Raw genomic sequence first — 60,948 nt, 5'->3', positions numbered from 1 at the left:
TAATCCATCCTGCCGTGGACACACCTTCAAGGGAGTCAAACAACATTATCAAGCCTTTAGTTACACCTGTGTCAAGAGGCATGTTTCTTCCTGTAGGGTTGCAGATTCTATATTGAAAACTTGGAACAAGAACAAGAAAGTTCATTCATAATTGTTGATGTAAAAAGGTTCATTAAACTCAACCCTGTACTCATTTACCAAATTAACCATTTCAAATCCAGTTATATTTTAAACGCACACAAACGCAAAAGACCGGAGTGAAATTATACCGTTTTATTACGTTACAACAATTACATTTTATTTGACTCAAATACAATACAGTATGTCAACATACAACAAATAAGTACCGAGGCACACCGAGTTAACATTGAAACTGTTAAAAACAAAAACACCCTGCTACAACACTGCTGAGGTTCCCTCGTTGTCCACAGAATATTGTTCTACAATTTTGTAACATTCACGTTAATGACGACACCGGCGATGGCTGCCACATGCTTTATTTAAGACTTCATAAATTGTGGGGAAATGTATTATATCCTTTTTTTAATTTGCAGAAGAGAGATTTGTCTAATGATTATGAGCAGATTGTCTGAAAAATTGAGAGGCCAGTCAAATTCTCTGAGGTGAGACTTGCACTGTTAAAACAAAAGTCAGGTTAATAGGTTGGGGAATGTTTAACACTGGGCAGGGAATGGCTTTTAAAATCCTACTCTACCACAAAAATGAAACTGTAGGATGGATTTATTTAATTAATTAAAAATACATGAAGATCTAACTGTGAAAATATAAAATACATATTGGCATTTTACTAGAATTAACTGTTGACACAACAATAATAACTATTTACCTTATTGTAATTGGCTTAGTGCATTTGTTAACATACAGAGACAGAGTAAACAAAAACAACCCAGAATAGAATTATTAATTTCTAATTGAAGAGGAAAAATTCAAAATTTAATAATTCTTTTAAATAGCTTTGGATATTTAAAATAAAAATGACATTATACATATTTATTTTCCGCTCTCATAATCAACAACTCTCGCACGTCCGTTTAAAACCTTGTATAAAATATATTTTTGCACCAGCTGCAGGGGAACGTTTCCTGGGGACAACAAATGGCAGCAACTGCTAGCAATGACTCATAAACTGGTCGCGTTTGGTCAAAGCAAGCAGACTTAAAAAAACCAAAACAATCATAAACCATAACCTTCCTGTACCGTTTAATTTTCACTATGACGACATCTATACATAAATAAAGCTCTGATCTACAGTGTGTTCTCATATTAAAAGGCATTATTGCACTACACAGTTATCCCTTGCGGCGAGCTCGTGGATTTTTCAATGGCACAACGGAGAGAGAGCTGCACAGAGACACAACAGTCTGTGATACAGACTTACATGCTAGGTTAATACGACAGTGTTATATTTGGGGGGTTAATAACAGTACTTCGGTGTTGTAGCAATGAGAGTAAGTGGCGGATGACAGTTATATAATCCATGACAACTCTCCTCACCTGATTCATCATCTACTCACAAACTCAGACCCCCAACTCTGTTTGACTGGAGCTCCACAGTTTACAGGGCTTTAACATTATTCACAGAACTGCAGCACTATCCAGTTTCCAAAACTAAAAACGTACCATTCTTATTTTGCCATTTACAACTACATTAATAGGAACATCTTCCCTACATTATGCCAATGCTTCTAGGTGATGGATCACAGTGTGGGCAGAATGATTGACAGCTGCGATGAGGGGGACGCTGGGGGTCCTGGAGTCAGGCACTGTCTGGTTTACATTGACATGTGTTCAGGGAGCACGTAGGAGATGTCGTCCCAGGGGTGGCGATACAGACCCTGCTTCAGCCTCTTCTGGTCCAGGTAGTGTCCTGGGGAGACAGGAGAAGGAAGCATTGATTGATACACGCAGGTAAAAAAGAAAAGAAAAAAAAAAGGACCAGAGCAGTGCATCTGTATCGAGAAATGACTCACCGATGAATCCCATGCTGCGTCCCAGGACAAAGATGCCATTCAGAGCGCCAATTTCCACAAACTCATCAGCTTCATCCCTGTGGCGACGTAGTTGGACAACAAGGAAAAGAGTTACTACTTATTTGGTACAAAAACTCACATAGAAGCCGTTTTCAGACACTCATTTGAGTCTAGACATTTTCCAGAGTTTGCATTTCACTTATGAAGATAGCAGCAGCAGATTGTCCCAAGTCAAACAAGTTCAGAACAGCAGGAAAATATCTGAAACATTCTGTGGCGTCTGGGTAGAGCATGCAGGAGGCAGCACATGACGATAATTCTGCGGCGTTTTTTGATCACGGTCATCAACACGCCCACTCGCTTGTTGTGAATCTTCTAGAGATTTTCCTGCTGTGTTCTCACATTGGCTCACTCGGACCTTCTCCTGACATTTACAACGGGGCTGGCAGGAAATGTTCATTTGCGTTTCTCACATTTGCGGACATTTGCGTTTCTCACATACAGCTCCTCTGGAGAAGTTCAGGAAAATGTCTGCAAGCAGCTACAGGCGAAGTGATTTGAGGCCAGTTTAAAACCAAGTTGTCATTTTTATGACTGATCAATAATTTCTGCACAATGACTCCCACCCATTAATTGGGCCGATGTACAAAACAGACTTGTACTTTTAAGTCATCCAGTATATACGATGGCCAGTATATATATATATATATATATTGGCTGCTTACCTTGTAAAACCACCACACGTCCTGAGCAAGTCCACAAATGCAACACCAATGAAGCCGTCCACATTCAAGATCAGGTTGGGTTTCTAATACCACAGACAAAGAAAAAATTAAATAGTGTAATTTAAAAAGGGTGTATAAATAATTATTCAAAGGAGATGAGGAAATAACGAATCTTACTTTGGATGTGGTGATCTTCTCCACGTCTAGAGCGTAGTCCAGAAGCTGGGTGGAGGGGAAGTTCGCCTTCACAAAGTCCTTCAAGATCTGGACTCTCATGTCTGGATTGTTAATCTGAGGAGACGAAATGTCAAGAAAAAACAAACAACTGAACATATTTTTTTATTAAAATAGGAGTTAATTTGATTCATCTCTCCAGTGCTAGTTAAAAACATCACTCTGCTGCTGTGACACTCACCGACTTGACTCTGTGTCCAATGCCCATGATCAGCTTCCCGTCCTTCTTCATCTTGTTGACAAACTCCATCGGCAGCATGCCGCTGTCGAACGCCTTGCTGAACTGCTTCGCTGCGGCATCCAGAGCACCTCCAAATCGGTCACCCTGAAGGGACATGGTGAAATAAAAACCCATTTATTTTTGCAGGTTAGTAAATAGAGGACCATATCATCACAGGGAGCAGGGTCTTACAATGGTGAGGAGACCGGAGGTGAGGCTGGAGATGAGATCTTTGCCAGCTCGCGCACACACAATAGTGTTGTGGGCACCGGAAACCGCAGGGCCGTGATCGGCAGTCACCATCAGGCACATCTCGATGAACTGGCAGGCGTACCTCGGCAACCTGCAAACAAGTGTGTGGGGGGGGGGGGGGACACATCACGTAAGGATTTTGTGGTTCAATGATTTCTAAAGAGTTTGTTTTATCACAACAGCCGGGTTAAGAGGCTGACGGACCTCCTCTGGAACCACAGCAGACCCAGAGTTCCTCCCAGACCGATTTCGGACTTGAAGACCTCAGTGATGGGCATGCCGGCGTAGATGAGCTCCTGACCTCTCTCGTCGCAGATGCTGGTCATGAAAGAGGCCGGCTTACGGATCAGACCGAGCTCCTGCAGGGGAAATGGACACAATGGAGGAAACAGAAAAACTTCCCTTCACGTAAATCATTCATTCATGCTCTGTGGCAATTAAGAACAATATGATTTGGTGATGTGTAAACTCATCAAGTGTGTTGCTTGAGGGACTCACTCGTGCCCAGGAGTAATCCATCGGCACAGTGGGTGGAGGCATCTCCTCCGCCGGCTGGATGACGCCTTTGGCAACAAGGTCGTCATAAACAGATCTGCATCATGGATGAAAAAGAAAACAAATAAAATCCTCTGAAAGTGGAAGTCTTGGGGAATATTTATTTTAAACATGATGAACGGAAGTAGAGAACTGACTTGATTATCTCGCCCAGCTCATCAAAGCTCTTGGGGACGAAGGCACCGGCTTCTTTCAGTGCCCTGTTCTTAGTTGTCGCCGTCTCAGAGTCCTGGTTTGCGCAGGCTCCGGCGTGGCCGAACTGAACCTGAGGGGGACCAAAAAAAGTGCGACATGGGTCAGAAATGACATTAAAAACATCATTCATTCCTCGAAACCTCTCATTGTGCCTCTAATGCACCAGACTCTACATCTGCCCTCTCACCTCTGAGGAGAACATGGTGGCGCAGGTGCCAATACACCAGCAGACCACTGGCTTTGTGATCCTGCCCTGTTTAATAGCCTGGCAGATCTTGTACTCCTCCGTGCCTCCGATCTGTGGAAGGGCAGCGGCAGATATGTGACGGAGAAAAATCAATAACAGTCATAAGCTGTGGGGCAGCGGTGCGAGTAGATTTGTTCCTCACCTCTCCCAGGACAACAATCATTTTCACTCCAGGAGTGTCTTGGTATCGCAGCACATGGTCAGTGAACACAGAGCCTGGGTATCTGCGGAAGAGTCACACACCAATTCAAACTCCCAGCCTCACACACTGGAGGTTAAAAACACACACACACACACACACACACACACACACACACACACACACACACACACACACACACACACACACACACACACACACACACACACACACACACACACACACACACACACACACACACACACACACACACACACACACACACACACACACACACACACACACACACACACACACACACACACACACACACACACACACACACACACACACACACCCCCCTACCTGTCTCCACCAATGGCCACACCCTCAAAAACACCATCAGTGGTACGGGAGATGATGTTGTTGAGTTCGTTGGACATGCCGCCCGAGCGGGACACGTAGGCCACGCTGCCTGGACGATAGAGTTTGGAGGCAAGGATGTTGTCCAGCATGCCCCCGGTGTTCCCGATTTTGAAACAGCCTGGCTTGATTCCCCCAACCTGACAAAAAAAAGAAAAGAAAAAAAAAAAAGGACAGGGATTTGATGAGCAGATAGAAAACAGAGGGAAATCCAGAGCAATCTTGTGAAAACTGAAGCTGAAGACTCACAGTGGCTGGTCCAATGATTGTGACGCCCTTCTTATCTGCTATCTTGATGATCTTCCTGGTGTGGGCTTCGGGGATGCCCTCGGCGATGATGGCAATGGTATGAATCTGAAAGCAATTGAACAGAAAGGATTTGAAGCGTTCAAAGCCTATTACAATTTTTTAAGTAGTCTCCCAGATGGTACAGAAGGGCTTTTACCTGTGGGTACTGCATGGTCTCCAGGGTGCTGTCAAAGGCAGAACGCAGAGAGGCGAAGTTGATGAGCACGTCCACATCTGGGTGCTTCTTCATGGCGTCCTGCATGTTCTTATACACGGGGATGAGGATCTCTTTATGGCCCCAATAGAACTTCTGTTTATGGTCTCCACTGGGAAGCAAACGCGTAGACAGTGATGTGTCACGCAGTGAAGTAACACGAGAGATTATCTCATCATGTTACAATCGAGAGCCTCTAACATACGGAGGACAGAGTGGCGCTTACGTGAACGGGTAGACCATAGCTGCAAGAGACGGCTCATCTCTGGAGCAGACGTAGTCAAAGTCCAGCATGCCCTGCACGGCCCGAGTCTGCATACCCCACACGATGGACTTGGTGTGTTTGCTGAAGAGGGTCGTTGCCTTGGCTACAGGGAGAGGACAGTTGTTACAGATAGAAACTGAAGACCAGGTGAAGACAGGAAGTCTCATCACCACAAAGCTCAGGAAGCTTCAGGGGTCTTGTATTATAAACCCTAATTATGCCTAGCTTCCATTAATTATTTACGGCAACATATGAAAACGTGGAGATTAGATGTGTGTGTGTGTGTGTGTATATAAAAACAGTCCACTTTGGTTTGACTTGCAGGGTCCACCTGCTGTCCAGAGAGGGAGCCATAACACCTGAATTAAACCAAGATAATGCAGCACAGCAGAGGAAGCACATCCAAGTCTCAGACAGTACAGTGGAAAGATTTTGCAGTGCAGTAGTGTGTGTGTGTGTGTGTGTGTGTGTGTGTGTGTGTGTGTGTGAGTTTTCTAACCAATAGGAGCTTTGCTTTTGGCCTTCTTGGCTGGCGAACCCTCTATGCCGATTCTGTTTTCAGAGAAAGACGCAGTTCTGCTGGATGCCGGAGTCTGAAATTAACAAAAAAGAAAAGAAGAAAAAAAACAGTGACTGTGCCTTCTTATTACTTTCAACAATAAAGACTTTTATTTTGTAATACTGTGTAATTATGAGTACTACTATCCATGTATGATATTCAATTTCTCAATGTCTTTTTCAATCATATTTCTGCCTCTGCTTTTGAAGTAAACGGTGTGCACACATGTGAGGGCACACACACACACACACACACACACGCACACACACTTTGCAGAAAGCCTACGCATTGCACATTCTTAATGGATGCCTCGAGGCAGACACAGTGTTACTGTGTGTCATGACTGTTTGAGCGAGAGCAGTTCACAATGCCCCTGCGATGCTCTCATACAAAAGGAGCCATTGGGCTCCTGGTCATCTGGTTCACTAAAAGGACAAGACAGTAATGACTGAAAGAGAGAGACTGTGGCATCTAAGTCTTCTGCTCACTCTGCACCACACTGTTGGTGGTTTTGATCATGCAAATGTGCACCGACGTGACGTGACACGATGGTGGCCTATTTGTCTCCGTGGAGCCAGTATGTGTCATACCGATGTGCTGCCGCTGGAGTTGAGCAGGAAGTTGGCGGTGTGGACAGCAACGGGAGGCTGGTTGGGGATTGGCCGGTGGCCCAGAGCCATGCCGACGATGGCGGTCATGTGAGTTTCTGTGCCAAAGACATGGATGGGGATCCCAGTGGTCTTGCCTGAGAGAGAGCGGAGAAGACAAATCAGCAGTTGCTTGCAGATACAAACACTAGATTTAAGAGTGGGGAGACGATGTATGTATGTATGAACTGTGTAACATACCAACTTCTCCCATCACTCGGAGACCCTCCTGGTAGTTGGGGCCTCCACGGCGGACAAAAATGGTGACCTCATGCTCCTTCAGTGGCCCCTGATAGTCTCTGATGGCTCTAACAATCCCCTGAGCAAAGACAAGGATGTACTCGGTAAAATAACAAATTGATAAAGAGTGAGTAATGAAAGGTTGCAAAAATAAAAGAAAAAGCATGTTATGCTGTACCTTAAATGTTGCAGCAACATTTGTGAAGTTTGCGATGCTTCCCCCGATGATCAAAACCTTTCCTAGAAAAAAAAATATTGAAACGTTCTTTTAGAGAGGAAAAATGTCTACGAAATTCAATGTCTGCTTTAATTTGCACAGCAGTTTTCCTACCATCAGGGTGCTGCTCTCTGGTCATCAGTGACAGGATGGTTTTGGCGTAGTCGTACGTCTGCTGTTCGCTGGGTGCTCCCGAATACTCCCCGTAGTTTGCCAGCTCGTTGACGCCCCCCAGGTCACAGATTGTGTCACTAGGAGAAGTTTACACTGGTTTAGCTATGAGCCGCCTTCAGACATGAACTACGGAAACTTGGGTCCGGATTGCACTTAAAATTAATGCACTCCTCCTCATATATTTTGAATTATCACTGCAGACTGTAAACTGTCACAACAACTTAACGGTGCACAGAGGGAATAATTAGTCACGGCCGATGTGTCTGCATGTCACGCTTTACATCCCCACGACAGACGGCGGAGCCCATTCCTCCCGACTCTCACTAAAAACGGCAACATCCAAGGATCCATTTTTAGTTTTCAGCCGACTGAGCACAGTCTGAGCTGCTGCACCATCAGTCTCACTAGAGCTTCACTGGTATAATCCCCTAATGCAAAACCCAAGTATGCGTAGTGTGATCAATATAATGAGGATGAAGTCGGGGGACAACTTAAGCAACAGAAGAAAAACAAAAGAAACATGGCCGCTGGTGTCTTATCAATTCAGGAATTCATTGATGTAGTTTGTTGGTCTTAAGTACCTGTACACCACCGAGGCACCTCCTCCTGCCACCATGGTCCAGATCCTGCCTTTGGGGTTGAGCAGGGTGAGTTTAAGGCTCGCGCCACTCTTGGCATCCAGGTCTGCGATGTAGGCCTCCTGCGAAAGTCAGAGAAAAGGTCAATGAAGAGGTGATTGAATTAGTTACATGAATCCTGAAGAGGTCGAGATACATTAATCAGAGCAGGACCTTAGTAAGCACCACTTCTTTAGGCTGATATTCACTGCCTGTGCTTGCACGGATGTTAAAAGAGTGAGTTGTTGGAAATACTGAATAAATATTAAGAGAGTGGAAGTGTTGTTCATCAGTGGTTGTTTGTGACAGCCAGGGCCACAGCTGGTGGCAGAGAGCGAGGAAAAAAAAAGAAAGAAGCTCCCAATCAAAAGACACCCGCTGTCCGACATCTCCACAGCGAACCAATTAGAACAGCCTGTCTGGTACACAGACAAGTCAAACAAGCTCCTACACACATCAGACAGAAAGAGAACCAGGATGTCCTGTACACATGAACATTTTACTAACTTCTTTCTTTATTTATTTGAATCCACATTATGTTCTTTTATTTGCATCCACATTATATTTGTTTTCTTGAGTTGCTATTGCGATGCAGGCGATTTTGTAACAGGTTGTTCAACAGTTAACAGTGGTGGTTTAAGTTGGTCAATTTGAATTTACTCAAAGATTAATTTGTGGTTCAATATATGAGGAGGCATCACGAACAGGTCTCTAACCACATGACCGTCCACAATGACTCATTGTGGCAGACGAACAGCTGCGTGTCAATACTGCACTTCCTTGTTAAGTCAACACTTAATTTCAAATGATAAAAGCTATGTTAATTTACTTTACACTCCACAGCAAGCATTTTTTCCTCACTGGACCAGCTCTGTGATGCTGACAGACTGAAATCTGACTCATCGCTAGTCGATTCTCTGCGCTCCTCCCTCACCTCGGGATAGGCCTCCCTGCCGAAAGGTGGAGGGAACTGCACGTCACCCCACTTGGCCTTGCAGAGGTAGTCAGCCGTGGCATCAATCTTGGCGGCCATGTCCAGCACGTAGACTCCATCTTTTGTGACCACTGAGGACGTGGGGGGGAAAAAAATCAAACATGTTAGGATCTATACAAGAGCAAGGTGTTCAAAACACCCACCTGCTGAGATTTACTATGTGAGCTTTAAATAGGACAAGGAAAAACTGGAGAAGACTGTGATCGGACACAGGTGACCCACGACCTTCCTGCCGTCTGTGCAGGAGATGGAAAGGAAGTGAATATGGGGAGGAGGTGGTGTACGACATCAAAGCAGGGAGCTGGTCTCAGCATCCCCGACCACATCCTCAGCAGCAGCTGCCAGGGGGCATGTACTGGTGCCCAATTACTCCTTTATAAACACACGCTGCCTTCATCAAACAGCAAGTGTATGAATTATTCACCCATTTCCTCCCTCTGTGTTAAAAATGTGGCAGAATCAACAGTCTGATGATGTTTTATAGAGCACCGATTACGATCCCTTTCCAATTTTATAATCCGATAACATATTTATGAATCTGTGTGTTATATAAATGCCATCATCATTTCTTGTTAAGACGCACCATGTCCGGTTATTGGGGATGTTAATGTGAAAAAAGAAGAACGTACCCAGTGGGTTGATCTCCAGGTACGTGAAGAACAGTTCTTCATACAGGTTAAAGAGTCCAACGATGAATCTGGCCAGGACTCTGCAGAGAGACGACATTCAACACATGAAACTTACATTATAGGGGACGTTCTGCTGCAGCATTAATATCTTCTAAGGACGTATGGTTACTTGTATCGCATCATCAAACATTGTAATCACATTAGAGCTGAAAAAATTAATCAAATGGTCAATCAACAAAAAAATGATCTCCAACTCTTTGGATTAGTTTGAGTAACCTTTCAAGGAAAAATGCCAAACACGTTCTGGTGCTTCCTTAAATTCTATGGGTTTCGAACTGTTCAGACAAAACAAGCAAATATAATGACATCACTCAGAGAATCTATACTAGGGATTTTTCCGGACAAAACAATTGATTAATTTGTAAAATAACAGCTTATTGAATTAACTCAAAGACAGCATTTCAATACAAAACTATTTTTTTGTTAGATTTGGAGTTAATTAACTCTATTGGTATAAATTCCAATATCTCCAATTCATATAAGTATATTTTGATGTTGCTTTCATGTTTTTGATTTGGACTGGTCTGCAAAATAAAAAAGTTTTTTTAATTCTTCTATCAACAAACACGACAGAAAATGTCAGATATGCCGTTTTATAAATGGGCTATGCAGTAGAATTTCCCCATACAGCCTAGTGGGCAGCTGTACAGCGAGGCCTTTATATTTTCCACATAATTCAAAACCATGACAAAATAACAGGCAATATCTTTGAAGGATTGTTAAGGCTGAGCTGGACAGGAAACAGTACACCTGTAAATTAGCTGCGGAGACGTTGATGTAAGAGGAGGGAAAATCTAATTTGCTTCCTCCTTCACATGTCAAAACAGAGCAGTGAGGGGGGGGGGGGGGGGGGGCTGATGGTGGAGGGAGGCAGTATTTTTTTCTCCTCTGTCAATTTTTCAGGCAGCTGGGAGCCTTTTGTTACCACGTCAGCCTGTTGTCAGGACACCGACTGGCCCCTGGGAGAAGAAAACAGTGACCCAGAGTGACTCAGCTTCCCCATGTCTGATTGTGATGGGGGGGGGGGGAAACACTTGTTTTCTGTCTGAGGGGAGGGTGAGGAGGAGAGTGTAAGTTGTGAGCCGGGGGTTGGCAGAGCGATTCCTGTGGCGGCTTCTTCAATGTCAGCCAAGACAGTGAGTCCAGCCAGAATCTGCCGTCAGAGGAGCGTCGCTCGGAGAGATGGATAGGAGGGGTCGGGAGGGGGCGAGCCACTGTATCGTAGCTATCAAAATAAAAGGGACGTGCTCTGAATGCAGCGGTAGTGTAAAAATGGCTATGGGTGGAGGCTGATCGAAGGAAGGCGAAGCCAAGGAGGGAATTTGTCATTTGTCTAATGGAAACCCTCCACCCACCCATCCTCCTCCTCCTCCTGCTGCTGCTGCTCCCTCCACATTTACTGCCAATATCAAAGAGCTCTCTCCTACGTCAGTTGAGTCACACTTTTGTTTTTCATCGTCGGTCAGGAGATTAACTAAATAATGGAAAATGTTGATTTTCTTTTTCTGCCTTGAGTAGTTCAGTGTTGAGCAATAGGTTGTGAGTAAGAAAAGCATTTCATTTTACATTTCCCAATACGCACATCTGTGCTGTAGAAAGGGTGTAGTATATGGGGAATTTCTGAGTACACATATATATATATACACATACAATATACAACGTGGACATCGTTGAAACAAAAAGAGAGGAAAAAGCCTAAAAAGCAAATGATATGCATCTTAAAATAGTCTCAGTCTAAATTAATCTGTAATAAACTAAGTTAGGAAATGGTGCATTTTTCCCAAACAGTTATGCAATAAAAAAAAAGAAAACCCGTTTAATTCTTAGGGGAGAGAAACTGAAATGAAAATAAAGCTTAAAGAATGAAATCTTAGTTGGGATCATTATCTCAGAGACTTGGTTTAACTCTACACGGTGTAGATGGATGTATTAGACTACTTTTATTTCTTATATGTAGTCAATCCCCTTCAACGCACCATATCATGCAAGCAACAAACTACAGTACCAAAAATTGTGTAGAATACACACATCTCTGACACAGTCTTTGCTTATATTCAATCCCTGTATTTCACCACTGTCCATCATTGACAGAAAGCTGAAGTTCTGCACATGCCCTCCAATTATTGTTTTTCTATCCAACTTACTCTTTATTGTCATTCGGTGCGTGCGTCAGCAGCTCTTTCTTCACCAAGTCTTCGCTGATCTTTTCATCCACCGCAATTAGCAGCTTCTTCGCCTTGGCGTCCACGTCTCCCACGTCCACGCCTCCCTCGTGGTGAAACAGCACGTGGTCTCCCTCTCGGGTGGCGTAGATGCACACGTAGAACTCTTCCTCCTGTAAAAAAAAAAAAAAGAAGGAAAAAAAGGAGGGGCATCGACAATGAAGTCAATTTCTAAATGTCACTTCATTCTATCACGACCACTCGTATCCATTAGTAGCAGTGATGAAGTATACACAAGGTATCTAAAAACTGGGGAATGACTCAGACATTAAATGTTTACCTGCTTGTGGGGGACAAATGGCTCGATGAGGAAGTTCTTGAGAATTCCGTTGGCTTTTCCCACCTGAGGATCATGAACAAAATATCTTTGTTTAAGGAAATGGGAATGAGAAATACTGTTAAGAGAAGAAAAAAGCCCATTAGATTAGAGACTACCATCGAGAAAAGGGATAATACAGCTGCTCTGTGGTCTGCATATAACAGATGTTTCCATATGAACACATGAAGCCCTTACTTTGAGACAAGCGAATAGATTTTTCAGAAGAAAAAGAAGATGTATTTCTGTATTACTGTCTAGACAAAGCCCCAGTAACAGAGCCACAGCTCATTTGGTGAAGCTGTCATGGTTCCTCTGTTGAAGGCCAACGGGCAAAAAGTAAACCTGAGAGCAGTCAGTCGGAAAGAAAAGCTGAAAAAATAATAATAATAAAAGCGAGAGAGGGCGCTGCCATTTTGCAGAGCGAAAATAAAAAGGTTGTTCATGATGGGTGGAAAAAAAACAGAAAGCCTATCAGATTAAAAAGGGCACAGGGGATTGACTACTGCTACTGATCGCTGCTGCTTCTCAGGATAAACAAGAGAAAAAGGCATTCGTACTGAAAATGCTAATTGTATGCAAATGATTCAGTTTGACCGCCCGTGGAAGCATGATCACACAAAACATGGAGCACTGATTTAATAAAGTGACGCAACATTCGAAAGAAAAATAAGTGACAGACGTTGACGTTCAGCAAGTTTAATATCCTAGTTTAGCATGTTAGCACGCCAACGTTTGCCAATTAGCAATAACTAATAACTAGTGGAAGATGAGTGGAAATGTTGTTATTAATACAAAGAATTGGAAAAGGTTTGATTTGGATAATGTCAGTTGATAAATGTTTTTTAGAAAGGGATACGGGCACGTCAATGTGTGAACAAACTGTACATTTCACACACTTTTTAATCACAATTTATCTGTGTAGTTTCTCAAGGACGATGAAGATAACAGAACAAGCCGAGACAACGTCTACACTGCAGCTCTGGCTTCATTTATCCTTATTCACTGGCACCAGCAGCTGCTGACAGTTTCATGTCATCTGTGAACACACACACACACACACACACACACACACACACACACACACACACACACACACACACACACACACACACACACACACACACACACACACACACACACACACACACACACACACACACACACACACACACACACACACACACACACACACACACACACACACACACACACACACACACACACACACACACACACACACAAAATCTTCGGTACTTTATGAACCGTCGTCTCTCCAGAACTTCGGTGCTGGTTTATGAGGCGAGGCGGCGTCTCGCCCGGCACAGTGATGGATCTTTAGTGCCGGGGCTACACTGACTGGATAGATGGACCGACTGTTTGTTCACTAGCAGCATCCGCCTCAGCTGACTGGGCTGATTTACAACCAGCAGACCAACACTGAACTGCTCAGCAATCTAGGTATGGGGCAAAGAAAGAAATGCACACAGAAACCAAATGTAGCGATGCAGAATAGGAGAAGGGGGGTTAAGGAAAGGGCAACAAGGGGAGGATCTGAATAAAAGCACTGGGATAATATTGATCGGAGGAGTGCTCAGCATAAGTGCACACCCTCAGATAGAGGGGCCGGTGGGGGTAATAGACGGAGAAACAGCAGAGGGGGAGAGGGTTGATGACGTACGGTTGTTTCTTTCATCATGCGGGTCTTCAGCCACTCCCTGACGCCGTTCAGGTCCAGGTTGACGCCGACCAGGCCCAGCTTCCCTCGCCTCTTGATCAGCTGGTCCGGCTTCACCACGAGCCTCTGGGGGGAAAACAAACACCACACAAACCATGGACCAATATGCAGCAAGATGGCTACAGTGATTTTTATACTTACAATAACCTGCAACCTCATTGAAATAAATAAATCAGAGGAGTGAATGTGGGAAAAAAAAGTTTTTGAAGTTGTTACATTAACATTATGACCGAATATTTATTTGTTGAAAGCACTGAATTCAAACTGTTATTAAAATGTTACGTTCTGTTTATTTCAGTTAGATTTTTGGTTAAATATGTTAAAATTCTGCCAAATGTTAGTCACTGATCATGAATCCATCATCGAAATATGTTCCATAAACTGCATTTGAAAAATTGCAATGTTACAAAGCTTGTGCAACAATGCTTGTTCATTCTTCTTATCTTGATGCACTGCATGTGATGACAGATATTTTTGTTCAACTAGTGATATTGTCGCTTACATATCTGGGCTCATCAACAAAATTCCAGGTTGCCAAACAATATTCATCACCCGACAGCTGAGCTGCACATTATTTAAGTAGGAATCTCTCATACACGTCATTCCCTGTCTGACACAAATGCAAAATGACATCCAACCCACCGCCAAGTAAGCCCGTATCCTCTCGCTTGCAAGACAGATAAAGAGAATGACTTATGACAGCGGAGCCATTAGTATCTGGGTGCTCGCCAGCGAGAGATGGAACAGAGGGCCGAGGGTGAAAGTTAATGCAATTTCCCAATCAGTTCTATGGGTGCACGAATCTTCCGTGCATCTACCTTCCGCATCCTCCTCCTCGTACATTCCGGATAAAAACCTTCAGCTCGGAGGGAAAATAACATTTTATCCTGCAAGATGAGTCAGAGTGATGCAATTAACCTTTATTACGGTCGGTCTATCTGCTGCGACTTCCCCATGAAGACCAGTGAGAGCGGAGAGTGAGGCCACCGCCCTTCACCTGGAGAACTGTTAAAAATGAAAAATTCCTACATCTTCCGGACTCTGACCTCCCTAAGGATAGGGCAAGTGCGAATTTCTCTACATTTCCCGCTTTTGTTCTCTTGCAAATTATTGCTGCTTGATCCCTTTGCTGTCTGTGACCTCACCAAACAAGCGCAGAGAAACCCTTCTGCTGCCAGCCTGAGTAAATCAGTTTCCACAGGAACCACAGGCGAACCATGGCCTTTGTGGTTCGTGCAGGTAAAACACAATTTGCTTCGTCATAAACATACTTTGTTTGTCCCATCAACGTTAGTATATGGTCTTTACCTCTGTGAGCAGCCATGGGTTGTCTTGAGCCAGTCGGTCAAAGTCGGTCTCAGCCGTCACGTTGGCGTAGCGGAATTTGTTCTGGACAGCCTCCGATGTGGAGATGAACTTGTACAGGAACTCCTTTCCCGTCTGCTCGGAGATGGCTTTGGCTGACATGATTGCTTAGTCTAGACTGGCCTAAGAGGATGGGAAGACGGAGAGAGAGAGCAGTGAGATGTGGACGGATACGGAAAATCAGACATGACTAATAAAACAAGGAATGAGCACTGCAGTTTAAAGAGGATGTGGTTTTACTGCTCTCTGCACTCATGCAAAGAAAAATGAAAACAAACAACATGTCTGATGTCAAAACTGTCAAGAAAAGGTCGAGTAACTATGTGTTTGACAGACAGCTCTGTAATTTGTATTCTCAATTAATAAAAAAAAAATGCGACATAACAAAATGCACAGAATTCAGAGAGACTACGAGCAACCAGATCACACACCGACTGCACATTCAGGCTTCTGCCACATCTGCACAGTCACGTTTACAGTTTCTCTCTCTCTCTAATGCTGAGCCAGACACAAACTATGAAGCTGGTGAAGCTAAAATCAGACACACAATCAGCCTCGGTCGGACTGACCTGCACAGTAATGAGGTAATGGGCACTTGTTCTGCCTCTCAAACAATCAAGATCCGTGTGTGTGTGTGTGTGTGTGGAACTGGACTTTGGTCCCAGTTTTATCTGATGTGACTCTTTATTCGCAGTGCAGGGAATCAGACCAGACACATTAAATGATAAGAAATGTATTATTTTTTGTTGTTGTTGGGTGCATGTAATTCTTTTAATTAAGTGGCAGAAGAGGTGTCACAGAAAATAAAGCAAGAAACCCAATAACCTGTGACGGCATATATAGATAGGTTTTACTGATACCGGTCGGAGCTGTGACCTTTATCCTTTGGAGATACTCAGCAATTAGATGTACAAAACACACAGATCACACACACAGATCACACACACAGATCACGCACACGCACGCACGCGCACGCACGCACGCACACGCACACACACACACACACACACACACACACACACGGGGCTTTTCATAGCATCATCAGTGATAATCACTCACATCTCTGAGCAATGACTCATGACCAATATGATAAAAAATTATCTTTAAAGCTCTTTTACTTTACATGACAAATTGCAACATGGAATCATTTCTGTTCCATGGCTACGAGTATTAGAAGGAAAAAAAAGCAATTAACAGGATAAACATGATTTATAAAAACACCCTTTTCAAGAGCCACATTAGACTCCACACTGAAATCTAGCAGCTTGTTGCTGCCATGTTTGATCAGCAGGAATGTAATGTACTTCATGCACAGACATGGCATTTAAACTTATTTCGTATTTTTTACCAAATACAATGCGAGTGTCACCGCTTAAAATGCATAAGATAATTTCCCTGGAGCTAAAACTATGAACAGATTGACAAAAATAACCTTCAACTATTTTATTTGGTTGTTTCGATGATTCTTTAAGCGAAAACACCAAACATGACCCGATTCCCTGTTTTCATTTGTGAGGATTTTGGTCCCATGTGTAAATTTAATAAATATCTGTGGGTCTGAAAAGAAAAAAAGGCAATCGAAGAACATGTCTTGGGTTTTCAGAAACTGGAACTCACTCTTCTGCTATTTAGTAGATACTTTTACACACACACAAGACCAACTGCCAAGTTTGAATAAAAGGACTGGAGGACAGGATGCACTACCTAAACATCAGGAATCTGGCCCATTAAGGCGCTAACACACCAAGGCCTTCCCTTATTACCACCTCTCAGATGTAACCTTGCAGGGATGGAGCAGCAGCAGCTCTGGCTGTTCCTTCTGTCTCATTAAGCTGAAAGCACCGATGTCACCGATGTCGCCTCAGACTGGGCTCCCGTCTCCACACTGCAGCCCAGGGAGCCATTACTTAAATGGATTAATGGCACTGTCATGGCTCTTTCTCACTATTGATCATCGTTGTCCCCCTTAGTCTCCACAGAGCTGGTTCCAAGACCAGGAGGAGAGTGGTTCATCCAGTGGGCCCATCCTACCTTGGTTACGTGAATCATCCACTTTCTCTGAGCAACTGACCTGTCAGAGGTGTCAAATATAACCGCGGCACAACAGCAATAACACACCGGTCCACGTGATGCACAGAAGTAGGGCTGCAACTAACGATTATTTTCATATTTCATCCCAAAACCCCAAAACGATGCTTTGATTTGTCCACACACCAAAGATATTTAGTTCACTGTCACAGAGGAGCAAAGAAACCACAAAATATTCACATTTAAGAAGCTGAAATCAGAGAATTTGACTTTTAATAAAAACTACTTGAACCGATTAATCGATTATCAAAATAGGAGAGGATACAGAGAGCAGAATAAATCAAACCACACAATGAGGTTAGAAAAAAATGCAATAAAGGATGAAAGATGCAGATTCAACTTCACTTTCAACTTCACCAATTTTGATCTGAAAACTTGAGCAACATCAGATTGACTCAAATGCAAGCGGATTGAGTCTGTACTGTCCTGAGAAGGAGGATTGAGGTCAACTTTTTCATTCTTTCACAAACCGGTCAGGCAGCAACGCTCCTTTTTTCTTTTTCTGACTCTCAGTGATTATTCACACTTCTCAATAACCATGGTGCAATAGGACAGGTTGACGTGGGCTGAGGTGGACTGAGCAGTTCAACTTGTTCTCTATCTCCTGATCTTTTGTCATCAGAGAGAGAGAGAGACAGAGTTGTCACGAGGAAATAGAACAAAAGTAAACACAACGTGTAAGAAGCAGAGATTGATTTTCTTTACCTTGCGTTCGATTGTTGGTATTCGTCCTTTTCAAGCTGCGGTGCAAGCGTCGCTGTGGCGGGATGTGGGAGCTCTCTGTGCCGGAGGCCGGAGCTTATGTGAGTTCAGTCTCCGTGGCCCATCTGCCGATAGGCTTGGCTGATGTTTCCCGGCCTCTGATTGGTTCCTGCCACACCATGCTCTATTGCTGCCTTCGCGGACACTCGGAATATTGTAAAACTTTATGAGCCCCTGCTCTGTTCACTGCTGGTTTGTTATTTTAGACATCAGATTTGAAATGTCGCCACTGTTTTTATTCACATTTTATTAAAGATATTGTATATAATTTATTTTATTTTGCTTTTTGCCACTGACTTATTCTCACAGCAGCTTGAACATAAAAAATAAATACACGTATCATGCTTGAGGTTTTCTTTCAGTGTAGCACTGAAGCATTCAGAGCTCCAAGATTTCTGAAACACAAACTGAATTAAATTTACATTTTGTAAACACAAAACATATCAGAATAATGGAATATGAATGAATTGTTCAACATGATTAACATGTACTAAACTAGCAAACAGTTACAATTGACCCCTAATGTATGGAGCCCTAATGCATTTTTACTTACATTTGACAATGTTCATTTTTGTTTATTACTTGAAATGTTCTATTGTTTGTTTTTTTGCAGTGTGGCTTTTACTTGATTATAGGTTGCATTTACTTCAATGGAATTCTTGCTATTAATTTCGTTCCATGTCGGATTACAGGGCCAAAATAAGTGATTCCGGAGGAGCACTTGAACGTGTCATTGGTGTCTTCAGCGCAGCTCCCACACTCACACACCAGTGACACCACTGGTGGAGACAACAGGGCAATTGTCCGCCACTGACGTTGATTGGCTGACGTTTTTTCTTTATCTTCCCAGCAGCCAATGATAAAAGTCACTTGATCCGGAACACAACCGGAACACAGGTGGACTGTGACATGATGGGTTCTTGCTCTTTAACCTGGTTTTGGCCTATTTTCAGTTGAAAGAGTACAGGGTAGAACAACTGCACTTGACTTAAGTAGTACTGTGTGTTTATTTGATTGTTAGAAATAGAAATCTATTTATCTTTTTTTCCAGACACTTTGAAGAAATATGTCTGTGCTCTGTCCCAAAGCATGGCAGCAGCACAATTTGCACTTGCAGACAGACTCCAAAGGACAGCACATTACTCCCATTTAGCTTCTCTTCTTTGGCTTCCAGAATGTTTTAGAATTGATTTTACTGTTGACTTATTGTTGGCCCGTTCTGGACTAGTAGCACCCAAGTACATTTCAGCCCTTTCGATACCATATGTGTCCGGTCTTAACCCGAGATCCTCAACAAAGAAATCGCTCGCCATTCCACAGTTCCGGGCCGGCTGAGGACCAAGGGTGACCGGGCCTTTTCTGTCAAGGCGCCCCACCTCTTTGGAAGAATCTCCCTGAGGAGATCTGTCTGACGAGCTCTTTATCCACTTCAGTCTCTCTGAAAGACACATTTTTAATAAATGTGCTTTCTCTGGACTTTTTAATCGTATTTGTTTTGACTTATATTTCTGCCTTAATGTCTGATCTTCAAACTGACTCCAATTCTTTATTAAGAGCTCTTTTTAACTGATTTGAAATTTGCTACAAAAAGTTTATTTTTTTAACTTGTAGATTGTGGCAGGCGTAGCTTTCAACCCAATAAGATGCCAAGCATATGAACATTATGCAAATGGGATTAGAACACATGCACGAGCTGTAGAGTAGATATTACAGCTGAGCATTTGTTCTACCACAGGTGACCTAGTTTGTTATACTGTGCCAGACTCACATGCAAAGGCGAGCTGAAGCAGATCAGACACATGGTGCAATCCAGTCTGTGGATTGAGTATTAGTGTCATAGTGTGTGTCATTAGGTGGATTCTGATTCTATTTGAAGTAGAAAACAACTTTACCACAAAGATCTGACAGTCATCTTTTTAAAGAAGTGTGTGATGAGTGCCCTCTGCTGGTTAATACAAGTACAATACATGAGAAAATCACCATGTGCAGATCATAAACAACATAATAAAAGGGCAAATAACGAGACTGAACACAGTTTCGTGAAATACTGGAGCAAAGCATGTTCTTTTTTCTTTTAATTAAGTTTACAAAACAAGTGCAAAAATAGTGATTCGTAAGAGCTACACAAAGTAGGCGTCGCCCCTTCAAAAATTACAGTCACAGAGGACACGAGTTTGAAATGCAAGACATGAAGTGCTGTTCCGAGAGGATAAAAGGGATCAATGGTGCAGCCTTGCGGAGTAGAAAATATTGCAAAACATGAACTTGAGTTTTTCACAGCATTTGATAAGTACTAAGCTGCTGAAACAAGATGCCATCAGCATACTCCCTTTTAAACTATGCACAGTGCAAAGATTTTACAAGGAAGAATCCTCTATAAATGACATCACTCTAATACACCTACTCAAATGGATAACTATTGTAACAATTACACACACACTCATGGAAATGACGGCTTATTTCATATCTTCCAACGAAGCCAAAGGAATCACCAGACAATTGTGTCAGAGAGGCAGAGCTACTCAGACTCTTGTGTTAATATGTTGCTACTGTTAATGTGGAATGCATGCAATGAAAGTACCTAGTTCAATCATTCTCATCTGAATATTGTGGAACACTGACGAAGTATAGAAGAGGAAAGCTAGAGATTTTAGAAAAACTGGAGCTGTGTGAGGAGGGTATATATATATATATATACTAGCAAAAAAACTGAAGCTAACAACACCTCAGCCGAAAGCCAGGAACTGCAACTCTGGCACCGATATGTGAAACTAGACACTGAACGCTGGCGACGACAACAAGCCAAACTAAACGGAAGGCATCTTGGGTTGTGGTGCAAATCAATAGTAAAGGCACACAGCTTGTAGTTTTAGGGTGGCTATTACTGAATCCCTAAATGCTGCACATACACACAAAGCTCGCACAGAGTAAGCCTACGTTTTTAAATTCACCAGTCACCCCCCCCCTCTGCCACACATCCCCCCAGTGATTGCCGTTTACAGTATGGTGCACTTTTGCTTCTTCTTCTTCTCGGGTTCCTTTTTGGGCTGCTCCGACTCCTTGCGCGAGTAGTGGCTGGAGAAGCAGACCGGGGCGCAGATGGGCTCCCTGAGGGCGAGCAGCCACCTCCCCTCGCCGTAGTAGGTGAGTGAGCCGAGCTCCATCTCCTCGACCAGCTCGCCCTTCTGGCCCTCCTTCTGCAGGGCCAGGATCTCGAGCAGATCCAGGCCCGTCTGAACTGGCTCGATGCCCTCTGCGCACCCCAGGGTGACGTGGGCGCGGCTTCCCAGAGGCAGGGAGGCGGCCGCGGGGACGGTAGGCTCCGCCTCCTTTTCGGCATCATCTGGCCACAGCAGGAGCTGCTCCTCGGTGAGGGACACTCTGGCACCGACCGTGCGTGGAGTGACAAAGAGAGCACTCAGTGACAGCTCAAATGTGGAACCATAGAATTCTTTAACAGCCTAGAGAACAGGGGGGAAAAAAATCACGAGATTAACTTTAATATAAATCAAACATTACACTGCTACGTTCTTATTGAGAAATGCTTACTTAACAAAGCATGCCAAGTAATAAATTAAACAAGAGTACAAATATATGTTGCTATCAGATTTTATAAGCAAAGTGTTAAATGACAAGCTTCTTACTGGCTTCTGTGCGTACTCTTTGGAGCCCTCTGCTTTTCCATAGTCGCAGAATTTGGTCGTGCAGTGGAGTTTTGGTTGGGCTTTGAAGTACTGCTCCAGATCCACCTCCTTCTCAACTTTACCAGCGACTGTAAACACAACACACGATCAGCTGCATCTTTAACATGCCAATTATATGAGAGATTAATATTCTAAATTTATGCAGTTGCCCATGTATTAAAACCACACTCACAGTCCACCATGTGTTTCTTGAAGGCCTCCAAGGTGTCCAGTGTTTTAAGGAAGTCCATCGATGTGCACTTGACCTTGTGCTGGACGGAAGAGTGGAGGAACCAGCCGAAGAAAAGGGGAATGTGCATTTCCTCAAGTGGACCTTTCATGGCTTCCAGTTGGGCCTCCTCTAGTCCTCGCTTGGTCTTCTTGCTCAGCTGTGCTGAATCTCTGCTCCACGCCGTTTGCGGCTCCAGGAAGAGGGCAACAAGATGGTGTTCCTCGGCGATCTCCCCCAGGCGGGCCAGTCGATCCTGGCTGTGGTTGGTGTCATCCACCACTATCAGCACGGGGGAAGTTGTTCCCGCGCTGCAGCAGCTCACCACAGCCTCGTCCAGAGCCTTGTGTCCAGCCGCATGCGTTTCTGGATTCTCTGGCTTCACGCCGTGGTCGTCGGCGCAGATGACAGAGCAGTGGTCTTTGTAGGCATCGGCTATGGCGCGCGCCAAGAAACTCTTACCGCTGCCCGGCAGGCCTCGGAGGACGACGAGGGTCCGAGAGCTGCGCAGGGTGTCTTTGGTCTGCTCTCGCTCGAGGAGGGCGAAAGACAGGGAGCCCGACGCAGGCACGACATCTTCTTCCTTTTCAAGCTCAGCGTTATTCTGCTCAGAGTCAACAACTTCTGCTGCTGTTACGACTACTGCTGCTGCCTCCACTCCCTTCAGAGTGTCAGACTCGCCTGCTTTTTCAGGTTCGGCTTCTTCCTTCTTGACCTCCGCAGATTTCACATTTTCAACCTCGGCTGAAATTTCCTCCTTCAATGCCACAGCTTCTGTGGGCTTTGCTGAAGAGACTTCAGTTACTGAAACCATCTCTACTGCCTTCTCAATATCTGCTGGTTTTTCCTCTTGCTCCTCGTTCGGAGGCTCAGCTGTGACTTTGTTTTCTGCCTCCGCCTCTTTGACCGTTTCTTCAGCCACAGTGTCCATAGCAGTCTGCAGCTCTGCTTTAGTCTCCACTTGTTCTGTAACCTTCTCTTCTTGGCCGGGTGGTTGTGTATCTAGTGGCTGGTGCAGCGTGACTGGTTCAGGTAATGTTTGCTCTTCAGCTTCTGGAACCGATTCTGGAACCGTTTCTGCCAATTTCTCTGGCTCTGGTTCAGGGGCGCTCTCTGCCAGAGGCGTTTGCACAGGCAAAGGTTCTGGGTCATTCTCTGCCACAGGCTGCTGTTCTGGCTCGACGGTTTCTGGCTCGGCGGTTTCTGGTTCTGCGTCTAAAGCTGACACTGGGTCAGAAATCTTTTCAGATGACTCATCTGGTTCTGGTGTGGCCTCCGCATTGGGCAGCCGCTCCGGGTCAGATTTGCCACCGTCTGTCTTCTTCTCCTCCTCCTCCACCTCAGATATTGTCACAGTCGCCGTCACAATCAACTCCTCTGTTTCCATCAAGTTTACGACTTCTGTATCGTGACCGTTCACCGCCAGCTGCTCGGACTCTTCGGCGGCAGCTGGTGGCTTCTCAGGCTCCGTGGACTCGTCTGGTGTGTCCAGTTTGGACACAACCTCTTTTTCCATGACAGTCTCCTCTTGCTGTGGAGTCGGTGACACGTCCAAAACCTCACCGCTCTTTTCAGTATCCATGTCTGGCTTACAGTCTCCCTCTATACACCACCATGTACCTTGAATTCATAAATATAAGAAAAGGAAGAAACGGTTTAATCAACTAAGTGACTGCATTCATATCCCCCCCCCCCCCCCCAACAAATACAAGCTTCCACATTTTTCCCAACAACTACACTTTAAGTAGCACGTTGTTTTACTAAAGTTCCTACAACACATTAAATTAAAGGGGCAGTAAGCAATTTTGGAGAACGCTCTTCTCCCTCTTTGTTGTTGATTTTACTGTACTGACTGGGCCGCGATCCCGCAGCCTTTAGTATGTGAGGCCTACGCGCTAATCACTAGGCCCAAACCCCTGGCTCATAGCGTCTGTCAATTGCACATCTCTTCATGTGTCAGGGAGTCATGTTTACAAACTGCACAGTGTTGTAAGGTGCCATCCGCACCCTTTTTCAAATTTTTTTTTCAATTTACATTACAGACAGCTCGCAGGCCGTGAGGAAATATTTTTTACAAAATGTGTATTGGTTTAAAAATCGCTTACTGCCCCTTTAAGGCATGAAAAGTTTGAGCAAAAGACCAAGGCTGGAGCGGAGATTTATTTATCTAATCTCTCTCCGAAATGGCTTCACATGGACCCAGTTGCATTTGGGACCTGGCAGATTGTCCCATTATTGGTGATAAATGAATCAGAAATTTGATAATAGCTTATCATCTTGCACAATAATTACGTGCGCCAGCAAAGGTGTGCCAAGTCAACAGATGACAGTGTCATTTTTCATGAGGGAGAGAAAAAAGAAGCTATGACTGCATTTGGGTTTTTTGGACCACATGCACTTCCAAAGGAGGCAGGGCTGAACATGATTGGGGTCATGACGTCTCATCATGGAAGTTACTCAACATCCATGATTGAGCAAAGCAGGTATTATGGGATGTGCAGGAGGCAGACACCAACCTCCAGCTTTTAATGGCAGTTCTCGATCAGCAGGAGGTGTTGTGCCCTTGTGCATGTAGGGTGGGTGGGGACAAAAATGCTGGTGCAAATTAAATCAAATTCAAAATGTCCATTTTTCTGGTCATAAAGAAAATAAAGAGAGATGACGAATGGGAGAAAGACACAAAAAAAATGTAACATTCAAACCCGGCATGGAAACATGAGCAGCGCTAATAGACGCTGCCAGCAGACACAGACAAAGGATGGTTAAGAAGATGGGGCGACCTCCTCCGCCGTGTGGCAGGACTTCCTCTTTGTGCCAAATTATCTTGGTAAACATTTGTCAGGCAGACGCTTGATATACCGGAGATGTGAAACCGACTGCTGTCATGAGACAGAAGGGGAAGCTCGTGCAACGCAGACCAATGTAGAGAAGCAAAAAAAAGAAAAAGAAAAGCGTGACCCACACTCTACTCGATGGGTTTTGGGGAACGACACACCAGAAACCAAAAGTGCAAAATCAGTCGATATGGACACTTTCACATTTATCTTACCCTCATCCACGTTTTTTTTTTTAAATTATTATTTATTTATTTATTAGCACACGGTGCAGACAGCAGCGGTTAAATGCGCAGTTAGTTCGTCCCATTGTTTATGGGCAAGTTCGAACTCAAATATATATGAACACGTTCAATTAACCAACAATGATAATTAATAAAGAAATGAGGGTCGAAGGACGCCCAGGAGGAGCTCAAACGCAGTTTTTTAACCGATGGCGTTTGAACACAACATGTCACTGGCGCTGCACAATGTGGCGGCGCGGCGGGGAGTGGCGCGTGCACCTCCACGCTAGCGCCACACAAAAACATTTTTTCGCCTGGCAGCTCGAACACGGGGGTGAAACCACCACCGCACCACCACCAGCAGCACCACCACCGCACCACCAGCAGCACCAGCAGCACCAGCAGCAGCTGCAGCAGCGGCGGCGCCACGTCGGTTGTTTATGTGGCGCACAAACGAGTCGCTGCGTGTTAAACAAGTTCCTCAGGTAGTTTGAGTTATAAAAAAAAAAAAATAGTATATTGATTATAAAAAAAATGAATAATGCACGGACATGAGGGGCTTTTTGTGTGCCAGCTTACCAGTTGCTGCAGTGAGGCTCTCGGTGGTGTGCCGCCGCTGACCACGCGTTCCTCCCTGATACAATGACAAGGCAAGTCCTGCTCCCCGGCGGACACACGCACCCGCTCCACTCTTCAAGGAGAGGGGGGCGGGGGGAGGAAGCGGAAATTCCCGGGAACGCGCAAAGAGGGCGGGGCGACGGACACGCCCCTGAGGAGCGGAAGGACGCTACCGGAGGCCTCTTCTTTTTTTCTTTTTTCTTTCAATTTTAATGTTTTGAATCTTCCTTTCCAACTAAAACGAGAAAGAAAACTGCGGAATATTTTCTTGGTTTATTTTTTTTAAATAAAAACAATAGAACATTAAAAAAAAATCCTCACAACCTTCTCAGAAAAACCTTAAAATTATAAATTAACATTCATATTAACATTCAATGCCATTGATTTGTTACAGTACATAATATGCTTGATTATTAAATACCAAGTGTTATTGTCCGTATTTGTCTTGTTTGTGTTTTCATACATTTTGTTTATATATCGCATATTATATATATAATTATTATTATTTATTTTTTTGGTATGTGTTCACCTGTGAGGAACTTCAATACAGACGAAATAAGGCTATATATTTATTTATTTATTCAGATCATGTTGCATGCCTATTTTTTCATTTATATTGAAGTCAACAAGCAGCTGGTGTACATGACAGAGCAGGTGTGGACCTTGGTCATGTTTTCCCCTAAATAGGCCTCACACACACACACACACACATACACACACACACACACACATAGTTATGACTTCTTTGCATACACACAACGCAATGTAATAGTGACATTACTTTGTTTGTAAGGAGGACCATGACCAAATTATTTAAAATTAAAGTTACACTGTTAGATTTGTAGTTGGGTCCATCAAAAGTTGTAACCCAACCTTATCTAACCCACACAATAGCAAAGCATTCCCTTTTCTCGTGAACCTCACAGGAAGTAGTGATCGAATGACACGTCTGCCTTGTGATAGATGTAATAGAGAGGTGACACATTGGGAATTTCCTGCAGCGAGTAGAGCTCTGTGTTTGGGAGTTTTCCTTTAGCAAAGGACAAAGGGACAGTGTGAGAACATCCCACTGTTTTTGTGTATCACGCTACATATTTCTTGATTATAGCTACTGCAGTCTTTCTAAGACAGAATTTCAGATATTCACAGAAGTGAAAATAACATGTTATTAGGAAGTGATTCTTTAAAAACCAAATAGCTTTGATACACGGAACTGTTTATAGAGATACTCTTGCTGGTTTCGGTTTCCTGGGTAAATTCTAGAGCAGGATGAAGGCCAGATCTGGAGCTTTACTTCCCGTCTGAATTCCATTCATACTATATATTATTTCTCATAGAATATTACACTTTTGCACATTTCACTGCTGCCTATTATAACACAAGGCCATTGCTCCTGATATAAGAACCTTTGAGTAGTTACCACTTGTCACATGTCTATGTGCGTCAAGACCTGTGGGCAGACACTGGATGTCTTTATTCATTCTTTAATGAAAACACACAAACATCTGCCAATTAAATTGTATTTGTATATAACGGCAAATCACAACGTACATTATCTCAAGGCACTTTACACAGTGAGGTCGAGACCTCACAATATTACAGAGAAAACCCGACACTTCCCACAATGAGCAAGCACTTGGCAACTGTGGTGAAGAAAAACCTCCCTTTTAAAATGCAGACATTTCTAGCAGAACCGGAAAGAGCTTTGGACCGCGGTTGGGGTGAGAGGAGAGAAATGGTGGAGAGAGGAGAGGTGGGCAGAAAGAAAGGGGGACGAGAGAGGGGACAGTGGTAAAGTCAGGGGAGTAGTACCAAATTCTGGCCCCACATAAGTATCCTGTGGCCCCCCTGAAGCTATGATGCTGATAATTCTATGATCCTGTGTGTGTTCTTATAATAACTAGCTAACTCCTGCTGTATTCAGGTAGTAAAAGTTAGTTAGCTCGCTAGCTAGCAATAGCAGCTGTGTCAATCTCAGCTAGGTAGCTGCTAGCTAGCTGTCGTAGTAGGAGTTTGCCAATAGCTAGCCACCTTTCTAATGAAAGCTCCTAGCTCACTGTTAATTCATTTCTTTTGAAATAATCAATTTTTCCCTTGGTTTGTTTTTAATCTTTTTCTCTTTTCTCCTCTGCAACCCAGACTTTACTTTCTTGAGGGAACACAATGTCACCAGTCAGTAGATTAGCTGAAAGATTTTCATGCCGAGTCATGATGGGATTAAACCATTTTCCCAATTGTAAACTGCAATTTTTTATTCATGTTATGACACTAATTACTTAGAAAACACTAATAACAAATTCCTTTTTTTTATTCCAGGCTTTCGAGCCTCCCACCCTTGGGCCCTGGGTAGTCTGTCCCCTTTCCCACCCGCTACGACGTGGGTACAGTATAACCATTACTTTAAGCTCTGTCAGACTGATTCTTATAATGACAATAACAATACTGACACTTATAGATGCATTGACATGTTTAATAATAATAATTGTTTGATACATGTTTATGCATACTCTCTTGATTCTTGCACTTTTTGGGTAATATTTTCATGGTTGAATGCACTTCTTGTAAGTCGCTTTGGACAAAAGCGCCTGCTAAATGAATGTAATGTAATGTAATGATAGTGTCTTGAGTGGTGTCATCCTCATTGTGGTTTTGCTTCATCGAGAGCCTGAAATGCAGAATGACAAACGTCAGTGATCGAAAATATCTTAAAATGCAACTCAGAAGATGGGGAAACGGGAACACATGACAACAGAGTGGGAACCTTTTGAATAGAATTCATGGCAGAGTCGTCTTCTTGTAGTTTGGCTTGGGTCAAGGCTCTCTCGAAGCGGGCAACAGAAGATTCCACGTTTCCAAGTTTCACTGAATTTAAAAAACGTGTAGACATAACAATTAAAGATGCGGTCAGTAGGTTGTTCGGTGACATCGTAATTTCTATGATGAGTTAATAAATCCAGATTAAGAATTACTTTCAGATTGTGCCACCAACACATTTGCATTCATCTGCCATTTGTCATCAGCTGTTTCATCAGCCGCAGCAAGTGAACGGACGCCATAGTCTCTGGCTTCTTCGTAGCGATCAAGCTTCAGGTAACACCAGCCAATCTCGTGAAATAAGCAGGTCTTCTCCAAAGGATCACGTACCAGGGGAATCTTCTTCTCCCAGCTGAATTGTCAACACACAGAGACGAAAATGAAGTAAATATAAATGTCACCTATAAACAAATCGTCCAAAGTCATTTGTCGATGTTAAACGATGCTTGTGTAGGAGATATTTCATTATTTACTTACAACCCAATGGCCAGTGTCAAGTGTCCAGTTTGGGCATAGACTTTGCCAATGTTGTCCATTGCCCTGGACATTGCTTCTGAGTGGTTGCTGTTAAGAAAAAAATATCTGAACATTTGATCCGGTGTTACACCAAACTTCTACTCTTGAGTAATTTCCTCTGATTCTCACCACTGTTTAGCCAACTCCAAGTCTTTTTGATGATGGACTAAGGCTTTGTCCATGTCTCCCAGGTTGATCAAAGCATTTCCAATGCAACTGTGCAGGCTGCCCAACACCTCTTGTTTATTAGGTACCTCTTTCTCAGACCATCTCTGTACCATCTCCATGACTTCTTCTGCCTTCTTGAGACTACCCTCTGCATTTCCGGAGGTCAACTCTAAGACAACAAACATACATTTAACGTTTTTCAGCTAAAAAGAAAAGCACAGAGCTACAAGTTGAACCAGAAACCAGACTTACCTGCATCAATTTCTTCCAGGCTTTTCAGCAGAAAATTAGTTTGTTCAGAGGAAGCACTGGGACCTGGCTTGCCGCATTTTTGTTGCGTCTTGTGGTCCTTTCCCTGTGCATTGATAGGTTTCTCCTGGTTTGAGAACTCGGTGCAAGCGTCCAGATGTGTCAGGCTGCCCTGAATGACGTCCTGCAGGCTTTCCCCACCCTTCGTCTTGCCTTTCACCAAGTCTGATTTGAATCCACAGAGACAGCAAGTTTATTTTAATTAGATATAATTTCAAATAAAACATGTAGAGACAAAAGCACTTTGAGATATAAGGTTATATAACTAGCACAGAACCTTCGTCTTTCAGCAGACTTTCCAGATATTTCCCGTCATTATAAAACTCTCCGAGCAGTTTTTTGGTCCTCTTCTCAATTTTAGGGGTCTTCTGGGTCTGTTGTTTATTTTCCTTCGTCAGATCCTCAATAGCAGTTATTGGCTGTGTCATCTGTATGAGTCAGTTATTCAGAAACATTATACTTTGTTTCGGAAGGAAGCTCATGTTGAACATTACAGAATCCCATTTATTAGGTAAGAGACCCTGGGAGAGAAACAAATACTGCCCAACATTTTTTTAAATAAAATGTTCCTTTTGCTGCAGTAAAAATTCTTGATTACATGCCTCTGAGTGAAATACTGGGTTTCTGAGGGGGAAAGCGACCAATTCTCACCTCCTCATCTTTTTGTAGAAATGACAGGTCTCCCTTGATTTCCAGTTTTACTGAAGGGCCTGTAAGACAACAGAGAAGAATAAATGACGTAGATGTGAAGAGGGTGATCCATATGCAGCCATTTCAATTTAGGTAACAACATATTGTTGAATGACTTACTGCCAACGCAGTTCTCTATGGCCTCCTGTGCTTTTTGGATACCCAGTCTGAACTCCTGTATCTGTGGACGCAGTTTTTGCCCTCTGTGGTAAAACACCAGTGCAAATTCAAACTCTCCCATGTAGTATAAAGCCTCTGCCTTCTGGTACAAACCCTACAAACATAATAAAATAAATACTCAGACTTCACTTTTCATGAATTCTCATATTTTAATATTGTAATATTGACCTCACTATGTAAAGTGCCTTGAGACAATGTATGTTGTGATATGGCGCTATACAAATAAAATTGAATTGAATTGAATTGAATATTTACTATAGTGTTGAAAAGAGGGCTGTCATCAACAAGTATAAACTCCATATTTTTTAGTCTACATCTGGTGTTTACCTCGAAAAATGTCGTGTCCTCTTTGAGTGAAGCTTCTGCATCTTTTAATGCGTTCTCATACAGCCCCATGTTCAGGTAACATTTGGATCGGCCCACAAAGCAGTTCCTCTCATCAGGCTTTAAAGTCAGCGCCTAAGACAAAAGACCAATAACAAGACATCCGTACCACACTACACATTTAAAAGTTGCATTTCAAGCCTTAAAAAATATCCCTACAGTTATGACCATAAGATGATGAGCTTGATAGTTTAGTAGTTACTCACAGTTGAGAAGCTCTCTATTGCCTTTTTATACTCTCCTTTAATGTACAGCCAATTCCCATCTGCCACTATTGTGGAGAACTGATCTTCGCGGTCTCCAGCTGTATCTGACATTTTTTGTCACTTTAAACAAAACAAAAAGATTCAGAGCAACGCTCACGCGCTAACTTCAGGACGTATGTAAAATCATTAACATCTCCAGAATCCTAGCAACCACAACAAACAAAGTAGAAGCAGGGAAAACAGTGACATCTGCTGCACCTTTAACGCAGCACAAAAATACCAAGTATGAACAGACCGTATGTGTTGATAATAGGTAGTTAAATGTTATTATTATAATAATACTATTGTAATTATACTATTCTGCTAAAACAAAAAAGAACAGTTAAGGGAGATCCAGAAAGGGCCAACTTTATTGACATGGCTGTTACTTTTCAAGGGCACTAATGGTTCTATAAGACAGCAGATTTACAATAAGTATTCAGGTAAAAAAACAAACTACTTTAATAGCAATTCATCATGTCTTATTTCCCTTTCATCTTCTTCACTTCATTTTCTCACCTGTTTGGCCACTCTTTTGTCTTACTCTTCGTCGATTTATTCAGTGCATGTATAAGCATTCAAAAGCTGCTTCTTAAATGCATTTACCTGTGGTCCATTTCCCTTTAAATAAGGGGATCCTTTGTTAAGTTGAACTACAGTAATCTTTTGATCATTATCAATACAATAATCTTTTGATCACTGTAATACAGTAATCCTTTGATCATTTTAAACTACAGTAATCCTTTGATCATTTAATCATTCGATCAGATGCATTTGACTATCCCCCACCTTCCTGATGCCTTTAAGAAGCAGCCCTGGAAGCCCCCTTGGAGTCTGACTCTGGAACAATATTTGTACTGCCCCATGCATCACCATTGTCACCTTCGACTTGGATTTGTATAGCTTAGGGTCTTTGTTGTTCTTCTCACTGTGTGCTTGAATTTCAAGGCATCTGAACGCATCACCCAAGGTGGAGCTGGATTGGTGAAGATGGGTGGTTGGGTTACTTTGCTAATTCTTGATCTTAGGTGAAACCGTGTTGGTGTCTTGAGTGGTGACATCCTTATTGTGACAGCTGGTGCTTTGCTTCATCAAGAGCCTGAAATGCAGAATGACGAATGTCAGCCATCAAAAATATTTTAAAATGCAACTCAGAAGATGGGGAAAGGGGAACACATGACAACAGAGTGGGAACCTTTTGAATAGAATTCATGACATAGTCGTCTTCTTGTAGTTCGGCTTGGGTCAAGGCTCTCTCGAAGCTGGCGACAGAAGATTCCAAGTTTCCAAGTTTCACTGAAATAAAAAAAGTGGAGAAATTACAATTAAAAATCTGGTCAGTAGGTTGTTCAGTGACGAGAGCATTACAGCATTAGATAGTTCAAAAAGTTAAATATTAAGCAAATAATATGAAATGTCATTTTTAATCGTAATTTCTATGATGAGGTAATAAATCCAGATTAAGAATTACTTTCGGATTGTGCCACCAACACATTGGCATTTATCTGCCATTTGTAATCAGTAATTTCATCAGCCGCAGCAAGTGAACGCACGCCATAGTCTCTGGCTTCTTCGTAGCGATCAAGCTTCAGGTAACACCAGCCAATTTCGTGAAATAACCAGGTCTTCTCCAAAGCACCGCGTACCAGGGGAATCTTCTTCTCCCAGCTGAATTGTCAACACACAGAGACGAAAATGAAGTAAATATGAATGTCACCAATAAACAAATCATCCAAAGTCATTTGTCGATGTTAAACGATGCTTGTGTAGGAGATATTTCATTATTTACTTACATCTCAATGGCCAGTGTGAAGTGTCCAGTTTGGGCATAGACTTTGCCAATGTTGTCCATTGCCCTGGACATTGCTCCTGAGTGGTTGCTGTTGATAAGAAAAGAAAAAAATCTGAACATTTGATCCGGTGTTGCACTGCACTTCTACTCTAATTTCCTCTGATTCTCACCACTGTTTAGCCAACTCCAAGTCTTTTTGATGATGGACTAAGGCTTTGTCCATGTCTCCCAGGTTGACCAAAGCATTCCCAATGCAACTGTGCAGGCTGCCCAACACCTCTTGTTTATTAGGTACCTCTTTCTCAGACCATCTCTGTACCAGCTTCATGACATGTTTTGCCTTCTTGAGACTACCTTCTGCATTTCCACAGGTCAACTCTAAGACAACAAACATGCATTAAACTTTTTCTGCTAAAAAGAAAAGCTACGAGTTGAACCAGAAACCCGACTTACCTGCATCAATTTTATCCAGGCTCTTCAGCAGATAATTAGCACGTTCAGAGGGAGCACGGGGACGTGACTTGCTGCATTTTTGTTGTGTCTTATTCTCCCTTCCCTGTTCATTGATAAGTTTCTCATGGTTTGAGAACTCTGTGCAAGCATCCAGATATGTCAGGCTGCTCCGAATGACGTCCTTCAGGCTTTCCCCACCCTTCGTCTTGCCTCTTACCAAGCCTGAGACAACAAGTTTGTTTTAATAAGATGTAGAGACAAAAGCATTGTGAGATTATTAGTCTATATAACTAAGACAGAACCTTCATCTTGCAGCAGACTTTCCAGATATATCTTGTCATCATAAAACTCTCCGAAGATTTTTTTGGTCGTCTTCTCATTCCTAGGGGTCTTCTGGGTCTGTTGTTTTTTCCCCTTCGTCAGATCCTCAACAGTAGTAATTGGCTGTGTCCTCTGTACAAGTAAGTTATTCAGAAACATTATACTGTGTTTCGGAAGGGAGCTCATGTTGAACATTACAGAAACACATTGATTAGGGGAGAGACCCTGGGAAAGAAACAAATACTTTGATACGTTGAATTACATTCTTTTGCTGCATTAGAATTTATTGGTGGCGGTATAATTACATGCCTCTGGGTTAAATACTGGGTTTATGAGGGGGAAAGTGACCAAGACTCACCTCCTCATCTTTTTGTAGAAATGACAGATCTCCCTTGACTTCCAGTTTTACAGAAGAAGGGCCTGTAAGACGACAGAGAAGAACAAATTAAGTATAACCATGAGATGTGAAGAGGATATCCATATGCAGCGATTACAACTTATGTTACAACTCGACATGACATAAATGACTTACTGCCAACACAGTTCTCTATGGCCTCCTGTGTTTTTTGGATACCTAGTCGGAACTCCTGTATCTGTGGACGCAGTTTTTGTCCTCTGTGGTAAAACACCAGCCCAAATTCAAACTCTCCCATGTAGTATAAAGCCTCTGCCTTCTGGTACAATCCCTAAAATCATGATGAAATAAATACTCAGGCTTCACTTATCAGGAATTTTCTCCGATTTACTTTACAGTGTTGGAAAGATGGCTGTCATCAACAAGTATAAACTCCTTATTTTTTAAGTCTACATCTGGTGTTCACCTCGAAAAATGTTGTGTCCTCTTTGAGTGAAGCTTCTGCATCGCTTAATGCGTTCTCATACATCCCCATGTTCAGGTAACATTTGGATCGGCCCACATAGCAGTCCCTCTCATCCGGTTTTAATGTCAGCGCCTAAGACAAAAGACCAAAAACAAAACATCCGTACCACACTACACATTTAAAAGTTGTATTCAGAGCCTTGCAAAAAAAAAAATATATATATCCCTGTAGTTATCACCAAAAGATGATGAGCTTCTGTGAGGACAACGCGCCACAACTGATGTTAGTTTAGTAGTTACTCACCATTGAGAAGCTCTCTATTGCCTTTTTATACTCTCCTTTAATGTACATCCAATTCCCGTCGGCCACTATCGTGGTGAACTGATCTTCGCGGTCTCCAGCGGCATCTGACATTTTTAGTCACTTTAAAAAAAACAAAAAACTTCAGAGCAACGCTCACACGCTCACTTCAGGGCGGATGTAAAATCATTAACATCTCCAGTATCCTAGCAACCACAACAAAGTAGAAGCAGGGAAAACAGTGACAACAATCCCAAGTATGAACAAACAGTGTATATGTGTTGATAGTCAGTATTATTCTGCTGAAACAAAAAGGAACACAGTGCAGGTCCAGAGGAGGCCAACTTTATTGTCATGGCTGTTACTTTTCAAGGGTAAAGAGAAGATGGTTTCACTGTAAGGGCAAAGATGCGAATGCTTTTCTTTTCTTCATTAAGTACAGCAATAGAACAACACACTCATCAGGAAGCAACTGAACTGAACAAGGTTTCGTCATCACAGTCATCATTGTTCTGTACGTATGGTCAGGAATGTAGCGCCAAATTCTGGGCCCTATACATAAGTAGTCTCTGTGGGCCCCCCGCGGCTAGGATGCTGATCAATTTATGATTCTGTGTGTGTTCCAATAGTAGCTAGCTAGCTCACTCCTACTGTATTAAGGTAGTGAACATTAAAATTAGCTAGCAGGCGAGCATTAGCAGCTGTGTCGATCTCAGCAAGTTAGCTGCTAGCTAGCTGTCGTAGTCGGAGGAACGCACTGGCTGCTTATTTTCACATAATAGAAGAGTCCTTATCTTTTCGCCAATGGTTCTATCAGACCGCAGATTTACCAAAAAATATTTATGTCAAAATAAAAAAAGGAATTGAAAAAAGAATCAACTGATAGCAATTCATTATATGTTCTGTTGCCCTTTCGTCTTGTCACACTTCTTCCTTTCCTTACCTATGTTGACCTCCCTTTTGTCTTACTCTTTGCTGATGTATTCAGCGTATGTGTAACCACCAGTCCACAGCCGCTTCTTTAACAAATACCTGGTGGTCCATTAGCCTTTTACCAGACTAATCCTTTGATCATATCAGCTACATTGATCCTTTGACGTACAGTGATCCTAAGATCATTTTAAACTACAGTAGCCCTTTGATCATATGCATTTGACTATCCCCCACCTTCCTGATGCCTTTAAGAAGCAGCCCTGGAAGCCCCCTTGGGAGACTGCGTTACAATCTCCTGGGTGCAGACTCTCACTGGGAAATTCAACAAGCACTGTGTGATCGGAAGCTGTTGATGCGGGTACTTTGCTGGATCTTGGAGCGTCTAGCCAAGTTTAGACTTTACTGTCGCAGGGCCACCGTGTGCACTGGATCAACTGGAATGATCAGATCATCGCCATCGATGGGAGGGATCGCCAAGCCTTGTAGATGACGACACTTATTCTGGAGCTGGGGAACTGGGTAGCTGTGAGACAGGAGACAGGCCTCGGTGTTCACCTGGGAAGGCGCCACGAATGGGGCACCTCTTAGAGGAATGGGGAAGGAGACGTGATCCTGGCAGTGTGTTGTGGATAGTACGAAGGGTCAGGTTTTCTGCTTGACCATGTATTTCCAGGCGGCGTGCTGCAGAGGAGAGCAAGATGGTTCTCTCTGAGCCATCATCAAAACTGCATATGTGTCGAACACTCTGTCCTGGTTGTGCAGGTTGACTCTGACAATCTTCAGGAGCACTTGAAGGCAGGGCTCAATTTCAAGGCATCTGGAGGCATCACCCAAGGTGGATTGGTGAAAATGGGTGGAGTAAAAGGTGGGAGGAAAGGCCGAGGTACAGTCTGTGTTGGAGGTGGATTTCTCAGCCGAAGTTTCTTACTCTGCTCATTCTTGATCCCAGATGAAACCGTGTTGGTGTCTTGAGTGGTGACATCCTTATTGTGACAGCTGTTGCTTTGCTTCATCGAGAGCCTGAAATGTAGAATGATGAATGTCAGCCATCAAAAATATCTGAAAATGCAACTCAGAAGATGGGGAAACGGGAACACATGACAACAGAGTGGGAACCTTTTGAATAGAATTCATGGCAGAGTCGTCTTCTTGTAGTTTGGCTTGGGTCAAGGCTCTCTGGAAGCGGGCGACAGAAGATTCCAAGTTTCCAAGTTTCACTGGATTTTAAAAAACGTGTAGACATAACAATTAAAGATCCGGTCAGTAAGTTGTTCGGTGACATCGTAATTTCTATGATGAGGTAATAAATCCAGATTAAGAATTACTTTCAGATTGTGCCACCAACACATTTGCATTCATCTGCCATTTGTCATCAGCCGATTCATCAGCCGCAGCAAGTGAACGGACGCCATAGTCTCTGGCTTCTTCGTAGCGATCAAGCTTCAGGTAACACAAGCCAATCTCGTGAAATAACCAGGTCTTCTCCAAAGCACCGCGTACCAGGGGAATCTTCTTCTCCCAGCTGAATTGTCAACACACAGAGACGAAAATTAAGTAAATATGAATGTCACCAATAAGCAAATTGTCCAAAGTCATTTGTCGATGTTAAACGATGCTTGTGTAGGAGATATTTCATTATTTACTTACATTTCAATGGCCAGTGTCAAGTGTCCAGTTTGGGCATAGACTTTGCCAATGTTGTCCATTGCCCTGGACATTGCTCCTGAGTGGTTGCTGTTAAGAAAAAAATATCTGAACATATGATCCGGTGTTGCACTACACTTCTACTCTTGAGCAATTTCCTCTGATTCTCACCACTGTTTAGCCAACTCCAAGTCTTTTTGATGATGGACTAAGGCTTTGTCCATGTCTCCCAGGTTGATCAAAGCATTTCCAATGCAACTGTGCAGGCTGCCCAACACCTCTTGTTTATTAGGTACCTCTTTCTCAGACCATCTCTGTACCATCTCCATGACTTCTTCTGCCTTCTTGAGACTACCCTCTGGATTTCCGGAGGTCAACTCTAAGACAACAAACATACATTTAACATTTTTCGGCTAAAAAGAAAAGAAAAGCACAGAGCTATGAGTTGAACCAGAAACCAGACTTACCTGCATCAATTTCATCCAGGCTTTTCAGCAGAAAATTAGCACGTTCACAGGGAGCACTGGAACGTGGCTTGCTGCATTTTTGTTGCTTGAACTTACTGTCCCTTCCTCGTGCGTGGATAGGTTTTTCATGGTTTGAGAACTCCGTGCAAGCATCCAGGTATGTCAGGCTGCTCCGGATGACGTCCTTCAGGCTTTTCCCACCCTTCGTCTTGCCTTTTACTAAGTCTGATTCGAAGCCATAGAGACAGCAAGTTTGATTTAAATAGATACAGTATCAAATAAAAGTTCTAGACAAACGCATTGGGAGATTATTAGGTTATATAACCAACACAGAACAGAACCTTTATCTCTCAGGAGGCTTTCCAGATATTTCTTGTCACTGTAAAAGTCTCCGAGCTGTTTTTTGGTCGTCTTCTCACTCTTAGGGGTCTTCTGGGGCTGTTGTTTATCCTCCTTCGTCAGATCCTCAATGACAGTTATTGGCTGTGTCCTCTGTACAAGTCAGTTATTCAGAAACATTACATTGCGTTTCGGAAGGGAGCTCATGTTGAACAAAACAGAAACAGAAATGTTCCTTTTGCTGCAGTAGAACTTCTTGGTGGCTGCATGCGTGGAAGCCTCTGGGTTAAATACTGGGTTTCTGAGGGGGAAAGTGACCAAGACTCACCTCCTCATCTTTTTGTAGAAATGAAAGATCTCCCTTGACTTCCAGTTTTACAGAAGAAGGGCCTGTAAGACGACAGGAGAACAAATGACGTATAATGGCCTATATGGGGCCCGAAGCAGAATTTTAGTTTGCACTCTAATTTTCAAACAACAAAAGATTGACTTTTTGTATGATTGCCATTGACATAATATAACATGTATTTCTTTCTTTTTTTTAATCAAGCTTTCTTGTGGGCTTTTTCAAGCGCTCTTCGGGGCCCCCTGGTGGCCACGGCCGCCCTAAGCAGTTTAATTAACAACATACAATTTAATTAACAAGATATTGTTGAATGACTTACTGCCAACACAGTTCTCTATGGCCTCCTGTGCTTTTTGGATACCCAGTCTGAACTCCTGTATCTGTGGACGCAGCTTTTGTCCTCTGTGGTAAAACACCAGCGCAAATTCAAACTCTCCCATGTAGTATAAAGCCTCTGCCTTCTGGTACAAACCCTACAAACACAATAAAATAAATACTCAGACTTCACTTTTAATGAATTATCTCATATTTACTATACAGTGTTGGAAAAGATTAAAAACTACTAAATCTAAATCGGTTTACCTCGAAAAATGTCGTGTCCTCTTTGAGTGAAGCTTCTGCATCTTCTAGTGCGTTCTCATACAGCCCCATGTTCAGATAACATTTGGATCGGCCCACAAAGCAGTTCCTCTCATCAGGCTTTAAAGTCAGCGCCTAAGACGAAAGACCAATCACAAGACATCCGTACCACACTAAAAAACATATCCCTGTAGTTATCACCAAAAGATGATGAGCTTCTGTGAGGACAACATGCCACAACTTCTGATAGTTTAGTAGTTACTCACCGTTGAGAAGCTCTCTATTGCCTTTTTATACTCTCCTTTAATGTACATCCAATTCCCGTCGGCCACCAACGTGGAGAACACGCCCTTTGGCTTCTGACCTTCGCGGTCTCCAGTTGAATTTGACATTTTTAGTTACTAAAATAAATTAACTAACTTCAGGACGTCTGTAAACTCCTGAAGCTCCCCGGTATCTTAGCAACCACAAACAAAGCAGAAGCAGGGAAAACAGTGACATCTGCTGCCCCTTTAACGCAGCACAAGTATGGGCACAGACAGTATACTAGTGTTGATATTAAGTATTGTAATTATTCTTATAATAAAACTATTTTAATTATACTATTCTGCTAAAACAAAGAACACACAATTAAGGGGGATCCAGAGGAGGCCAACTTTATTGACATGGCTGTAACTTTTCAAGGGTAAAGAGAGGATGGTTTCACCATAAGGGCAAAAACAATGAGGGCGAAGATGAGAATGCTTTTCTTTTCTTCATTAAGTAGACCAACAGAACAACACACTCATCAGGACGCAACTGAACTCAACTGGGTTTCATCATCACACTGCCCGACTTTCTGGGATGACGGTATGAACACGTCATTGTTCAACACGTATCGCTAATCTGTTGCATTGAGTAAAATATTAGGCAGGTTGGAATCGCTGTTAACGAATATAAAGAGCGTACTGTATTTTCTGTGCAGCATTTCATGCGGACCATCTTCCTGATTTCGTGCCAAAGGGATGCTCGCACTAGGTGCGTATTTTTTTTACATAATAGAAAAGAGTCCTCATCTTTCACCGATGGTCCTATCAGACAGCAATTTTTTTACAATAAATATACATTTTAAAATTAAAAAAAAAAAAAAAATCACAAGTCAACACTTTACATTCCAGTAAAATGTACAATGCAGCAATCTGTGAATGGCAACATCAAACATAAAACCTGTGAAAACAAAAGGGAGGGACTTTGCCGGCAACGAGGCCAGTGCAGATGTCTCCACTACCGACTTTCTATTGTGCTTCCACTGTACTGTACGTGTCGCTCTAGGCTCCAGCTGTGTGAATTAAAAAAATTGGCTCATGACAAGTAGGCGGTTATCAAGTGTGAATTCGTAGCAGCCAACTTCTGTCTGTCTGACATTCTTCAAAAGGGGGCGGGGTGCTGCTTGCTCAGCAATTACTTTTCATGCAGAGAAAACCCCCTCTGCGGTAAGTTGAGGTGGATAATAGCTTTTTGATCAATGCTCAGTTGCATCTCAAAGAGTTCCCCGAGGACGTCACTTCCTGCATGGATCCCTAAGAGCTCTGATGCTATAGCTGCACAATCTCTTCTATCCCTTAAAATCCTGAAATCATTTGGACCAGTGTTGCCAGCCATTACTGGCTCTCAAGTTTGTTTCATTCCGCAAAGTTAGAAAACCAAAATCCAAAGCCAGTAACACTTACCAAGTCAGTCTGAGAGATAATCTTGGTGTCTTTGCTATATGGGCATTAAATCACTTGCTGCATGTGGTTGTTTGGGTTGTATTCATTCAGTCAATGGCATATAAAAGAATCTGACTTGCAACTAGTCAGTCATTAAATACGGATGGTGGGTCAAGGGGGTTGACATTGTTGAAAAGTCCTGGTGTAGTAATTGTTTTGGTGGACGAATCCTCCAATTAACCAAACTGGAAGAAGAAATTCCCTGGTCCAGAAGCTGAAAAATAAATAAGTCCAAACAAAAACAGCAAGTCAATAATTGAAATACATCAGCTGTTAGAAAAGCATCACTTCTCACAAGATTTTTGTTTTACGAGTTGGATCATAAATACCTTCAAAACTAAAACCCCCTGGGCCTCCGAAGAAAGCCTTGAAAATGTTGTTGGCATCAAAATCTGGCAAACAAAAAATACAAGTAAGAATCATCATCAACACAGAGTTTTCCAGCCAGGTGGCATTTTCTAACTATTAAAAAAGCTGTTGCTTTATAATAAAAATATGGATTATTGTCTCAAGCATGACTTGAGACCTCCCGCCCCCACCAGGCCTGCCCAGGTGCTCACCTCCCATGTTCATGCCTTCTTCCTCCAGATCCTGACCGCTGTCGTAGCGAGACTTCTTCTTTGCGTCTGAGAGCACACTGAAGGCCTCGCCCACCTCCTTGAACTTCTTCTCCTCTTCTTTCTGCACCTCAGACGTAGCGCTGCTGTGACGATCTAAGGAAAAGGAGAAGAAGAAAAAAGCAACACACACCACAATGCACACAAGTCAACGTGGACCGAGGGGAGAACTGCAAGAATCGTGTTTGTTAAAAAAAAGTCTGTATAATATCGCATAGGTTGAAGAAATAAAGCACCTGGGTGATGTAACAGTGCCCGTTTGCGGTAAGCTTTCTTGATCTCCTCTTCTGTGGCATTCTTATCCACCCCGAGCACTTTGTAGTAATCTTTCCGCTTGCTTTTCTTCAACTCCAGCTGGGCATGTTTCAGGAGATGCTTATGTTCTGTGGAATGAAGAACAGATAGAAGGGACAGGTTAATGAACAAAAAGAGGAGCAATATCAAAACGGCAGAAGATTTATTCAAAAACAACATTCATTGCCAAAGAAAATACAATATTTGTGCTGAGTGCTGGAGTCCGATTCTCACCTTTTGTCTTCTCTGTCTGGTAAACTTTCTCGTAGTCTCGCACTGCCTCTTCATACAGTTCTGTTTCCATGTAGCTGCAACACAGTCATTATCACTTTACCACATTTGAACAAATCTCTCTCTCTCTCTATATATACAATAGCAGTTAGAAAACTCAGACATACCACTGTGCTCTCCGTAAATAGGCCTTGATGTAGGTCTCATCCAGTTTAATGGCGTTTGTGCAGTCTTCAATGGCCTGTTCTAGTTTCTTCAGCTTTCAAAGAAAAAGAAGGGGGAAAGATAAAGACACGAAAGCTGTGCCCCAGTCCCCTTGATTAGAAATAACAACATATCGAAGATAACCAAAAAGAATTTCTGCTGTCTTGGCCAAGTCTGAGCCTGAACTAATCTTTGAATTTGTCGAACTCAATGAGGGCTTGTGTGCATGTAACTGTATATAATTTCATTACTGCATGTCTGTAACAAGCCTGGGATGTATCTAGAATTAAGCTATTATAACTATTGAGGACCAACAGAAGTGTCAGTTTGTGGTTTTGTTTGCTTCTTTGGCTGTTCCCTTACTTTTATCTAACAGACACAGTTCACACCCTGTTGTTATCTACGACTTTGTGTTTTGTCAGAGCTGATCCACCCAGTGGCATCTCCTCTGTGCATGTTCCTTACCTTGGACCCAACAGTGGCTCTATTACAGTACAACTTGGCATTAGTCTTGATGTTGTTGGGGTCTATTGTGAGTGCCTCAGAGTACAGCTCATAGGCCGCCTCGTAGTTCCCCTCCTTGAACGCCTTGTTCCCCTCCTCCTTCTTGGCTTTAAGTGCTTTGGCATTCTGAGAAAACAACACGTAGGAAGGTGGAAGTCAATCAGACTTAAAAAAGGGATAAAGGAAAATTGCCCTTTTTAAAAAGCTGTTTGATTTGAAGTCACACAAAAAAACTGTATAATTGGTTCAAAAAATTCCCATCTCATGGATTTACTAACTCTGCATGCGAGCCGAGCCTTGTCGTGGTCCGGGGCCATGCGCAGGGCCTGAACAAAGAACTGGACCGCCTTGTCGATGCAGTCTTCATAGTAGAGACAAAGACCGCGCACGTACAGTGCATCCGCATTCGTGGAGTCCATTCGCAGAATATCACTGAATGGAAACAAATAACAACAATAAAACAAACATATTTAAAAAAGAGACATTGAAACGATTAGATTGTGTCATCCTCTTTAAATAGTTATTAACTACAGTAAACTGTGGAATCTATTCTTCCCAGCATTGATAAGCCAGTGTCCAAGGATGTAATGGTGTAGAAACTGAAATGTAGACATGCCCATAGTGGAAGGCAGCAGCCACAGACTTATACTTTTAGAATGACTCTCTGAAAAAAGAGCAAGCACCATAGATCACCTGAGTGCACTCCCCAGAGAATCTTCATTTTAGAAAAATTAGCTCTTACCTGGCAACAGACTGAGCCTCGGGGTAGCGTCCCAGCAGGGCTAAGCACTCTGCCTTCAGTATCTTGAACCTGTGACAGGCTGCGGCAGACTCCAAGGCACGGTCCATGCAAAAGACAACCTAGAAAAAAAATAAATATATATATATATATATTTCAAGGCACATTTATAGTCTGCGTTGTAAAAATGAAGTAACACTGTGATCACTGAGTAAAGCTTACCATCCTGAAGTCTCGCTTGTCAAATCCAATCTCTGCCATTCTCTCATATTCGAGGATGGATTCTGCAATCTTCACCTGCCAAAGGAATTTGTGGTATTCAGTGAAAGTGGACAAACACCTCTAGTAGGTCAGTTGACTTAATTGCTTCACAGCTACTACTGGTCTCTCTTGTGTGCCACCCTTAAAACTTCAGGTCAATATAAGCAGCGGTGCAATTAATAACCTCAAACTTGCATCAATAGTGGATAATGGTGTCCAAATTGTCAGAGCATGCTCTCTGACACAGAGGCCAACTCACCTCCTGCTGGGCCTGGCTGTTGTCTGGCTCCAGCTCCAGAACCTTCTGGAAACAGCGGCTGGCAGCCATGGCATTGCCCAGAGACAGGTGACACTTGCCCTCTCGCAGATGGCCCTGTGGGCAGAACACTTGACATTTCACAAGCTGAATAATAACGTTCCTTCAATTGGCAAACCATGATTACTATCTTTAACATACTTCTTTGTCATATGGCATATATAAGCCACATACTACAATTGACCAATAACACATGCATGAAACTGGTCATACTTACAGGCTGATCAAGTTCATCCTATAGCTGTGCAATACAGTAAATGACTAATGTGTCTAAAACTTTCCCAGGGCTCATGTTAAAAGTTCCCAAGTAGATGCTGTTATAAAGCTAGATATATATTTCCCATTTAGTAGAATGAAAAGTCTTATTCATTTTACAGCCTACCTTCATGAAGGTGTTATCTAGCCGTACTGCTTGCTGGGAATCCTCTAGAGCCTCTCTATACCGGCACAACATCATTAATGTGGCCGCCCGGTTCCCATAGTAACTCGCATTCTTTGGACACATGTCTGAATAAAACAAGTTAGTTAGTTCGCATCCAAAGTCAGAGAGAAATAAAAACTATTGTCAACTGTAGTCAACACATTCAAGTAGGGCTGCAACTAACGATTATTTTCATAATCGATTCATCTGTCGATTATTTTCTCGACTAATCGATTTCTTGTTTGGTCCATAAAATGTCATAATCCCAAGATGATGTTTTGTTTTGTCGACACACCAAAGATATTCAGCTCACTCTCATAGAGGAGCAAAGAAAGCAGAAAATATTCACATTTAAGAAGCTGAAATCAAAGAATTTCGACTTTAAACTACCTGAACCGATTAATCGATGATCAAAACAGTTGGCGATTCATTTAGTAGTCGATTACTAATCGATTAACTGTTGCAGCTCTACTTTCGAGCAAAAGGAAGACAAATCAGAATCATCTAGGGGGAATAATTACCTATTGCCTTGGTGTAAAAATTGAATGCTTCTGCGTAATCTTTCTTGATATAAAAGGCATTGCCTTGCTCTTTGAAGCCCTCGGCGTCCCTGCGTAAAAGTGGGCAGGAAGACAGAAACACAGGGAAAAATCCTCCTGAGATAAGTGGCAATGTGTGTGTGGTGGCAAAAAGTGGTCGTCCGCCAGAAACTGATTTTATCTGGATCAAACTCTCATAACGGGCACATGCACTCAACCTTATGTCCGCAGTAATATCAAAGATATGTCTTTGTGAAACGTTTCTTGTAACGTTTTCTTGTTGTTACCGAATAATCACAATTGTGGCCGCATGTGTTTGCCGTTTATATCGTAATTAGTCATGGTTTGCTCACAGGAAATACGATCCTATTGTTTTTAAGGTCTGTATACATTTGTATGTCTAATATTACTACAATAATTAATCATTATTATGGTCATTAACACGATATATGGTAATGGGTTATGTATACAATAAAGACTCAAATATTCCTTGGAATGCATTATTTTACCTGCTCTCTCCTAGATTATAACCCATGCAGTTTTTTTTCTACCTGTTGAAATACCTTTAAATGGGCCATAAAACACATAAAACACATAAAACACAGTGCCAAGAAGGACAGAGATCACTTTCTGGCAGACGATCACCTGTTGGCACCACAGGGGCAGAGCAGAAGTAACTTGTGTTTTTTAGTTTTTTTTTACTTTACACTTTAAACATCACGCTCATAATTCACATGCAATCGTTGTACGGGACTGACACTGACACAGGAGCCTGCTGGCACCGACATGTCTAAACATAGAGAGAGAAGCGTCGACTCCCAGGGGCCACGAACACGTGACACCTCCGTTACTTATTTTGGAAGCCCGTCATGGTTCCCCATCGCGGCCGGTGGCACCGTCAGCGAGTCGGCGCGTGACGGGTGCCACCGGCCGGTTGGCGCAAAAAGACCGCGGCGACGTGAAAAGCAGAACACACAACGTGAACGACGTTTACAGATGTCCAGGTATTACGCGGTGTCCAAGCAGCCTCGTCGTTATCGTCCCGGGGCCAAACGTAGCGGTCGCACGGTCAGCGGCGGCGGGGCAAGCGGCGCGACGCGACGCGCACCGTGACAGGCACATGTCGCTGTCACGCGTGTCCACGGGCGAGTCGCCGCCGCTGACATCGCGCACCGCGCGCGTCGTACCTCTCGATCTCGTCGTCGCTGAGCAGGTCCATGTCGGGCTCCATGTTCACAGCATCACAGTCGCCCGCCGCCATTTTGCCGTCAATGGAGAAGGGGGCGGGGCCACAGCGCTGCCGCAGTCCTTACGCGGACTGTAAACAGGAAGTGGTCGTCCTCTGGGTCAGCGGGCACAGCGGCGGCTAGCTTGTGAGTGAAAAACTGTTCCACAACTATTACATATGCACACAGCTCGCACATTACAGCGTATACGTGTTTAAGTGCACGTGTAATTTATTCGACTCACCCAGGTTCTTGGAACATTAACGACTCGGCGTGTTATGACGCGCGTCTGTCCGTGAGCTAATGCTAAGCTATTTGTCGTTAGCATACTCAAGAAGCATTTTTGTACAGATGACGTTCCACAGTAATATATATGACTTATAATGATCAATGTTTGTTAAAAAGCTATGTGTTATTTATATGTTAGTCAATGTGGCTAAAAAGAATAAACAACAGCAGAGTAGCTGCCCCGATAACTTGTAGTACAAGGCTATTTTTTTAGTAGCATTACATTGTAATAAGCATTTCACTCATTGTTTTTTTCTTCTTCTGTCTCTTCAGATTTCCACACCTGAGAGAGTCATGGGCAAAAGCTGTAAGGTGGTCGTGTGTGGCCAAGGTGCAGTGGGTAAAACGGCCGTCTTGGAGCAACTGCTGTATGCCAACCATGTTGCTGGTACATATATGTATATATATATTAAATAATATTGTATAACTTGTCATCTACTCTTTTGTTCAGATAACACTGCTGACCTTTATGCTAATAGCTTTGTAGTTTCTATGCAGAATGTCAACTGCTGTTGCTGCGCTGAGCATTACTAATCATAACAGTGTTGTGTGTATTTGGTTGTACACAGTGTCAAGCGTTAATGTGTAATTAGTGGCATTACACTGTAAAATAATCAGTTTGATTACCATAGATTCTCTCAGATAGACTGGAATGTTAACAGATGTCTCAGAGATTGTAATCACTCTGTAATTATTTTTGGAAAAGCAACTCAACATGAAAAGTGTGTTACTTAATAATCAGAGTCAAGGTAATATATAGTATAGTATAATCAACTCGCTCATGAAGGTGGAAACCAGAGCTATAACAAAAAAAACTTATTTTCATGCGGTTTGGTTTTTATTCAAATGAATCATCAAGTTTCAGAAACACTATGTGAGGTGAACTATTTGCAACAATCTGTCAAATGCGGCTTTTAATACAGATTTACTGCATGGTGGTGCTTACCTTTGACACCGTTGTCATACAAAGTGTGCTGTTATTTGTTTCAAGTAGGGAGATATTCAAATAACTCAGTTACAATGTTTTAAAACTTGTGCAGTAAATTACACCATATGAAAACACGTCTATGTCTTTATTCTCTGTCAGGCTCAGAGCCCATGGAGACGCTGGAGGACATCTACATCGGCTCCGTGGAGACCGACCGTGGCACACGGGAGCAGGTGCGCTTCTATGACACCCGCGGACTCCGTGACGGGATGGAGTTCCCTCGACACTACTACACGTTCGCAGACGGCTTCGTACTCGTTTACAGCATCGACAGTAAAGAGTCCTTCAAACGAATGGAGGCACTCAAAAAGGACATAGACCGTCACCGAGACAAGAAAGAGGTGAGGACCGAGTGCATTTATACGCTTGGTAACATGTGACACGTTTCTCGCATTTAAAAGTGACACGTTATGTTCATAGACATTGAGTGAGCTTCCTTATGCTTTGGAATGGGCTCTATAAATGATTAATTTGAATATTGTTTCCTACCATAGCTACAATTTGAGATAAAGCAGATGTAGTGAGGTGAATAAACGTGGACAGTGCTAGACATTACACTTCTGTGGAGTTGGAACTAACCCGACAATCCTGATCCACAGGTGACCATTGTTGTACTCGGTAACAAGCTGGACAAGCAGGACGAAAGGAGAGTCGACTCTAACGTGGCCCAGAACTGGGCGAAGAACGAGAAGGTCCGCCTGTGGGAGGTGTCGGTCGTGGACCGGCGCACGCTCATCGAACCCTTCGTCTACCTGGCCAGCAAGATGACCCAGCCGCAGAGCAAGTCCACCTTCCCTCTCAGCCGCAACAAGAATAAGGGAAGTGGTTCCACGGACAGTTAAATGACCAAACGGGAGGAAGAGGGAGGAAGGAGGGAGGGAAGCTGTGTTAAAGGGAATCATGTCCTGCTAAAGGATCAGTTTTTATATCATGAAGGACTAAAAGTTAAAGAATGTGGAGAAGTGATGAGAAGGACAGGCAGGATGAATGTATGGATATTTACTGAATATACAGTGAGCACTGTTGATATTGGTGTAACGTCCATGTATTGACTGAGTCCAACACTTGAGTCGCTACTGGTTTGCTGTTTGAGGATTGTTCAGACGTGCACTCGTGATCAAGAAAAAACAACCATTGCCGATTATTTAACACAATGTATTCAATTTGTTAGGGTCCTTACACTATTCTGTATCTCAGGACCAACAGAGACAAACAACCATTCACACTCTCACATTCACACCTATTTGAGTGGAGGGGGACTTTAAGTTTTGTAAGGCAAGCCTCAGCCTTGTGTTTGGTTGGATTATGGTCACGCTGTTCATCCATATTCTTCACAATTATTCCTATCGTCGTTGAAACCTACATGATCATGTTCTTGAACTTCTGACAATCAGCATCTGATTTCAGTTTATTTATTCAAAACAGTGCAGGGTTTTAAGACGTAGATTCACAGTGCTCACTTTATAGATAAATTAAGAGCCAGCACACATTGCACACTGGCTAATGTGTTACGTACACATACACAGACTGAACCATAAACGGCCTCAGTCTCAAATGTTACTTAATTATTTAAACACACAAATGCTGAATCTCACATGTTGTAAACGTTATGACTGGTGAAGGGATTTATTGATACATTGTTGATGATGTACAGTGTAATGCTTTTTTTTGTCTGGATATTTGTTACTATATATATATATATATAGTAGAAACTGTATATGTATGCAGAGATTCAATATTGAATGATTGACATTCCTTACCACACATGGCCTTCTGTACCGGCTTTAGAAGTTTGATTATGAGATAAAAGACAGTTTCTGCAGGCTCAGGTGCTACTTTTTCTTCTTGCTATACATGGCACAAATTTATAGATACAGTAAAATGTCATCTTTAAAATCACGACTCATATCATCAGTTACAGTCACTGATGGCGGTGAAGCTGGTGTATTTACACTGAGCTGTAAAATAAAAAAACATGGATGCAACATGAGGTCAAACGTGCAGTTTTTAATATTTGTTTGATTGAAAAAGGGGGAATCTGTTGCTGTAGTCTTGAATATTCATCACCACCATGTTTTTTGGGTTTTTTGGGTGAGCATTCCAGTTTTAATATACTTGTATAATGTGTCAACTTGATATTTGATTGCATGTAAACAAATTAAAGGATTTCCCCCCCTAGAATTGTTTCTAATGTTGTTTAATGTGTGTTGTACTTTGATTCACAGACAGTAGATGTCTCTCATCTTCCAGTGAAATACTCTGGGTGTTGTCATGTAGTCAGTTGCCTCTGCAGGTGGATTCTTAGAATATAGTTTCTGTCAGTTTAATTTTTAAGGAGACGTCAATGTGTATCCACTTCAGTAACCCTGGGTTCACTAATCCCCGGTGACAATAACCTTTTAAGAAGTGCAATAATTTGATAATGAACTTGTATCTAATGTCAGTGGTTTGTTGTCCTCACACTACTGGACAAAATTGTGTGAGTGGACAGGAGAAAAAAAAAAAAAACTTTAAACAACTTTTAAAAAAAGTTTTCAAAAACAGAACTATGTCAAAGAATGAGCACATTGTAATCAGAATACAGTACTAAAATGTAAGTAGCAAATGAAACTCATCAGAGAACAAATCTGTACATGAACCAGACTATTACCAATACTGATCTAACTGTTATTCTTTGTATTAATCACACAAATAATGAGCTGAAATTATTATTATTGATAGTAAAATAATGATATTAGCTGTGTGGGATGCACTGATTTGACAGTAGAGTTTTTTAAATGGTCAGTCCCTATTTTTTGAATCATGAGCCTTCACTCCCCCTAGTGGTCAGAGTGAGGAACAACTTTTGAGAACATTCAGCACCTGAAGTCAAGATGAATTCTGATTACACGTGTGACAGTTGAAAAAAACAGCAAATTTCTTTGGTTAAAAATCTATTTCCTTGTCTCCCTTATAGTGAAAAAAACCTCTTGATTGATTCATGTATACAAGTTTGAAACAAATGGAACAAACTTGGAGAACGGGAAATTAAAATGTCATTAAAATGTCACCTCCTTCAGGGAATGTGATGATGCAATTTTGATGCAGACAACTACATTCAGGAGAAATCATCATCTACTGTGCCAATGATTCACAGATTAATGCCTTCACTAAAAAAAAATATTAAAATGAATCAGGTATCCATGGTGATCTGTGCTCTGCTCTACAGATTTCGTTGTGTACGATTTCTGCAAATCGAGAAAGTTGGTTAAAAGCAGTACCAAATTACTGGAACATGAATTAGTTTTATATCTTCATGAATTATTGTACGGGCGTAGTAGTTTGATAGTCGTGAAAACAACCGGCCCAGGCGAGGTCAGAGATGTTTTCAGCGGAGGAAATGATTTGGCATAGTTCCACATGGGCGTGCTGACTCTGGAGAGGTTAATGCAAGATAATGAGAAAACCTCAAGTGGAACATTTATGAAATGATATCGAGCCCACCTTAGTTTCTCCCCAGAGGGTGTTGTCGTGTACAATCTCATTTCAATCATGTTCTTTTTAATGACTAGAGTTGACCCAGTGCACTGATGTTACATTACTGACTACGACAGTACACTGTGATGTTAACGTTATGTCCCCTAACTCCAAGTAGTGACAAAGAGACTCATCCTGTTAGTTGCCAATACTCCCCCTTTGTCAAAAGCCTTTCCCTATAATAGGCCCAACAGAAAAAGAGGATTCACAACAACAAAATGTGAAATACTGGGAGAGTGTGGATGGATTTGTCCCTTGCCTGTGTGATTTATGAACGACCTCCTCCCTTTACACAACACTGAGCACAAAAGAGAAATTTCTACTCCTCTTGTCACAATCACAGGGCGACAAGGCGACGTCCTTGCGTGGCGACCAGTAATACTCTTTTACTGTTGCGTGACAGCGTGTCTCACTCCCAGGGGGCCCATGAAATAGATAATGTTTTATTCCCCCCCCCCCCTTTGTTTTGTTTTTTTAGTGTGAAGAGGAAATAGACTTCAACCCCTATGAGCTGCTGCAGTGACCCCCGTTTCACAGTTCCCATCATGAAGTGGCAGAATATCATAAACATTTCCACACAGGGATTAAATGGCAGTGTCACCTTTTATTATCTGTGCTATCAGGCTTTTCTTTTTCCTCCCCTGGGATGGAAATATCAGTTATATCAAATGTTCTAGTTGTCATGCTGGCTGCCCACGAGCAGATCGTTTGCACGGGGTGATTTGATCTGAGATAAGTCAAGCTGAAGGCATTCTGAACCGTGCAACATTGGAATCCTATAGTTAAAGCTCACAGTTTGTGCTACAGTGTGTTTGTGAATTTGGAGTTTGACGCCATTAGGCATTTTCTGAAATAGTTTTTGCAACACAGTTGATTAATGTCATGCAAATAATGATATTTAGATGTGGTGGCGACCATGGAATAATTCAATGGGTTTAATAATTATCTTGCATTTACTAGATAATTGTAGTAAAAAAAAAGAATTTAACTACCTTCTGTAAGAAGAGCACAAAAAGAGATATGTATGAAAATGTGCTATACATTTGTTATATTCTCTATATGATCGTGATATATTGATGGTAATCATGTATTTATCAAATGTTATTTTTTAACATGCAGCCACTATATTAAATTATTAGCCATGTCAGTTCCTGTAGAGTTGTTTGACTCATATAAATCAGTGTATCACGGTGACCCGGTGATCAGCTTGCATCTAAAACTTTAATGTTTCCATTCCTTAAGTCCCAGGTTCAATTCATCCTCTCCCACACTTTTATTTCCTGTGACATCTTTCGTTGCTTGCCTTTTTGAATAATAGTGTAAAAAAAGCCTAAAAATCATTTGTCACCCACTTGCTTTCAATGAATCAGAAGCCTGTGTGTTTCTAAACACACACACACACACACACACACACACACACACACAGTGGCTGACTGCAGCAGGAGATAAGGGCGTCACCTTCTCCATGGAGAGCGATCAGATAAGATAATGGAGCAGTGCTGAGGATACACCATCATGTGTCGCGGCTTAGCAAGGTCATCGTGTCCTTCTGCCGTCTCACTGGCTTCCCTTTGATTGAGGTGCTGGACTCGATGTGGTGCCCAGTGCATGAGCTAGAAATAAACAAATACAAATTTCGTTTTGTACAAAAACATAATCCTAGGGATGGGCTCGCGCAAAGGCCTGAGGCGCTGAGCAAAACATCCAAGGGCTCAACTTTAAATAAAGTATTAAAAAGAATCCCTGTCAAAATCAATACACAGCTAACTGAGATAAGTACAAGCTTATACCTGGTGTGATAGATCAAATCACTGAGCCACAGTTTATCACACACGGAGAGTCCACGGCCAGATGCTCCCGTTCGGTTTCACTATATCGAAACTGTCCTTGGGGAAGACGGGGGGAGCACATGCAGCACAGCAGAGACGCGCAGAAACACTGCATCATGTCAGCAGACACACAGTAGATGATGTTGAGCGGCAGCGAGCATGTGTCCCAGCATCCGGGAGGATCCATTACTCCAAAGTAACATGTGTTGTAGTAGTGGCCATGTCTGGAAGATGAAGAACAAGCCTTTCTCTGCACCACATCACTCCATCACTCTGTGTAACACCTGCAAAATTAGGAACATGTATAAAATATATTTGTGTGTGTGTGTGAGAGCAGGACCTGTCCTGACTCTGCTCAGCTTTAACGAACTCGTTCGTCCTTCAAAACAGTGATGTTATCAAAAAATAAATCTCATACGATTGAACCTTATTCAAGAGCAAACGACAGAGCACAAAGGCAATGTCGAGCATCTTCCTGAATCATTCATGTCAACACTGTTTATTCATCCAGCAATCATCTGCCTGAACACACACACACACACACAGACATGCGAATAAAAAACACTTTTACAATTTCTAAAAGCTTTATTTTCCAAAATTCCATCTCTCGTCCTCTCTCTAATGTACAGCACTGTGAGTTGTTGTTTTGATTTTATTTTATGTTGTCAATCCATCCATGTGTACAGTGTTTCCTGCTCACTGGAGCCGTGGAGGGATACCCTGAATGGATGGTCATTTTTAGCATTTGCTCAACCCGTCACCCCTGAGAAGGCCTGGCTAACGTGACGACAGGATTGTTGTCTTTAATAAAAAAAGGCCTTGAATACTTTTTATTAATTCGGACGCCGTCAACAAGGAGGGAAAAAAAGCTCACTCAAAAAAAGAAGATTGTTTTAAATATTTTTCTCTTGTACTTAAAAAAAACCCATATTGGTAAAAGAATGTAAATAAGCGGACAAACAAACAAAGAGAAAGCAAAGCGTTTTTCCCCTGCATGCCGTACAGAGCCTACAGTCACATCTACTCTCTCCTATGATAGCAGTTCATTGTGATACAGATAACAATAACACCTCTGATAAAAATGTCTATAGTTACTCTATGATTTCTCTACATATAATTTTTGCCTTCTCTAGATTCTCTATTTTGAAGAAAAAGCTTTAGGCTCTTCAGGTCAGACTTTTCCCCGATGAGCGATAAGAAACGAACAAAATCAAACAGCGACGATTTAAAGGCTGGCTGGTTCACTGAGTAGTGCGACTGGGGAGAATCACATCGGTTTATGGCGCAGAGACCCGGTGGCGTCGCTTACCCAGAAGCACTCGGGGTTCTTTCTCTCCCTCAAACAAGAAATGTACATCAGATCAAAAGGTCTTGTAAGAAGCACAAGTACTGGATGGCAACTACAGGGTTTTCACGACAGATGGCACTGCTGCATCACAGACGACTATACATATTGCACAATGAGAAAAATGCATAGGATTTGCTCCATTACTGTAATTTTAACGAGGACATGATTTGGTACGAGTGTCGAAGGGAAGGATGACGTGTGATTGTTCCCGAGTCCTTTGCGAGACCCCTGCCAAAAAGTCCGTTCTGGCAAAAGGGAGCGAGGGGGGGGGGGGGGGGGTTTAGACGGCACACAAGCATGAACAGCGATATGACAGGTGATGTTGCACTTGTGACACTCGTCTTCTGACGTGCCATTGTTTTGCTCGGCGGAAGTCGTACAGAAGTTCTCCGGCTCCGCTGCACAGCGATGTGACGTAACGGCTCAGCCCCGGAGTCAAAACGTGTGAGGACCGACCACGAAGCGTCGTCGAGCAGCAAGGGGCAGGACGAGCCGCCACATCTCTAATGACTCGTCGCTGACACTTCAGAGTCGGCCCCTTGGCCCGCGTCGTCGGAGTACATCACACATCATCACAGGTGTGTACAGTAAGACAATAGACAAAACCACTGACACACTGGAAACACATCATAAACATAAACATACCGTATGTATTGCTTTAAAATGTGAGACTCCCTTAGTCATGGATAAACCATAAAGTGATAATTCTCACCTGATTGTTCTTCTTTTTTTTCCATCCAAAGCAAAATTCTCACCGAACTTGACATGGGGATTGTAAAAACATACACCTTGAGCAACGAAAGGTGAACATCAACACAATTTTCATCGCTTTTCGTAAGCAAATCAGTTTTAAGGTGCTTTTAATGTGGTTGCCATGGCACTGTTCTTTCTTTTTTTTTTTCTCCCTCCCACGTTGCATGCAGACGCTGCAACGGCATGTCTATCAAGTGGCCCGCTGGCTGAGCAGCCTCCCCACCCACCGCCATCCAAACTTTTCACGGAGCTCGGAAACAAAAAACCCATGAAGTCTTCAAGTTATACGCTGTGTTTTCACGATGGGTGTGTGTGTGTGTGTGTGTGTGCGTGCGTGCGTGTGTGTGTGCGTGCGCATGTCGGGGTGCGGGGCTCCTAATCATCTCATGCCGAGATAATGTCAGAGAAAATCAAGGGCAGCGGAGAGGTGACGACTGCGGGGTTGAAGGAGGAAGGAAAAGACAAAGAGCCGTCACGAGGGAGGGGGGAAAGAAATGATGGCGCTGTGCAATGCCAGACATCCTTCGCTGCAAAAATAAAAATGTTGTTCATGCTGCTAGTTCGGCGAGAATTTAATGTTCAAGCAGCGTCGCGTGAACGATGCACTGGACCCGGAACGAAAAGAAAAAAAAAAAAGAAGAAGACAGATTTTACAAACTGAAACAAAGTCATGTTGACAAGTTGACCTTCTCTGGACCGTAATGAGCGCTGGGGATACATGGAAGGAAAACTAATCTGGAGGGCGATGACTATATGGCTGTGACTCAGAAAGAAGGAAAGAAGGAAAGAAAGAAAGAGCGGAAGAAATGTCGTGGAGGGCTCAGGGACACTTTTGGGGAGTGGGGCTTGAGGTACAAAATGGTGCTAACAAAGATTTAGCATATGGCTATACGGTATGTAGTTACACATCCACATACCGCCCAGGATGAGGACTCCTATCTTTAAACGTTTAAAGTTGAGAAGGGGTATTTGTTCACAGAGTTGTTTGACGAAGGCTCAACAGATCAATGAGCATCAACCGCGCGTCCAGTCATACAGGAGTGTACCGTAGTTTCCGCTGATTGAATGACCTACTGTGTGATCATCCCGCCTTTCAAACATAATAAGTTAAAAACATTTTAAAAGAGCATCAAGTAAAGGGACCTTATTTTGTGGCAACCACACTAAACATACATCTAGACTCGTCTATATTTGTTCTCTAATAAATTACACAATTATATCTATAATCCAAACCATGTCGACCCATGAAATGGCTATAAAAGCGGCCTCTGTGCACCAGTCACTGTCTGGAGGCCCGTCCCGCTCCTGAGGTCATGATAAGAGGAGCAGAGAGAAGGCATGATGGGGGGGGGTCTTGGCCTTTTATGATAGGAACAGCTCTCAGGCCTTGTGGCCTATTGGCCGTCAGGACTTGTGCACTGGTTCCATCTTAAGTCAGGCGTGCTGCATAGTTTTGCGTGTGGCCTTTGTCTCGTGGGTCACACTGAAGTCGGGCCTGGGGTGTTTGGGTAAGGGGGGGAAAGGGGAGAAATCAAAATGGGAAGTGGGTTAAGTCTTTAGTAAGGGGAGAAGATGATGGGAGTGTGTGTGGCCCGCAGCGGCCCCGGGGCAGGCCGGAACAGTGCGGGCCCCAGGAAGGGGGTCTGGATGAAGGTGGTGGCGCCCACTGGGTGGCGCAGAGCCAGCGGGTTGGTCGCCATCGTGCACAGAGTCGGCTGGGTGAGGGGGCTGGGCAGGAAGCCAGTTGTCAAGCTCTTGGTCAGCTGCTTCTGCAAGGCCAGTTTGGTCTGGAGGAGACAGGAGGGGGGGACGGGAGAGAAGTGAGAGGAAAAACACAGTGAGCGTGACGCATGTTTAGTGGGCGAACATGTTTCCCCTAAACTCGTGGCGCTTGCGTGCACACGCAGCTGCAGATTAGGAAAACATGTTCATCCCCCAAAAACAGATCCTCAGACATATATAATATATAATAGGCTAATGCTAGGACAACAGAATGGACACACTTTAGCCTATTTCAGTCAGGACGGGTTAAATGGCAGGAAGTTACACCAAAGCTCTGTGATGTTAAAGGGATAGTTCAGATTTTTTCTAAATTCAGCTCTTTTGTATCCCACACACACACACACACACACACACACACACACACACACACACACACACACACACACACACACACACACACACACACACACACACACACACACACAACAAATAATACTTTAATAAATAATACTTTTTTAAATAAAAAATACTGTTCTCTTTAATAAATATCAAAATATATTCTTGGTGTATTTCAGGGTCGCTTTAAAAAAAATAAATCCAATGTAACACTGAATTCGAGGGTGAGTATGCGATGCAGTGAAGATTCAGACCACTCTCGTTTCATGAAAGCCTTTTTTGAGGGCTGTGTTGAGAATATTTTGTACATTTTCCACAGGCCTCCACGGAGCTAATGTTCTTCCTTAGAGTTGCGTTTTGTCCTGTTCTATGTTCCCATTTCAGATATTTCTTTAAACTGTATCCTAAATGTTGCTGAGCACAGAAACACAAGATTCCCCAAAATAACTTATAACAATCGTCAATTATTAATGTCAGTTATTTCTGTGATATAACTGTGATTCACATAACACTCTATAGGAAAAATTTACTTGAACCCCTCCCCAAACACACACACACACACACTCAAATAACTGTATTTCCATCACCACCACAAACCTCATGTTATAAAACAACAACCTGCAAACAAAATCTGAACTATCCCTTTAATATGAACACGATTTCTTCAACAAGTCTGCTCAGTCCCTGGACCCTGGCGAGGTCCTAAAGCTCGCCCTCCAATCCAACCCCCGACCCGGCCCACTCCTGCCACTGACCTGCGAGGAGAGGGAGGAGAGGGAGGCGAGGTTGTACTGGCTGAACGCTTTCTTCATGGCAGACACGGCCAGGCCTGCATAGCCGCTCCATCTCACGTTCTGTAGGGAGGAGGAGGAGGAGGAGGAGGAGGAGGATGAAGAGAGGGGGAGATTGGGAGGGGAGGGGTGTATATGACAGGAGCAGAGTAGTGATTAATCTGGAGTGCTGACTCAGGCGGCTGTTGCCAGAGCTGGTCGGTGAGGGACTATTTTAGACCCGTCTCAGGGGTAAGGGGACTCACCGAGTACAACAGTGTGCTTAACCTCTCTGACAGCACAGAAACACGGGCACGCTGCCGCGTCGAGACGCAGAGGCCCCTGAGCACAGCGTAATGACATCTGTGTGTGTGTGTGTGTGTGTGTGTTTAAACCGTGCGTCTGTCACGGCAGGGGTCAAATCAGTTAACTGTATCGAGGATAAATTAAAACTGTTTTCATTTACAAGCGAGACTGACTTTATTCAAGTTTTGGCACAAGTGTACATCATGTTCGAGCATATCTGCACCGAGGGAAAGGCAATTATGTGTGTATGTGTGTGTGTGTGTGTGTGTGTGTTGTTTTCTTTGTCAGTGCCTTTATGCGGCGACTTACCGCTAAGCCGGAGCTTGGCTGGCTCTTGCTGTGGGGGGTGAATTTGGGTTTGGGTGGTTTTCCGGCCAGACGATCCTTGTGCCTTCTGCTGTTCATGTGCTGCGGACACCGGCAGAAATAACATTAGTGGGCTAACAAGCATCTGTCGCACCAACAGTGGAACAACTTCACATTTCATCCGCTGAATTAACAATGGATGTACATTGATTATGACCGAGGAGCGCACAGAAATTACATCACGTATACTTTCTACCGCCGCCGCCGCCGCAGTATTCTCCCTCTTCGGCTTACGTCGTCCTGGGACGGCAGGGTGTTTTTTATAACAACGCACTTAAGACACGGAGGAGCTGAAGCAGCATGGGTGCTCACACACACGCTCATACACTCCAGCCGAGGAGAAGTTTTTTTTACGAGACAATCCCTTCGCCCAGATGAAGTGTTTAATGGAACATCAAAAAGAGAGAGGAATTACTTCCCGGAAACCTCCTTTGATGCTGTAACCAGAAAATTAAATACAGGAGGCATTAGCAGCTCGCAATAATGAGTGGCAAATAAATCCCCGCTCGGCGAGGAGCTTTGCAGTCAGTTATAGCAGCAGATGATATCTGTCTAATGCGGAGAAAAAAAAGGAAGTTCTCTGCACTCACAACCTGCTCTTTAATGGCTCCATTCACGTGGCTGTAAATGAAACCGCTGCTTTGATTTAAACGCACGTCCTCGATCAAGGTGATGTTAAAAAAAGAAAAAGCGCTCTCTTAGATCTAGCGAGGTCCTACGAATACCGTCATTCACATTTAGCATTTCAATACACATCATTTGTGCCAGTTATTTTGTTTGATGATTGAGACATTACGGGTCAGTCTGGTCCCAGTTCAGCGTATAATATCAGACGCGTGATGTGTGAGGTAATTGCTAAGTAACGCGCGGGCAGTTCTCCGCTTCCCGATTCATTCTGTGGCCGCAGCGTCCGTCTGTGGAGGTGAGGTAATTATATGCGTCGCTCTCCTCCCACTGTCTGACGCGATTTGGCCGGAGAGCTTTCCCCCGCAGAGTCAACAGTGCGTCCGTGCCTCTTTGAACAGGTTGGCCACGCTCTCACTTAGCACGCCTTAACAAACCGGCAGGACTCCTCCAAGCCTCCGCATCTCTCCTGTCATGCAGCCAAAAGTTCAATATGTGATCCGTTAGTTCGACATGTCGCCACATACACATTCCTTTCCATTCCTTTATCCAACTCTTACATCCCCAAACTGGCTAGTTTCTTTATATATATACACACATACATACACACACACATATATATATATATATATATATGTATATATATATATATATACACACACACACATATATATATATACATATATATACACATACATACACACACACACACACACATAGACATTGGATTTTTACCTGGCTCAGCTGGGTCTCAGAGTTCACAATGATCTCACACACTTCACACTGGAAGTTCTTGCTGGGCACCCCGACGCTGCCTTTGCTGCCCAGCCGCTTGCTCTTGCACCCGGCGCGAGCGGCGGCCACCACCTTCCCCCGGCGTCGTGGCTGAACACTGTGACCCTCCAGCATCAGTTTGTGCTTGGTACCTGGCGGCGAGAGCAGAAGAGTTGACAGGTCCGCTGCGGTTCAAAACAAATAGTACTAAAAAGCCTTTTTGAGATGTGCAAAAGGCCTCTTACCGCTGTTGTGTGCATCCAGTTGGGAGGTGGAGTTGACTGTCACTTTACAAACAGGACAGTGGAGGTGAGCCTTGCTCTTCTTGGGATCCTTGTCCTCGTCCGTTTGCGGCTCCCCATTTGTGCTGGACGCGTCCGCCTGGCTGCCCGACTCGCCCGTCAGGCCCGCGGCCTCGGCGGCCTCTGGGAGCTCCGCGGCGCTGGTGTCTGAGGCCGTTTCCGAGAGCTGCGAGGAAGGCGAAATCTGAGGAGGGGAAAGGCTGACGGGCTCGGCAGAGGAAACCTCCGATTCTGGCGTCAGCATCACTGGACTCTCCTCGAGCTTCACCTCCAGGATGGCTGGTTCCGGATCAGCTAGAAGACCTGCACGGAAGGAAGACGCGGAACAGAAGAACCATCAGCAAACTGCGGTTTATTTAACACTAAGCTTATTATTGACAAGAGAGGTGTGTATGTGTGTAGTGGGAGGAATTACAAATTCAGTCATTAAATTACAGGTATCCATGAGAGATGACAGCCCTTTTGTTTTCAGTTTGGTCTCAGCAGGTTCAACATTTCAGGACACACTGGTGCCGTTCATAATGTTAGACGCCATCAATAGCAGAGAAATGCCACTCCGGGTAACCGCCGGTCATGTGTTCTCGGCTGGCTCGCTAATGCC

At 43.2% G+C, this 60,948-nt stretch overlaps 8 protein-coding genes and 1 long non-coding RNA gene across 17 annotated transcripts in view; 2 read left to right on the top strand and 7 right to left on the bottom strand.

The window, feature by feature from the left end:
- Positions 1–258: 258 nt before the first annotated feature.
- aclya (ATP citrate lyase a) lies at positions 259–18,475 on the bottom strand. The gene is made up of 28 exons (XM_035616185.2): positions 18,320–18,475; positions 15,470–15,649; positions 14,105–14,227; positions 12,388–12,450; positions 12,030–12,220; positions 9,826–9,905; positions 9,137–9,267; positions 8,167–8,285; positions 7,526–7,662; positions 7,373–7,434; positions 7,156–7,273; positions 6,898–7,052; positions 6,248–6,341; positions 5,710–5,851; positions 5,427–5,595; positions 5,231–5,335; positions 4,925–5,121; positions 4,562–4,643; positions 4,360–4,470; positions 4,115–4,242; positions 3,921–4,014; positions 3,627–3,781; positions 3,363–3,513; positions 3,132–3,275; positions 2,894–3,007; positions 2,717–2,799; positions 1,992–2,068; positions 259–1,888 (listed from the first exon to the last, which is right to left on the bottom strand). The coding sequence occupies exons 2-28, from the start codon at positions 15,626–15,628 to the stop codon at positions 1,794–1,796; spliced, it is 3,279 nt and encodes a 1,092-aa protein (XP_035472078.1). The 5' UTR covers positions 15,629–15,649; positions 18,320–18,475; the 3' UTR covers positions 259–1,793.
- Positions 18,476–20,411: 1,936 nt separating this feature from the next.
- LOC118289287 (2',3'-cyclic nucleotide 3' phosphodiesterase) lies at positions 20,412–26,077 on the bottom strand. The gene is made up of 4 exons (XM_035616186.2): positions 25,926–26,077; positions 22,253–23,908; positions 22,021–22,148; positions 20,412–21,837 (listed from the first exon to the last, which is right to left on the bottom strand). The coding sequence occupies exons 2-4, from the start codon at positions 23,868–23,870 to the stop codon at positions 21,373–21,375; spliced, it is 2,211 nt and encodes a 736-aa protein (XP_035472079.1). The 5' UTR covers positions 23,871–23,908; positions 25,926–26,077; the 3' UTR covers positions 20,412–21,372.
- A 2,410-nt stretch (positions 26,078–28,487) lies between these two features.
- On the bottom strand, positions 28,488–31,919 carry LOC118289291 (outer dynein arm-docking complex subunit 4). 2 transcript variants are annotated; one of them, XM_035616195.1, is made up of 12 exons: positions 31,790–31,919; positions 31,232–31,351; positions 30,969–31,100; positions 30,582–30,735; positions 30,423–30,481; positions 30,049–30,199; positions 29,715–29,936; positions 29,424–29,631; positions 29,256–29,342; positions 28,934–29,130; positions 28,726–28,826; positions 28,488–28,629 (listed from the first exon to the last, which is right to left on the bottom strand). In XM_035616195.1, exons 2-12 carry the CDS (start codon positions 31,340–31,342, stop codon positions 28,603–28,605), a joined length of 1,449 nt encoding a protein of 482 aa, XP_035472088.1. In that variant the 5' UTR covers positions 31,343–31,351; positions 31,790–31,919; the 3' UTR covers positions 28,488–28,602. The 2 variants fall into 2 exon arrangements, with proteins under 2 accessions (XP_035472088.1, XP_035472089.1); XM_035616196.1 differs by having other exon boundaries at positions 30,582–30,642.
- On the bottom strand, positions 28,492–39,584 carry LOC118289290 (outer dynein arm-docking complex subunit 4-like). 5 transcript variants are annotated; one of them, XM_035616192.2, is made up of 12 exons: positions 35,901–36,026; positions 34,961–35,080; positions 34,658–34,789; positions 34,369–34,522; positions 34,195–34,256; positions 33,818–33,968; positions 33,516–33,737; positions 33,233–33,440; positions 33,064–33,150; positions 32,742–32,938; positions 32,466–32,566; positions 28,492–28,629 (listed from the first exon to the last, which is right to left on the bottom strand). In XM_035616192.2, exons 2-12 carry the CDS (start codon positions 35,069–35,071, stop codon positions 28,603–28,605), a joined length of 1,452 nt encoding a protein of 483 aa, XP_035472085.1. In that variant the 5' UTR covers positions 35,072–35,080; positions 35,901–36,026; the 3' UTR covers positions 28,492–28,602. The 5 variants fall into 5 exon arrangements, 4 of the variants coding, with proteins under 4 accessions (XP_035472085.1, XP_035472084.1, XP_035472087.1 ...); XM_035616191.2 differs by lacking the exon at positions 28,492–28,629 and adding an exon at positions 31,619–32,369; XR_004786042.2 differs by lacking the exon at positions 28,492–28,629 and adding an exon at positions 32,329–32,369 and having other exon boundaries at positions 32,824–32,938.
- odad4 (outer dynein arm docking complex subunit 4) lies at positions 35,287–39,754 on the bottom strand. Of its 2 annotated transcripts, XM_035616188.2 has the most exons (11): positions 39,532–39,754; positions 39,269–39,400; positions 39,006–39,159; positions 38,669–38,730; positions 38,343–38,493; positions 38,002–38,226; positions 37,706–37,913; positions 37,538–37,624; positions 37,216–37,412; positions 37,007–37,107; positions 35,287–36,910 (listed from the first exon to the last, which is right to left on the bottom strand). In XM_035616188.2, the coding sequence occupies exons 1-11, from the start codon at positions 39,655–39,657 to the stop codon at positions 36,875–36,877; spliced, it is 1,479 nt and encodes a 492-aa protein (XP_035472081.2). In that variant the 5' UTR covers positions 39,658–39,754; the 3' UTR covers positions 35,287–36,874. The 2 variants fall into 2 exon arrangements, with proteins under 2 accessions (XP_035472081.2, XP_035472080.2); XM_035616187.2 differs by having other exon boundaries at positions 35,287–37,107.
- LOC118289293 lies at positions 37,008–37,467 on the top strand. The gene is made up of 2 exons (XR_004786043.2): positions 37,008–37,149; positions 37,267–37,467. It is a non-coding gene; the product is annotated as an uncharacterized LOC118289293 (long non-coding RNA).
- A 141-nt stretch (positions 39,755–39,895) lies between the features above and the next one.
- On the bottom strand, positions 39,896–46,442 carry dnajc7 (DnaJ (Hsp40) homolog, subfamily C, member 7). The gene is made up of 14 exons (XM_035616189.2): positions 46,327–46,442; positions 45,122–45,210; positions 44,562–44,686; positions 44,123–44,236; positions 43,825–43,899; positions 43,606–43,724; positions 43,142–43,295; positions 42,825–42,989; positions 42,323–42,414; positions 42,159–42,232; positions 41,867–42,013; positions 41,574–41,726; positions 41,343–41,405; positions 39,896–41,227 (listed from the first exon to the last, which is right to left on the bottom strand). The coding sequence occupies exons 1-14, from the start codon at positions 46,398–46,400 to the stop codon at positions 41,190–41,192; spliced, it is 1,482 nt and encodes a 493-aa protein (XP_035472082.2). The 5' UTR covers positions 46,401–46,442; the 3' UTR covers positions 39,896–41,189.
- nkiras2 (NFKB inhibitor interacting Ras-like 2) lies at positions 46,380–49,588 on the top strand. The gene is made up of 4 exons (XM_035616197.2): positions 46,380–46,512; positions 46,927–47,041; positions 47,741–47,982; positions 48,241–49,588. The coding sequence occupies exons 2-4, from the start codon at positions 46,948–46,950 to the stop codon at positions 48,481–48,483; spliced, it is 579 nt and encodes a 192-aa protein (XP_035472090.1). The 5' UTR covers positions 46,380–46,512; positions 46,927–46,947; the 3' UTR covers positions 48,484–49,588.
- A 5,604-nt stretch (positions 49,589–55,192) lies between these two features.
- Positions 55,193–60,948, bottom strand: part of znf385c (zinc finger protein 385C) — a 121,336-nt gene continuing 115,580 nt past the window's right edge. For all 3 annotated transcript variants that reach the window (XM_035616580.2, XM_035616579.2, XM_035616583.2), the window contains 5 exons: positions 60,291–60,650; positions 60,007–60,197; positions 58,591–58,689; positions 57,961–58,059; positions 55,193–56,874 (listed from right to left, as the gene is read on the bottom strand). In XM_035616580.2, coding sequence (XP_035472473.2) covers positions 56,644–56,874; positions 57,961–58,059; positions 58,591–58,689; positions 60,007–60,197; positions 60,291–60,650 — 980 coding nt within the window. In that variant the 3' untranslated portion in view covers positions 55,193–56,643. The remainder of the gene's footprint in view (positions 56,875–57,960; positions 58,060–58,590; positions 58,690–60,006; positions 60,198–60,290; positions 60,651–60,948) is intronic.

Source organism: Scophthalmus maximus, chromosome 17 (assembly GCF_022379125.1).
Source record: "Scophthalmus maximus strain ysfricsl-2021 chromosome 17, ASM2237912v1, whole genome shotgun sequence".
Classification (NCBI taxonomy): Eukaryota; Metazoa; Chordata; class Actinopteri; order Pleuronectiformes; family Scophthalmidae; genus Scophthalmus; species Scophthalmus maximus.
The sequence above is the reverse complement of the archived record's forward strand: the minus strand, read 5'-3'. Positions and strand labels throughout refer to the sequence as shown.

Bases quoted from the DNA above. Each gene is read 5' to 3' on its own strand.
- aclya (XM_035616185.2), bottom strand. From the start codon at position 15,628: ATGTCAGCCAAAGCCATCTCCGAGCAGACGGGAAAGGAGTTCCTGTAC. The intron at 8,286-9,136 runs GTGAGGGAGGAG...TGACTTTCGCAG, and splicing joins GCAGGGAGGCCTATCCCGAG to GAGGCCTACATCGCAGACCT. The intron at 2,069-2,716 runs GTAAGCAGCCAA...ACGTCGCCACAG, and splicing joins ACGTGTGGTGGTTTTACAAG to GGATGAAGCTGATGAGTTTG.
- LOC118289287 (XM_035616186.2), bottom strand. From the start codon at position 23,870: ATGGATACTGAAAAGAGCGGTGAGGTTTTGGACGTGTCACCGACTCCA. The intron at 22,149-22,252 runs GTGAGTGTGGTT...TTGTGTTTACAG, and splicing joins CAAGAAACACATGGTGGACT to TCGCTGGTAAAGTTGAGAAG. The intron at 21,838-22,020 runs GTAAGAAGCTTG...CCTGTTCTCTAG, and splicing joins AAGAGTACGCACAGAAGCCA to GCTGTTAAAGAATTCTATGG.
- LOC118289291 (XM_035616195.1), bottom strand. From the start codon at position 31,342: ATGTCAGATACAGCTGGAGACCGCGAAGATCAGTTCTCCACAATAGTG. The intron at 30,736-30,968 runs GTAAACACCAGA...TTATGTTTGTAG, and splicing joins AGGACACGACATTTTTCGAG to GGTTTGTACCAGAAGGCAGA. The intron at 30,200-30,422 runs GTGAGAATTGGT...TGACTCATACAG, and splicing joins TTCTACAAAAAGATGAGGAG to ATGACACAGCCAATAACTGC.
- LOC118289290 (XM_035616191.2), bottom strand. From the start codon at position 35,071: ATGTCAGATGCCGCTGGAGACCGCGAAGATCAGTTCACCACGATAGTG. The intron at 34,257-34,368 runs GTAAGTCATTTA...GTCGTCTTACAG, and splicing joins CATAGAGAACTGTGTTGGCA to GCCCTTCTTCTGTAAAACTG. The intron at 32,567-32,741 runs GTAATTCTTAAT...TTTTTATTTCAG, and splicing joins GTTGGTGGCACAATCCGAAA to TGAAACTTGGAAACTTGGAA.
- odad4 (XM_035616187.2), bottom strand. From the start codon at position 39,657: ATGTCAAATTCAACTGGAGACCGCGAAGGTCAGAAGCCAAAGGGCGTG. The intron at 39,401-39,531 runs GTGAGTAACTAC...CTTTCGTCTTAG, and splicing joins CAATAGAGAGCTTCTCAACG to GCGCTGACTTTAAAGCCTGA. The intron at 37,413-37,537 runs GTAAGTAAATAA...TTGACAATTCAG, and splicing joins TTGACACTGGCCATTGAAAT to CTGGGAGAAGAAGATTCCCC.
- dnajc7 (XM_035616189.2), bottom strand. From the start codon at position 46,400: ATGGCGGCGGGCGACTGTGATGCTGTGAACATGGAGCCCGACATGGAC. The intron at 42,014-42,158 runs GTGAGAATCGGA...TTCATTCCACAG, and splicing joins CCAGACAGAGAAGACAAAAG to AACATAAGCATCTCCTGAAA. The intron at 41,727-41,866 runs GTGCTTTATTTC...CCTTTTCCTTAG, and splicing joins GGCACTGTTACATCACCCAG to ATCGTCACAGCAGCGCTACG.
- nkiras2 (XM_035616197.2), top strand. From the start codon at position 46,948: ATGGGCAAAAGCTGTAAGGTGGTCGTGTGTGGCCAAGGTGCAGTGGGT. The intron at 47,042-47,740 runs GTACATATATGT...ATTCTCTGTCAG, and splicing joins GTATGCCAACCATGTTGCTG to GCTCAGAGCCCATGGAGACG. The intron at 47,983-48,240 runs GTGAGGACCGAG...CCTGATCCACAG, and splicing joins GTCACCGAGACAAGAAAGAG to GTGACCATTGTTGTACTCGG.